We start from the raw sequence: 69,627 nt of genomic DNA on the forward strand, positions 1-69,627 counted from the left end.
ATATGGGATGCCAATGTTTGCAGAAAGGATTAGGTTGCTACACCACCACACCAGCCACAAAAACTCAAGCTTAGCATTAAAAATGTGGTTACTTAAAAATTGTCTTTGGGAATACAGCATATTTTACATTTGAGAACAAAGTAAAAGAACTCTCATCTGCTGGGTGCCCAAAATGCCTCGACAGCCGTAAGGAGTCAGAAATTTAATCTAGAACTCCCACCTGGGTGGCAGAAACCAGCCACTTGAGCCGTCACTGCTGTTCCCAGGATCCACATCAGCAGTGAGGCTGGAATTAAGAGCTGGAGCTGGGCACCAAAATCTAGGATGCAGGATGCTGGAGTCCTGATCAGCAGCAGAGCCACTAGGCTAAACACTCTCCCTGGAATAGTAAACATCTTATATATAAAGGATTTTTAGCACTTGAGTTAACTTTTCTCAAAGCTTAATGAGCTAATTTTTCTGTTAGTTTGAGAAGGTACACTTAACATATGGCATACCAGAAGAAAAAATTGACTGCTAACCAACTGAAACAAAAGCACCTTTCAGGGGTCCATGAATAAAAACCTTATTCCTTCAGAGACTAAAATGAAGGTGGAAACAAACCAAAATAAGAGTTATTAAATTAAGAAAAGGGAGGAAAAAAGTTACATAATGGAGTAGGCTGTTTCTGCCTATCACACTGACATTCCATATGGCAGCCTATTCATGACTCAGCTGCTCCACTTCCCATCCAGTTCCCTGCTTATGGCTTGGGAAAGCAGCAGAGGAGGATTCAAGCTCTTGGGACCCTGCACCCATGTGGAAGACCTGGAACAAGCTCCTGCCTCCTGGCTCTAGGCTAGCCCAGCTACTGCCATTAACAGCCATTTAGGAACAACAAGAACCAGCTTGGGTCGGAGGCCAGGCAGGAAAAGCCACTGTTCCTCCTAGGATAGCAGGTGAACTGAGTAGTGCTGGCTCATGGACCCACTGGTATGCGCGAAAACTGGCATTGGGACAGGTTCTGGTGGAGGAGCCCGGGCAACTTCTCTGGCAGGACACAGTTCCATGCAGGTAAGCGCAAGAAGCACAATAGGGAACAACCCAAAACAGGCAATGGAAATTATCCCACTGGCATACACATGGCATGGGTTGGGGGCAGACCAGCCTGAATCTGTTCACATTACCTTCTGGTGAATCCAAGCACCAGAACAGAGTGTGGGTCGAGCCAGGTTCGGTTGCAACACATACCAGTACACAACAAGTAATGCCAAGGTGAGATGAGCCGTACCAGATGTGGCTGCAGCACACAACCAGCACATGTGACAATCAGGGAGGAGGCAAAGCCAACAGGGGAACGTGGGCACCCCTGCTGGATAACTACTTCCATTGGAAAGTGTGAATATGGATGGGGGCAGTTCAGACTAGGCAGGGCTATAGCACCTGTGGGCCTCACGGTGAGCTGACTGTTCTGACTGGTGCAAGTTAAAATTAGAGTGGGTTGAGGGGTGTTTGGGCTTAGCCACAGCGTTAGCTGGCAGAGGCTGGTACTAGGAGCCAATTCTGACAAGTCAAATGCCAAAACTACCTGGAGACTGCATACTCTAGGAGTGGGTGTGGCCTAGTAGGGAAATAGTGGGCACCTCCCTCAGGGTTACCACCCTCACTGGACAGCACGAAACCCAGGCTAGGAGCAGGGGTGGCTTGACAGAAAGGCACCTGCCAGTGGGTGTATGGGCTGGATAACAGGTTGGTTGGGTTGAACCAGGCTTCAATGTCCATTGACGTGTGCGAGAGCTACTTGGGATGTGGGACAGACTGGACAAGCCTGCAGTGCATACTGGCAAGCATGGGAACCAGGGTAGGGGGCAGAACTGGTAGGGGTTTTGGGGAGTCGCCCCAACTAGGCTGCAGCTCCAACTGGTTTGCATGAAGACCGAGTATGAAGTGGGTAGAATCGAGCTGGACTACAACACCCGTTGGTTCACAAGGAAGACAGGGCTGGAAGCCGAACGGACCCAGTAATCACAACGACCAGCATATGCATAAGCTGATTGGTGTGACGGACAGTGTTGGAGTCTGTACTAGCAAACTCACTCAAGAATCAGATCTTGGATCAACTCAGATGAAGTTTCTTTGGATATTTCTCGAACTGAACTGCTGATCTTGGAACCCCAACCATCAAGAGACTGTCAGCCAGTGGACTCTGAATAGGTTTCATTACGGTTGGGACGGAGAGATTGGCAGCAATCCAGAACTGATGAACTATCAAAACTGTATGAGCAGGACCCTTGGAGAGCGCCTCATGTTGGGGATGGGGGATGGGTGGGAGGTAGGGTGGGGCTTTCCCCTTTGTTACTCCCCTAACCCTAGATACAGGGCAAAATGATTATATTAGTGTGGAAACAATGATATTACCCACTTTCACCCTGTTGCCCGTGACCCTTTGTACCCTAATCAACTAAGATTATTAAAAAAAAAAAAACACTAGAAGAAAATATGCAGAAAAAAAAAAAAAAACCAGCCATTTAGGGAGAGAACCAGTGGATGGAAGATACTTCTGTCTCTCCTCTCTGTAACTCTGCCTTTCAAATAATAAAATATTTAAACAAATTAAAAAAAAAGATTACCTAACTAAAATGAACTCTGCCCTATCCTATCCATAGCCACAGCCTATTGCTATCATCATAATAAAGGACTGATTCCACCAGTACTTCTGATACTTCAACAAGCATGTTCTCCTAATTTCAACTTTGCAAAAAAGGAAAGAGAATTTATGGATTTAAAGGAAAAGAGGCTCCATTAGTAGACTATAGGCTTTAGAGGTGGGTGTTGTGATCTGGCTGGTTAAGCCATTGTTTGAAACACTACATACTATTATGAGCCTCGCTCTGATGAAATCTTGCCTACTCTTCAGATCCATCTTCTGCTGATGCGCCTGGAAGGCATTTAGCCCATGACCTCCATGGGGAGTTCCTGACCCCTAACTTCAGCCTGGTCCAGTCCCAGCTGTTGGAGCCATTTGTGTGAAACAGTGGATGGATGTGGGTCTCTCCCTTTGTTACCTTCAATTAATTTTTTTAAAAAAGCATAGAGGCCCAGTGTGGTGGCCTAGCAAGCTAAAGTCCTCATCTTGTATGTGCCAGGATCCCATATGGGTGCCAGTTCTAATCCCAGTGGTCCCGCTTTCCATCCAGCTCCCTGCTTGTGGCTCAGGAAAGAGTCAAGGATGGCCCAAAGCATGGGAGACGTGTAAGACACTCCAGGCTCCTGACTTCAGATCGGTGCAGCTCTGGCTATTGCAGCTGCTTGGGAAGTGAATCAGCAGATGGAAGATCTTCTTCTCCGTCTCTCCTCCTTCTGAATATCTGACTTTCCAATAAAAATAAATCTATTTAAAAAAAAAGCTGAAAAATAAAAAAGGCATAGATTGAAGATATGTTCCACAGTGACTTTCCACATGGACCTTCTGGGGGAAGCTGGAAGGAATCAGATTAAAACAGAAGGTGGTTGACTTAAAATTAGTTTATTTTGTTTTGAAAAGGTGGGTTTTTAGAAAAATTTTTGAAATGCCACGGTTATAGGAGTGTTTGAAGAGATAACACACATCTCCTTTTCTTAACCATGCTTTTTTTAACCTTCTACACAAAGGTTAAGTTTTTGGTAGTTAATGATATAAAACACAAGTAAACACATTTTGTTTCCAAAGGGCCAGATGATAAACAGCTTAGGTCTCAGGACCACGTATGGTCTCTTTTATGTATTCTTTCTTTTATATTCCTCTAAAAATAGTAAAATCCATTTTTAGTCTATACCATACAAAAACAGTCAAATTTAGCCTGTGGGTGACAGTCTGCTGCTGACCCCTGGCATAAAAAAATCTACTTTGTCCAACCAGAGAAACTGCTGGCTTCAGGCTTCCAGGCAGGATGCTGCCTGAACCAAAGCTAGGCCCTCCCGGCTCCTAGCTTGGGACAAGTGGAGACACACGGAGCGCTCCCGCTCACTTCTGACTTCCAAGCAGGTCTGCCATTCACTCTGTTCAGTCTGATGAGCATCTGCTGCGTACACTCTTAAATATCCTTGTTAGCAGACATGTCAGTGTTCCCCCCTCCCTTTAAAAGGGCAACTCTGCCAATTTCCCTAAAATCAGGAATGACTAATACTCATATACTTTATGGCAAATCAGAAAATTTTAACTAACAACACAGCCTTCTTAGAACAAAGTCACAGCCTACATGGGCAAAAATATGTAACTGTCTCACATGAGAAGATACCATTTTCTTCCACAGGCTGAAACCATTAAAGAAAAAAATCTAAAACACCTCCAGTGATTTCCATCTTCCTAACTACTGCCATGAAACACACACTCACTCTGGACCGGGGGGTGGGGGTGGGGTGCGCTGCTCATTTGCCAGTTCAGCCATAAAACCATGTTTGGGGGTGAGGCCGTGTGGGGTCATTCGCACTCCCGCCCACACCCCAGCAGGGCGGAGTGCTCCTGACTGCTCCTTCAGAAGAAAGCGGGCATCATTGGTTTTCTGGACCCCCCTGCCACGTGCCCAAGGTGAAGGAAGACTTTTTAAGGTAGGCAAAGGAGCACAGGACGTCAGCATTAAAACAGAGACGCTGTCCCTATTCCAGATCTTTGGTACAGATATCAACTGTAAGGACGGGGCTGCCCACACCACCCAAACATGGCACATTCTGGAATGGGAGGTGAGTCTGAATGTCCTTTCCATCGTGTCCACAAAGGGAGAAGTGCCTTGCAAAGCCATTTGACGGCGTCCTCAGTTTTTCTCGAGTCCCTGTATGTACAACCACTTCTCCCTCTGGTCAAGTTCACGGTGGGAAGCCCAGAGTGGGCCAAGGTTATCGCTTTCGCTCTCCTCGCTGTGTCCTTTTCTTCTCTTTCTCCTTGCGCTCCTGCTTGGCCAGTCGGTCCCTCTCCCTCTGCAGCTTGTCCTGCTCCTTCTTCCTTTGAGACTCATCCCGAAGCGAGTCTCGCTCCAGTCTTCGGGCATGGAGGACGTCTTCCACGTTGGTGTTTCGGAACAGAGCTGCAGATGTGTTAAGGGAATCAAGTTCAGGTCACACAAAGTCATGGCTCTGTCTACTCATCCTGGCTCTCCTCTCACCATGTGCTGAGTCCTAACTGCTCTCTTCTCCTATTAAAAAAAAAAAAGAAAACCTTGGGGCCCGGCACAAAAGTCTAGTAGCTAAAGTTCTCGCCTTGTACATGCAGTAATCCCATATGGGTGCCTATTTGTGTGCCGGCTGCTTCACTTCCCCTCCATCTCCCTGTTTGTGGCCTGAGAAAAAGTAGAGGAGGTCCCAAACCCTTGGGACCCTGTACCCACATGGGAGACCAGGAAGAAGCTCCTGGCTTTGGATCAACTCATCTCAAGCCATTATGGCCATCTGGGGAGTAAACCAGCAGATGGAAGATCCATCTATCTGTCCTCTCTGTAAATCTGCCTTTTATAATAAATCCTTTAAAAAAACAGTTTACTGTTTTTAGTTTTTGGGAAATCACAAAGCTACCATTTAAAAATTCTAAAATATTCCTCAGAATATTTATTAAGTCTTAAATCTGTGTTTGAAAATATTTATCACAATGAGATTTCATTCCAGAATAAGTATTTGTATCATTCAATAGCAAAATACTGCTCAAGCATCTAGACTAGTTAAAAGGAATGAAATGTGAGCATCAGGCAAAATTTTTGCATTTTTGGTACTCTCAAACTTTAAAAAGATCGAACATGTTTAACCTTATTAAACTATTAGGCTGCTTTACTCAAGACTACAGAAACTTAAACATAAAAATCACGTTCCAGGGTTCAGCGCTATAACCTAGTGGCTAAAGTCCTTGCCTTGCATGCGCCGGGATCCCATATGGATGCCGGTTCTGATCCCGGCAGCTCCACTTCCCATCCAGCTCCCTGCTTGTGGCCTGGGAAAGCAGTTGAGGACGGCCCAAAGCCTTGGGACCCTGCACCCATGTGGGAGACCTGGAAGAGGCTCCTGGCTCCTGGCTTTGGATTGGCGCAGCTCCGGTCCTTGCAGTCACTTGGGGAGTGAATCACTGGACGGAAGATCTTCTCCGTCTCTCCTCCTCTCTGTATGTCTGACTTTGTAATAAAAATAAATAAATCTTTAAAAAAACTGTAAAGTTTTTAAAAACAAAGACAAAACTTCATTATCCTTCAGTGATTACTGTCATGCTGGCAACTTGAAGCTGTATGCAGGGAGTACAAAGGCTGACTTAGAGACCCTCCAGCTAATCCCAGACTGAGGCCACACCCTGGGAATGGAGCTCCCCCTGCTGGCAGGGCCTGAGTGCCTGGATATAAAGAACAACAAAAACAGACCCCCAAGAGGCACCCTTGGAAAACTGCACAGGTACACACACAGGAAGGATACATTTATCAGAACCAAGGTTCATGGTGGCAGCGCCCAAGTCATCCTCATCTGGGTTGGTGAGGGAACGTTAAGGAAAGTCACATGGCAAATGAAGGCACAGCCAGCACCAAGGACACACCCAGACACTGAGTACACCTGTAGGGGGAGGAGTGCATTGGAGGGAGGGGAGGGAAAGTGGGAGAGGGGAGAGAGGGGGAGAGAGAAAGAGGGAAAGAGGGAGGGAGGGAGTTCCCGGCTGGAGAGGTGCTGAAAAACCCAGCAGGTCAGCTCTGGGGATACACATTTAGAGAAGATTACATGGAGCTTCTATCAGCTAATTTTTAAGGAGGCTGAAAAAAAATTTCAGGTTGTCCTTGGCAGATTCCCATGTGACCTGAAAGACAGGATATCAAGGTGGCAAAGTGTGGCTCCCTGAACCCCTGGGAATCTGGTAGAAAGGCACCATCTTGGGCCCTGCTCTGGAGGTTAAGTCAAGAAATCAGCTTAGGGGCCCAGTAATGTGGCCTAGAGGCTAAAGTTCTTGCCTTGCATGTGCCAGGATCCCGTATGGGCCCAGGTTCTAATCCTGGCAGCTCCACTTCCCATCCAGCTCCCTGCTTGTGGCCTGGGAAAGCAGTTGAGGGTGGTCCAAAGCTTTGGGACCCTGTACCCACATGGGAGACCTGGAAGAAGTTCCTGGCTCCTGGCTTTGGATCGGCACAGCACTGGCTGTTGCGCTCACTTGGGGAGTGAATCATTGGATGGAAGATCTTCCTCTCTGTCTCTCCTCCTCTCTGTATATCTGACTTTGTAATAAAAATAAATCTTCAAAAAAAGAAAAAGAAACAAATCAGCTTTAATCTGCTTTAACAGCGTCTGCAAGCGAACTGGCAGTCTTATAGTTCTTTTCTAGCTCAAGAATGAAGATTTAATCATCAGAACCATAACTCTGCCAACTTGAACAAGAAAAGGCATGAGGAAACCTGAAAGAGAAACTGACCCAAGAACCTCAGGAGGTGCCTGGCGAAAGGTACGAGCGGCTGAGCACACTGGCTCCCTTGGGGGAGGGAGGCTCGGCAGGCTTCCGGGACCCGCAGGGATACCTGTAGCCAGCACACCCTCATGGTCAGAGTATGAGCAGAGGAAGCAGCCCACCACAACCCCACAACCCCCTCCCCTGGCTGATGAGCTCTGGGTGACAAAATATTGCGATACAGACACCAGAGGTGTAACTGAGGAATGAATGCTAACGGACACCTATCAACAGAGCGACTGTACTGGCTGGTAAGTGAGGGGACTGAGACCTGTTGGTATAGAGGGGAGTGAATGGAAGATCTGTATGGGTCAGACTGGTTCATCAGCCCACATGGGAGTCCTGAGATGGGCATACCACACAAAAGCTATGGCTGGGGGCCTGTAGCAGACCTAGATCCAAGTACCTGATTGAGTGTTGAAACAGGGTACAGGTCACATTAGGCAGGGCCATGCCACTAACCATCACCCTAGAGAACCAGGCCTGGGGTAGATTCCATGAAGGAATAAGTGGGCCCATTCCTATGGAAATATAAGTCCTGCTGATAAGCTCAAGATTTGGGGTGGTGACTGGCTGAACAGGGAGTAAACATGGAACTTGAAAATACTCACGGGCACTGGAGCTGAGAATAGGCTGGGCAGGTCAAGGCAGCAGCATCCAAATGTGCATCCTAAAATAGGGTGTGGGATGGCCAGGCTGCATACAAGGCCAAAATGCAAGGGCTGACTACGTTGGGCACTGGTCTAACACCCACTGGCATGTATGAGATCTGGGTCTGGGAGTGGGTCAACTGGGGGAATTTGGAAAACTCCCCTAGTGGGTCACAACTGTCACTGATGATCACATGGTCCAGGCCTGGGGATTGGGCAAGCCAGGCATAGCAGCTCCAAAGGCCGCAGCACCCAACCAGCACACATGAAAACCAGTGGGGGAGGGAGAAAAGCCAGTAGGGAGAATGTGGAGGGCTCCCCGCTGGACCACCAATCCCACTAGAGTGTGGGTTGGGATGGGGGCAGATGAGAATGGGCAGGGCTACCAACACCTGTGGGCCTCATGTGAGCTAAATCAGGGGAAAGCCAGGCTGAGCTGACTGTTCCTACTGGTACAAGCATAAATCAGAGAGGGTGAGGGTTGGCACAGCATCAGCTGGCAGAGGCTGGCATTTAGTGCCTAATTCTGTCAAGTTAAACCACAGAACCACCTGCAAAGAGCATGAAGTGGGAGTGGCCCAGTAGGAAAAAAGTGGGCACCTCTCTCTTGGGCTACCACTCCCACTAGATAGCATGAAAACCGGGGCAGGGGTGGCTAGACAGAAAGGCACCCGCCAGCATGTGCGTGGGCTGGTTGGGTTGAACCAGGCTTCTAAGCCCACTGACATGTATAAGAGCTGAATGGGATGTGGGACAGACTAGACCAGTCTGCTGTACATACCGGCAAGTACGGGAACCAGGGTCGGGGCAGGCCTAGTGGGGGTTATTGGAAGTCGCCCTGACTAGGCTGCAGCTCCCACTGGTTTATGTGAGGGCCGAGTGTGAGGTGGGCAGAATCAGGCTTGACAGAAACACCCATTAGTTCACATGGAAGACAGGTCTGGAAACAGGAATAACCCAGCAAATGTAACCACCAGCATGTGCATAAGCTGATTAGGGTGATGGACTGTGCAGGACCCTGTACTGACATTCACACACAAGAATCAGGTCTGGGATCACCTCAGATGAAGTTTCTCTGGGGATCCCTCCAACTGAACTGATCTCAGAACCCCAACCATGAAGAGACTATGTCAGCCAGTGGATTCTAAGAGAATTTCATCATGCTGGGAATGGCGAGATTGGCATCAAATCAGAACTGATAAACTATCAAAACTGCATGAGCAGGACCCTCGGAGCATGCCCCACCTCGGGGACCTGGGATGGGTGGGAGGCTGGGTGGGGCTTCTCCCTTTGTTTCTCTCCTTAACGCAGATACAGAAAGAAAGAATAATATTAATGTGGAAACAATGGTCTTACCCACTTTCCTGTAGCCATAGACCCTTTGTGCCCTAATCAACTATATAAAGATTATTAAAAGAATTAAAAACAACAAAAAAAGAACCTCAGGAAGTGTTCCTAAACACATGATCAGATAGCTGACATTTCTAGGATGACATGCACTGTGTAACATGCCACAACCTTTTATTCAAGCAGAATCACTAACCCAAGTACTTCTTAAATATTAATTTCAAATTTATAGGGGACTAAAGCTACTTCTACTAGTAATACAACCTTTTTGTATAGTTCCTACTCAAATTCCATATTCATTACAGTGTTGCTTACCAGGATCAGTTTTAGTTGTTTTTTAATTGGAAAACCAGATTTACAGAGGAGAGACATATCTGTCCATTGGTTTGCTCCCCAAGTGGCTACAATAATGGGAGTTGAGACGATCTAAAGCCAAGAGCCAGAAGCTTCTTCTGGGTCTCCCAACAGGTGCAGGATCCCAAATACTGGCCCATCCTCCACTGCTTTTCCAGGCCACAAGCAGGGAGCTGGATGAGAAGTGGAGCAGCAGGGACATGAACCAGTATCCACATGCAATCCTGACAGTTGCAAGGTGAGGATTTAGCTACTAGGCTATCATATCAGGTCCCAGTTTTAGCTTTAACTGTGTAGTCTTATTAATTAAAAAAAAAAAAAAATTCGGGCCCGGCATGGTGGCCTAGCAGCTAAAGTCCTCACCTTGAACACGCCAGGATCTCATATGGGCGCCAGTTCTAATCCTGGCAGCCCTACTTCCCATCCAGCTCCCTGCTTGTGGCCTGGGAAAGCAGTTGAGGGTGGCCCAAAGCTTTGGGACCTGTACCCACATGGGAGACCCGGAAGAGGTTCCTGTTTCCCGGCTTTGGATTGGCGCAGCACTGGCTGCTGCAGTCACTTGGGGAGTGAATCATTGGACAGAAGATCTTCCTCTCTGTCTCTCCTCCTCTCTGTATATCTGACTTTGCAATATAAATAAATAAATAAATAAGTCTTTAAAAAAATACTTTGGGGCTGATACTGTGGCACTGCAGTTTAAGTTCCTACCTGCAATGCTGGTATTCCATATGGGTGCTGGTTCAAGTTCTGGTCGCTCCACTTCTGATCAATTTTCTTGCTAATGTATGTGGGAAGGCAGTGGAGGATGGGCCAAGTACTTGTGTCCCTGCAACCACGTGAGACCCGAAGGAGGTTCAGGGTCCTGGTGTTGGCTTGGTATAGCTTTGGCCATTGCAGCCATTTGGGGAGTGAACCAGCAGATGGAAGATCACGCTCTCTAACTCTCCATCTCTCTATAGCTCTGCCTTATAAACAAAACCTTTAAAAAAAAATTAAAATGTAATTGCTCCAAAATTCAGGGGATCCTTCATTCCAGAACATGCAGGATCTAGTCCAAATTTTGCCACTAATTCTCAATTCTTAGTGACTTGGCTTCCTTTCTATACAGGAAAGATGATAAAAGCCAATGACAGATATGATAGCACACAGTGTCCTGCAAACAGAAGGGACCATAGGTACATCTCATTACCTCAAAGTACATAACAGTCCTGGAACACACTCCTGGCTTTACTCCATGGTTTTCAAGGATGTCCCACAATACTAAGTCCATTGTCAACTACTCTGGTATCATTTCCCATTCTTACCCGGGAACACAGAGACATGGATCCAAAGATCATGGGTAACCAACCAGCCCCCAGAAAGGATATTCTTCCTCATCGGTCACATCGGCGTACTGGGCCAGCAGGGCCGCCTTCCTCTGTCTCGCCTCTTCCGACACCAGCCTGGGCTTCACCACGATCTGTGCCTGCTTCTCAATGAGGGTGGCGATGGCCTGGACCTCGTCTGGGAGGGGGTGGAGAGAAACAACAGGCTGTGTCAGAGACAAGCCGCTCAGCACACCCCAGCCTTCCGGAGGGCATGTGCCACGGCCACCGGCAGCCGCCCCAGGTCAGAAGGCGGTGCCTCAAGGGCCAGTAAGCAAGGCAAGGAAAGGCCACACGTGCCAAGCATCACGGCTTGTGCTCATCCCGTCTTGTACACTGACTAGAACAGTGTACACTATAGCAGTACACTTTGTTCTGCTACGTTAATGAAAAGCTAAAGGCATTGTATTAGAATCACAGAAAATTAAGCCTCCACACATGCAACTTTCCTCCCTCTTTTCCTAGAAACTTGAAAAAGAAAGCTAGAGTGCTCGTAGCTATGCCAAATGAAATTCCCCAAATTAAAGAATATTTCACAGTCCCAGCACAGTAGTCTAGTGGCTAAAGTCCTTGCCTTACATGCACTGGGATCCCATCTGGGTGCCAGTTCATGTCCCAGTTTCTCCATTTCTCATCCAGTTCACTGCCTGTGGCCTGGGAAAGCAGCTGAGGACGGCCCAAAGCCTTGGGACCCTGTACACACATGGGAGACCCATAGGAAGCTCCTGGCTCCTGGATTTGGATCAACTCAGCTCTGGTCATTGCAGCCACTTTAGAAGTGAACCGGCAGGTGGAAGATCTTTCTCTCTGTATCTCCTTTTCTGTACAAACCTACCTTTCAAAATAAAAACAAGTAAATCCTGGGCCCGGCGGCATGGCCTAGTAGCTAAAAGTCCTCACCTTGCGTGCACTCACCAGGATCCCATATGGGCGCTGGTTCTAATCCCAGCGGCTCCACTTCCCATCCAGCTCCCTGCTTGTGGCCTGGGAAAGCAGTTGAGGATGGCCCAAGGCTTTGGGACCCTGCACCTGTGTGGAAGACCTGGAAGAAGTTCCTGGCTCCTGGCTTTGGATTGGCACAGCACCGGCCATTGTGGTCACTTGGAGAGTGAATCATTGGATGGAAGATCTTCCTCTCTATCTGACTTTGTAATAAAAATAAATAAATCTTAAAAAAATAAGTAAATCCTTAACAATTAATCTTTTTTAAAAAAATTAAAAATTTTTAACAAGAAAATCTTTAAAGATTTATTTTTATTATTTTTTCATTGGAAAGGCAGATATACAGAGAGGAGAGACAGAGAGGAAGATCTTCTGTCCGATGATTCACTCCCCAAGTGAGCGCAACAGGCCGATACTATGCCGGTCCGAAGCCAGGAGCCTCTTCCGGGTCTCCCATGCGGGTGCAGGGTCCCAAAGCCTTGGGCCGTCCTCCGCTGCTTTCCCAGGCCACAGGCAGGGAGCTGGAAGGGAAGCGGGGCTGCCGGGATTAGAACCAGCGCCCATATGGGATCCCGGGAGTGCAAGGTGAGGACCTTTAACCACTTGCGCCACTGTGCCGGGCCCAACAAGAAAATCTTTAAAAAGGTGGGTCTGGTGTGTTGGCCTAGCGGCCTCACCTCACATCTACCAGATCCCACATGAGTGTCAGTTTGAATCCCTGATTCCCATCCAGCTCCCCGCCTGTGGCCTGGGAAAGCAGTCGAGGACGGCCCAGAGCCTTGGGACCTTGCACCTATGTGGGAAACCTAGAAGAGGCTCCTGGCTCCTGGCTTTGGATCGGCACAGCACCGGCCATTGCAGCTGCTTGGGAGTGAATCAATGGACGGAGGATCTTTCTGTCTCTCCACCTCTCTGTATATCTGACTTTCCAATGAAAATAAAACAAATCTTTAAAAAAAATTGTATCAAGGGGCCAACACTCTGGCCTAACAGGTTAAGCTTCTGCCTGTAGTGCCAGCATCCCAATTGGGCGCCATCTCTCATTCCAGCTGCTCTACTTCTGATCCAATTCCCTGCTAATGTGTGTAAGAAAGCAGCAAAAAGGTGTCCCTGGTCCTTGGACCCCTGAACTTATGTGGAAAACTTGGAAGAGGCCTCCAACTTCAAACTGGCCCTCCTCTTCATAAATCTGCCTTTCAAATTAAGAAAATCAAGAAAATGAGGATCCAAAGGCAACAACGAAAAGATCTATCATCACAGAAAAAACTTTTGGAACAAGCCCTGAAGGTCACACATGAATTTCCAACTCTACCTTCTTTTTTCACTTTGGTGACAACACTTTGAGATTCTGACCATCGTTCCACAATTTCCTTGCAGATATTCAGAAGAGAATCTTCTTCCTAGTTAGAAAAGTAGCACAATTAATTTCCTGGAAAAAACTCTAAAACAACAGCAACCTGAGGCCAAAGTTGCAGTTTAAGGTAAATCTGCCACTTGGTATCTGACAACTGGTCCTGGTCCCACCTGCTCCACTTCTGATCCAATTCCTGGGAAGGCAGTGGATGACAGTCCCAGTGCTGGGGTCCCTGTCACCCACATGGGAGAGACAAAGGTAGAGTTCGGGCTCCTGGAAGTGGACTGGTCCAGCCCTGCCTGTTGTAGCCATTTGGAAAGTAAAGTATCCCAGTAGTTGGAAGGCACACCTCTCCCTGCCTCTCTCTCGACCCCTGTGGCTCTATCTTGCCACCTAACAAAAACTCATATGGTGGGAATGGCTGTCCATGGGTGAGATGAACCCATGGGAAAGACTTGGGAGTGCCAAGCCCATTGTGCACAGAGGCAATCCTGTGTGTCATTTTTTATCTTTCTGAGCCTCACACATTCTCAGGATTCTACTAAGTACAAATGAAGACTATACAACATGCCTACCCTTCTTGACAAAGAACAGGCATTCAAAAATACGGGCCTGACTAGTGGTGTGGCATGTAAAGCTGTGACCTGGAAAGACAGAATCACATGTGGGAGCCAGATCATGGCCTAACTGCTCCGTTTCCAATCCAGCCCCCTGCTAATGGCCTGGGAAAAGCAGCAGAAGATGGCCCAGATGTTTGGGCCACTGCAACCCATGTGAAAGACCCAGATGGATCTCCTGGCTCTAGCCTGGCACTGCCCTGGCAATTGTGGCCATCTAGGGAGTGAACCAATGGATGGAAGAACTCTCTCTCTTCTGTTAATTCTTTCAAACAAACTTTTTAAAACATGGCATTTCCTTTCATCTCTGCCATGGCCACTTTGACCCCCTTCCTTCACATTCTAGCCCCCAGGACAAGCTTTCAGAGTTCATACTCAGGCACAGGCATTGAAAGATGTAGAATGAGTAACACCACCGACTGAAACATGGGCATTCCATATGGGAACACCAGTTCAAGCTCCTGCTGTGTAGCTTCCAATCCAGCTCCAACTCCAGGCATCACAGCCATGTCATGAGCATGCCAGCATGTGGAAGCTTTCTTTCTCCACCTCGTCTTTCAAGCAAATAAATCTTTGTTTTTAAAAAAATCACATTTATTAAGCACATGCGAGTTACCACTGTAAAAACTTCACATGAGTGTTATTAGTACTCTGTATTTATACAGGAAACCAAAGCACACAGGTAACTTGCCTGAGGTCATACAAGTAATAATGCATTAAACAGGCTTTCAACTCAAGCAGACGCCCGTCCCCGCCCCCATTCTTAACTGTGAGCCCATCTCCTGAACTAAGTGGTTCACTCCTCTAGTATCCTCACCCAAGCCAAAGCAAATCAATCATCTATCCCCTTCAGAACTTCACCCAGCAGATGCCTGCTACAGTTATGGTACCAAGACAAGAGCAGAGGAATGAATTAAAATACAGTGTCTAGCCTCATGACTCAGCATGGAGAGAGCTGCTAGAAACTGCCACGTGAGCTGTAGCTTCTCCTCCATTCCCACTCCACTGCCAATCCTCTGATAACATTCCACTGTCGTCACCTGCAAGCCCTGCCTGTGCCAGCCATGCTGGCGGGGACCTCAGTCCTGTTCCAGGAGCTACACCAAGCACTCAGGGCGGTGCCTGTTAGACACCAGTCCACAGTAAGACCCTGAAGACTGAAGACCCAGTTACCTAGGGCAGGCGCTGCCAATCAAAACATAGAGGCTCACGGAAAGCATCTGCAGGCTGGTCCTCGCCCCTGACCACAAACCACCACTCTTGGCTCTTCCCTCAAGCGCTTGCTCTCAGATATTTTGTTCCGAAGGCTGCATCCCATGAAGTTTGGGGAGTGATCTGGTTATGTTTTCTGTCACTCCCAGAGAGGGACTGGGTCAACTCCAGGCTCCTGGTAGCACCTGCAGCCAGCTGGTCAGCTGACCGACCAAGAGCAGCTCCTTGAATTGTGCCTAGCATATACCCAATGGCCCTTGCTGATCTGGAAAGACACTGCCCCATCGTGTAGTGTCTGACCAGTCCTCCCCAGGGTCCTTTTCCACATAGCAGGGGTTGAGCAAAGGATGAGAACATGTGGCATGCGAATGGGACAGGGGAGGGAGGCAGTCTCGTGAAATGATCTTGTCTCCTCCTCCAGTTTATGCAACAAGAAGAAGCTATCAAAAACCAAATCTACATCTAGATGACTTTGCCTTTTCTACCAAGAGACTAGTAACAGTCTCGGTCAACTCCTGCATATCTTTGACATCTAGTGGCCAAGAATGACAATACGGAAAGGACTTGACAATGAGCATGGAAGCTATTTTAACTCTTTCGGGGAGTCTTCAGAGACTTCTCACCTGGAAATTAAAAAAAAAAAAAAGTTTGGTTCCTTCTCCTCCCCAGCCCTCGCCACTATTACCTGAAATGTCAGGCTCCAAGAAAAGCATTTATTCCACTGCGTTGCATTTCCACCGCCTGCCAAGCTGCCTAACACGTCCCCATCTACAGGCAAGGGCAGGCTCTGGGACAGACAGACCTGGCATAGCTGCACTGGCATCATATTTCAACCAAGTATATAATCCATGATCTGCGCTTCCACCAAGTCAAAATGACACTGTCCCAACATAGCCTCTCTGCATAAAACACTGGGATTTGAGAAAATATCTACAGGGACAGCAGGGCACTCGCCCAACGGCATGCCCCCGGGTTCCACACCCACCCTGGCTCCTGACTCCAGCCTCCGACTGGCACAGCAGGTGACAGGTCAGGTAGTAGGGTCTCTCCCACGTAGACCGAGGTCAAGGATTCTGGCTTTGGCCTGGCCCAGCTTGAACCATCGTAGCCATTTGAGGAATGAAGCAACAAATGGGAATTCTCTCTTTCCCTCTGTCACTGTCTTCTTCAAATAAATAAACAAGCTTTCAAAAATGAAAATTTGAGTTTCAAGAACTATTTACAGTCCTCTTTTAAGAGGATCCACAGGTACTTTGCATAAACAGGGATATTACATACTTTGTACATACTTTGTAAGGAAAGAAATACAGCAGAAACCATTTAAAATATTTTGGGGGGAATCCAGTGTGGTAGCCCAGTGACTAAATCCTTGCCTTGCATGTTCCATGATCCCACACAGGTGCCGGTTTGTATCCCAACTGCTCCACTTTCTCAAAGCTCCCTGCTTGTGGCCTGGAAGAAAAGTAGAGGACAGCCCAAAGCCTTGGGACCCTATGCCTGAATGGGGGACCTGGAAGCTGCTGGTTAGGACTCGGCTTCAGATCAGCTCGGCTCCAACCATTGCAGACACTTGTGGAGTGAACCAGCAGATGGAATATCTTTCTCTCTCTCTCTCTGTAAATCTTTTCAATAACAAATCACAAATCTTTTTAAAGAATTTTTGGGGGTCTGGTATGGTTGCCTAGTGGCTAAAGTCCTTGCTTTGCACTTGCTGGGATCTCATATGAGCACCGGTTCATGTTCCTGCAGCCCTGCTTGCCATCCAGCTCCCTGCTTGTGGCCTGTAGGGAAAGCATCAGAGGAAAGCCCAAGACTTTGGGACCCTGCATCCACATGGGAGACCTGCAAGAAGCTCCTAGCTTTGGATCAACTCAGCTCTAGTCATTGCAGCCACTTGGGGAGTGAATTAGTAGACAAGAAATCTTCCTCTTAGTCTGTCCTCCTCTCCATATATCTCACTTTCCATTACAAACAAGTAAATACCTTTTAAAAAATTGGTTTTTGGGGCCCAGCACGGTAGCCTAGTGGCTAAAAGTCCTCGCCTGGCACGCGCAGGGATTCCATATGGGCGCCGGTTCTAATTCCGGCTGCCCCACTTCCCATCCTGCTCCCTGCTTGTGGCCTGGGAAAGCAGTCGAGCACGGACCAAAGCCTTGAGACCCTGCACCCATGTGAAAGATCTGGAGGAAGTTCCTGGTTCCTGGCTTTGGATCAGCACAGCACTGGCCATTGCAGTCGCTTGAGGAGTGAATCAATGGACGGAAGATCTTCCTCTCTGTCTCTCCTCCTCTCTGTATATCTGACTTTGCAATAGAAATAAAATAAGTCTTTTTAAAAATCGGTTTTTAAACTTATTTTGGGTATCGCGGCTCAAGGAGGCACTTGGGCCACCTATCACTGCTTTCCCAGGCACATTAGCAGGGAGCTGGATTGGAAGTGCAGCAGCTGTGACTCAAACTTGTATGAGACACCAGTGCTGTAGTGGCAGTTTAGCTCACTATGTCATGATACCAGTTTGAAAACAGGTTTGAAGGACAACAAATGGACCATTCTCCAATATGTTCATTGGTACAGGACAGAGGGGAAGACCTCTGACCAGGAGCAAACCTCCCTGGAGTTCTCCAGGAAGAACAATTCTTGGTGCTACAATGTTCCATGACCAAGCAGGTTTCATCCTGGAGCCTGTCATTAGGCAACAATCTGTAAGGCCGCATTTGTAACCAATCTAACCTGTAACAACCAACCTAAAATGGTGTCTGGGGGGTGAAAGAAATGAAGAGGAAGTGGCAGGGGAAAAAAAAATCACACTTGAATATTGTCTTAATGTACAAAGCTGCAAAGTACACATCCCAAACTCTCATCCCGCTTTAAGGAGACTACAGACCAAGTTCCTCTCTTAATCTCATCCTCTTTCCCTAGCCCGCCCACTCTAGTTTGTTCCCACATTTTTAAATACAGTAATAGATCAAGACCATTTGCTCCACTTTGGCTTAGATGTGAAAACCTCATCAACCTACATTTTCCGGACTGCCACCTCAGAAACGTGCACCGAGAGGGTACTTTCTAGAAACTCCTGTCTCCAGGCGCTACCTCGTGATGGCAACAGCTATCCCAAGCTCATCTTATTGCCTACACCACACACTGTAAAAGGACATGTATAATCGTTACAAGTTGACGGATAAGATTCCCAATTAGCCATATGAACACCTTTCACAGCAGTGCCCCCCATCTTACCCGCCGGCATCGGAGAGGGCCTCGTGCCCGGGACTAGGGGAAGCTCATTCATGGCTATGCACCTGCAGCCCCAATCCTAGGGGACAAGCCCTCTCCCTGGCGGCCCAGAGCACGGATACAGCTCGTCAAGGGAAAACGTCGAAACTCCCGGGACAGCGGGCAAGGGCAGGGAAGATCACAGTGCCAACAGGGTTTTGAGAGGCGTGCCCGAGGCTAAAGGAACGGCGGGGCAACCCACCAGGAAAGCCGACAGGATCCCCTGCAGAGCGTCCAGCTTCTCCTCCTCCTCCTCCTCCTGCAGGACCCCAAGGATGTAGGCGCCATACACAGCCTGGTCCACTCCCAGCGCCTCCAACCGTCCATCTAGCCACGGACCAAAGTCGCCGCCTCCACCTCCGCCGTCGCCTTGGCAGGAGGCGGCCGCGCCGGGTCCGCTGGGCGCCGCCATCTTGGGGTCACGGTCCTGCTGGCCCCCGGGACGCCTGCCGCAGTGCCTGACGGTCCGCGCCGCGCTGCGGGCGCACTGCGCATGCCCGTGACGGGTGGTGTCGGACGCGTCGCGACCCTGTGACGTCACCGGGCGCTGCCAGGTACGCGTTCCTGAGTTTGTCGCGGTTGCAATTCCAGTGCTTCGTACTCGTCCTCCTGCAGCCGACCCGCGCGAGGCTCGGAGCCGGGTCCCTCCTGCCGCTGTCTGCAGGAGCCACTGTCGCCTCTGTCCCTGAGAACGCCCGCTCCGGAGGCGAAGTATGGGGCAGGCACCTGGCTCCGGGCGAGAAAGCCTGAACCGTGGAAGAGGCCGGCAGGGCCCTGGCCTGACTGCTTCCTTCAGCAGGTGTTTTATTCCCCATATGGGCTCCGTCACGTTGTTGCTAGGTACTCGGATTGTAGAGAACTGGGACCAGAGGCCGTGTCCCTGAGGGGCCTGCAGTGCAGTGGGAACGGGTGTTTAGGCAAGTGAGCACGTGGCCGGGTAAGGATGTCCCAAATGAGGGAACACAGGGAGGTGTGAGCTTGAGTGTGAGGCGTCTGATTGACCTTGAACCCTAGCGGGGAGACGGCCAGGGTCTCTCCCTGCTGAGAGTGACCTCTGCCCCTGTGCTCCAAGTGTCGTGTCCCTGCCACGGGTGTCCTGCAGCTGTCGGCGCTCAGAATTGTGACTGGAGATCGGCAGAATCCGCAGACCTGTGAAGATCACATGTTGTCCCGGCTCCCTCACCCCAGACTGACAGGAAGTCTCAAAAATAGCCCAGCATCCTGTGCATCTTCACCCTGTGTCCCAGAGACTAAAATCCTACATAATCATCACGTGACATTCAAGTGGGCAAAGTTGACACTCGTGCAGTGCCCAGTGGCTACTATGAAACTCCAAACAAGATTCTGGCCAAAGGGAAGAAGCTCTAGAAGCTCAATTTTAGGAAAGTCTTCTGGGCCCAGCACGATGGCCTAATAGCTAAAGTCCTCCCCTAAAATGCACCAAGATCCCATATGGACGCCGGTTCTAATCCCGGCAGCTCCACTTCCCATCCAGCTCCCTGCCTGTGGCTTAGGAAAGCAGTCAAGGACGGCCCAAAGCTTTAGGACCCTGCTCCACGTGGGAGACCTGGAGGAAGTTCCTGGCTCTTGGATTCATCGGCTCAGCTCTGGCTGTTGTGGTCACTTGGGGAGTGAATCATCAGAAGGAAGATCTTCCTCTCTCTCTTTCCTTCTCTCTGTGTATATCTGACTTTGCAATAAAAATAAACCTTTCAAAATTCATTTGCTTCAACAGGTGACAGAAAATAGCAGGAGATAGTCAGAATGGCTTTTTACAATATTAAAAAGATGCTCCATTCCATTAATGTTTCATCAATTTCATTTTTTAAAAAAACTTTTTTTAAGGAAAATCTTCTATCGTATGATTCACTCCCCAAGTGACCTCAGTGGCCAGAGCTGAGCTAATCCAAAGCCAAGAACCAGGAGCTTCTTCCATGCTGGTGTAGGGTCCCAAAGCTTTGGGCCGTCCTCAACTGCTTTCCCAGGCCACAAGCAGGGAGCTGGGTGGCAAGCAGGGCTGCCAAGATCAGAACTGGTGCCCATATGGGATCCCAGCGTGTCCAAGGTGAGCACATTAGGTGCTAGGCCCTATCATATTAATTTTAAGCTGTACAAATTAAAATTGCTATGGGATACAATAGTTACCCAGCTCAAAAAATTCTGGTGATACAGCTGTGTTGCGTGTGACTAGGGAACAGGCACTGGAAATGTTGGCATGAAGGTTACTGGAATCTTTTGGAGGACTCTGAAAAAGACCCAGTGTTTCTCCTGCACCTGCCATAAAGCAGAGTGACATGAGGACACTCAACTGCTGAGAAGCTGTTTGTAATCAAGGAATAAAAATGGGTTGCATGCTATTTAAAGGATATACTTTTTTGGAAAATCAGATTTACAGAGAAGAGGAGATACAGAAAGATATTCTATCCACTACTTCATTCCCTAGTGACTGCAATGGCCAGTGCTGAGCTGATCCCAAGCCAGGAGTCAGGGAGCTTCTAGGTCTCCCACGTGGGTGTAGGGTCCCAAAGCTTTGGGCCATCCTTCACTGCTTTCCCAGGCCACAAGCAGGGAGCTGGATGGAAAGTGGAGAAGCCAGGATACAAAAAGGCACCCATATGGATTCAAGGCTTCCATATGCATGCAAGGCAAAGGCTTTAGTCGTTGGACTACCACCCTGGCCCTGCTGCATGCTATATAGGAAACTGTTTCAAAATGCCTGCTGGAACCATACAAAAAAATATTGTGTAGTTTTAAAATTGAATGAGGAAACCCCTTACGTGTTAATATGTAGCAAAATCAAGATATATTGTTAAGCAAAAAGGGTGAATCTCAGAACAGTGTCATGTTTGCTGCCTTGTGTTTGAAAAGAATTGGAGTAGGGCCCTTGTGGTGGCGTGGTGGCAGCGCTGGCGTCCCATATGGGTGCTTATTCCTGGACTGGGAAAGCAGCAGCACATAGCTCCAGTGCCTGGGCCCCTGCTGAAGCGGGATGAGCTCCTGGCTTTGGCAAGTGGTAAGCTCTGTTGTAGTTAAGCTCTGTATTTACTTACCTTACATTTATATTTGTTTTTAAATAAATCCAGTTTGAAGTCTTTCCCTAAGCTCATTTCCTTCCTTCCTCAGAAGTACTCCTATGCCTGCATATAATGCTTATTCTTCCTTTGAATATTCATTTTTAAAACATATTTTATTTCTACTGGAAAGTGAGATTTATGGAGAGAAGGAGATAGAAAGGTCTTCCATCTGCTGGTTAATTTCCCAAGTAGCTGCAATGGCTGGAGCTGAACCAGTCCAAAACCAGTAGCCAGCAATTTCTTACGGGTCTCCCATGTGGGTGCAGGCTGCCAAGGCTTTGGGCTGTCTTCTACTCCTTTCCCAGGCCACAGCCAGGAAGCTGGATGAGAAGTAGAGCTGCTGGGCCCAGCGTGATAGCCTAACAGCTTAAGTCCTTGCCTTGAACACACCAAGATCCCATATGGACCCAGGTTCTAATCCTAGCAGCGCCACTTCCCATCCAGCTCCCTGCTTGTGGCCTAGGAAAGCAGTTGAAGACGGCCCAAAGCCTTGGAACCCTGCACCCATGTGGGAGATCTGGAAGAACTCCTGGCTCTTGGCTTCAGATTGGCTCAGCTCCAGCTGTTGTGGCCACTTGGGGAGTGAATCATCGGACAGAAGAGCTTCCTCTCTGTCTCTCCTCCTCTCTGTGTATCTGCCTTTCCAATGAAGATAAATAAATCTTAAAAAAAAAAAAAGAATTATTTTTATTTATTTGAAAGGCACAGTTACAGAGAAAGAGTAATAGAAGCAAAGATCTCCCATCTGCTGGTTTAATCCCTAAATGGCCACAACCTGTGGGTTCGGGGACCCAAGCACTTGGGCCATCTTCCCTTGCTTTTCTAGACCCTAAGTAAGGAGCTGGATGAGGGGTAGAGCAACTTGGATTGGAACTGATGCCTCTGTGAAATGCCAGCGCTACATGTGGAAGTTTTAACTTATTCCGCTACAATGCCAACAACCTGAATGCTCTTAAAGAGTACATATTACCACTTATAGGACTTAATACAACATATGTCTGTATCCATAAGCAATGTGTTACATATTGTCCTTTTCATTTTGCAGTGTGCTTTTTTTGCACTTCAGGTTGTTTAAAAGATTTACTCCTGTTGATGCGTGCAGCTTTTGTTTCTTCCCTCAAGCCCCTGGTTAGAACCTCAGTGATGGCCTGTTTCTCTCTCTCTTTTAAAGATTTATTTATTTTTATTGCAAAGTCAGGTATACAGAGAGGAGGAGAGACAGAGAGGAAGATCTTCCATCCATTGATTCACTCACCAAGCGACCTCAACAGCTACAGCTGAGCCGATCCGAAGCCAGGATATGAACCAGCACCCATATGGGATCCTGGTGGTTGCATGGTGAGAATTTAAATTCTAGGCTATCATACAATGCCCCAAAAGTTAAAATATTTTAAAGCAATTCAAACATCATAAGCACTTTATATATATTTGTAAAATAAGGTGATTATTTATAAATAAATAATTTCTATTCCTTTCCTATCCAGTTTTCTGTGCCATTTCATTGGTATTACTCTAATAAATGCCATATATATAAACTTTTTTTGATTCAACTTGAGGGTCTCATGTTGTAACATGGGAGTTCAGTATGTTTATATTCTCTTTTTTTTAAATATATTCTCTTTTTTTAAATAAGATTTATTCATTTATTCAAAAGAGACATATCTTCCAGCCACTGATTCACTCCCCTGATGACCACAAAGCTCAGGACTCGGCCAAGCTGAAGTCTAGCAAACAGGATCTCTGGCAGGCCTCCCTCTTGGGTCAAGAGGAGCCCAAGCATTTGCAGGATCATCTGCTGCCTTTTCAGGCACATGAGCAGGGAGCTGGATTGGAAGTGAAGCACACACAGGACCCACACCAGCCGTCCGTTATGGGATGCCAGCATCACAAGCAGCAGGTAAGTCCACTATGCATAACACCAGCCCCTGTGTTTTTGTGGGGCTTTTTTTATGATTGATTTATTTTTATTGCAAAGTCAGATATACAGAGAAGGAGACACAGAGAGGAAGATCTTCCATTCCTTGATTCACTCCCCAAGTGACCACAATGGCCGGTACTGCACTGATCCGGAGCCAGGAACCTCCTCCAAGGCTCCAAGGCTTTGGGCCATCCTCCACTGCTTTCCCAGGCCACAAGCAGGGAGCTGGATGGGAAGCAGGGCTGCTGGGATTAGAACCAGAGCGCATATGGGATCCTGGGGCATTCAAGGCGAGGACTTTAGCCACTAGGCCACCGCCATAGGCCCTTGTGGGCCTTTTTAAAGATTTATTTTTATCCTTATTTGAAAGTTTTTATATATATAGATAAGGATAGTTAGAGAAAATCTATCCACTGATTCATTCCCCAAATGGCCACAATAGCCAGAACTGAACTGATCTGAAGCTGGCCAGGAGTTTCTTCCCGGTCTCCCACTTGGGTGCAGGGTCCCAAGAACTTCAGCTTTACTCCACTGTCTTCCCAGGGCATAAGCAGGGAGCTGGACCACAAGCAGAGCAACCAGGATATGAACCAGTACCCATCTGGGATACTGGTACCACAGGGCAGAACCTTAGCGAGCGGTGCCTGTATTTTCATTTATATAGCTGTTGTAATATTGTATAATTTAGGGCCCAGCGCAGTGACCTAGAAGCTAAAGTCTTCACCTTGAACGCACCAGGATCCCATCTGGGTGCCTGTTCTAATCCAGACAGCTCCACTTCCCATCCAACTCCCTGCCTGTGACCTAGGAAAGCAGTTGATGACAGCCCAAAGCCTTGGGACCCTGCACCTGCCTGGGAGACCTGAAAGAGGAAGTTTCTGGATCAGTGCAGCTCCAGCCGTTGTAGTCACTTGGAGAGTGAATCATTGGATAGAAGATCTTCCTCTCTGTCTCTCCTCCTCTCTGTATGTCTGCCTTTTCAATAAAATTGAATAAATCTTAAAAAGAAAAAAAAAAAGACTGGAGCCCAACACGATAGCGTAGTGGTTAACATTTTCGCCTTGATTGCACCGGGATCCCGTATGGGCACTGGTTCTAATCCTGGCAGCCCTGCTTCCTATCCAGCTCCCTGCTTGTAGCCTGGGAAAGCTGTTGAGAATGGCGCAAAGCTTTGGGACCTTGTACCCATCTGGGAGACCTGGAATAGCTCCTGGCTCCTGGCTTTGGATCGGCTCACTCTGGCCATTGTGCCTGCTTGGGGGTTGAACCATCAGACAGAGGATCATCCTCTCTGTCTTTCCTCCTCTCTATATATCTGCCTTTTCAATAAAAAAAAAAAGAATCTTTAAAAAAAAAAAGCAAAAAGGAGAAATATTTAAAAAAAAAAGACTGTATAATTTAAACTGTTGCCTATTGTTCATGTTTCATGGACTTACAGGTTTTTTTTTTCCTTTGCTGTTGCAAATAATGCTGTAAGAAATCCCTTTATTACATAATTTCTGTCACATATGTCAGTATATCTGTAGAATAACTTGTGGATATGCGATTGCTGGATGGAATATATATGCATTTGTAATTGTGCTTGCCCATGCCAAATTGTCTTGCATAGGAATATGATAACCATCCCTACAGGATGTGGCTTGGCACTGTGTAGCCAAATTGCTCTTTGTCAGTCTGTTAAGTGAAAAATGGTATTTCACTATAGAGTTAATTTGCATTTGTATTAACTGGAGTTTAGCATATTGAATGCTCTTTATGTCTTCTGTGAATTTTCTCTTGCTTATTTGCAATTGGATTGTTGGTCTTTTCTGTATCTCTTTGTGCCAGCATTTTAAATATGAGAGAATCAGCCCTGTGTTCTATGATCTGAGCTGAAATATATTTCTTACAAAGTCTAACATTGGGGATCAGCCTGTGGTGACCCAGATTAAACTGCAGCCTGAATTGTCACCATCACATATGAGAGCCCTGGTTCCAGTCCCAACTGCTCCACTTCTGATCCAGCTCCCCACTAATACATTGGGGAGACAAGTGATTGGGTCCCACATGGGAGACCCAGATTGAATTCCAGGAACTGATCTCCCTCTGACCCCGCTCTGGCTGTTGGTGACTATTTCGGGAGTTAATCAGTGAAGGAAAAAAAAATTGTCTCTGTTTCTCTCTCTTTCTGTCACTCTGCCTTTGAAATAAATGCAGAGGGGGCCGAATGCAATAGTGTAGTGGCTTAAGTGTTTGCCTTGCATATGCTGGGATCCCATATGGACGCTGGTTCTAATCCCGACAGCCTTGCTTCTCATCCAGCTCCCTGCTTATGGCCTGAGAAAGCAGTGGAGGACAGCCCAAAGCCTTGGGACCCTGCGCCCACGTGAGAGATCTGGAGGAGGCTCCTGGCTCCTGGCTTTGGATTGGCTCAGCTCCAGCTGTTGTGCTCATTTGGGGAGTGAACCAGCAGATAGAGGATCTTCCTCTCTGTCTCTCCTCCCTCTCTGTATATCCATTGTTCCAATAAAAATAAATAAAAATCTTAAAAAAAATAAGAATTTAAATAGGAAGAGTCTCATCTTTAAAAAAAACAGATGAAGAAAGGAAGAAATACATAAACCTTTAAAGTCTGAGCCCTTCCTTTTTAAATCAAGAAAAATGGGGTCTGGCCTTTTAGCTCAGCTGTTAAATCCTCTACCTCCAAGTACAGGCACATATTGGTGCCAGTTCATGCCCATTCAGCTTCCTGCTTGTGACCTGGAAAAGCAATGCAAGATCCTGCATCCATGTGAACGACCTGGAAGTAGCTCCTAGCTTCAGCTCAGCTCAGTTTCAGCCATTGTAGTCATTTGGGGAAGTGAACCAGCTGATGGCAGACCTTTCTCTCCGTCTCTTTGTAAATCTTCCTTCCCAGTGAAAATACTTTTTTTTTTTTGAAAATCAAGAAAAATAGTGGAAAGTGATCATTGCAGCGATCTCAAATGTTCACACATCTTTTCTGCTAAGTAATAAGAAGCTGCACTCTGGTCACTGGTTATGTGCTAAGCACATCTTTAACTTTGTACTGCCTGGTAGATAATTTTACACACATAGTATAAATTAAAAAAAAAAAAACTGCTGAAGAACACTGGGACTCATTCCTTCAGCAAGTCCTACTGCATGCAAACCAGGACGTTGCTTTAGGAATACAGCAATGAATAAAACAGATTGAAGTCCTTATGGGCTTGCATTCCGGGGGGCGGGGGAATGAATAAAAAATAGTAAAATAAAATAATTTTTTTTCTGGTAGTGCCATTATACAGTTTTTAAGTATAGGGATTCCCTCCCATTCCTTCTCTTTTCTCCCTGCCTATCCTCCCACCGTTTTCCACCATATTATTACAGTAATATAGTCCTTTAGTATCACAAGTTTGACATTCTGCTGTTTATATTCATCATGGTATTGTAAGTATAGACAAAGGTAGAAAAGCTAGTATATTATTGAGGTAGATTTAACTGTCACTGGGGGGACTTCTCTCATTCAGCAGTAGAGGTACATACTGCGGGTATCTTCACTTCCAGGTATGCTTGTCCCCATTATACAGTTCATCTTTGAGAATATATGTATATATTTGTTCTCCTATATATCTATTTTGTATTTTGCAGGAATGTTGCCTTATATCAGAGAGAACATACAATATTTGTCCTTTTGAGAAGGGCTTAGTTCACTGAGCATGATGGTCTCCAATTGGGACCATTTTGTTGTAAATGATAGAATTTTTCTCTTTTATTAAAAAAAAAAAGGTTTTATTTATTTTCATTGGAAAGGTGGATTTACAGAGAGAAGGAGAGACAGAAATATCTTCCATCTGTTGGTTCACTCCCCAATTGGCCACAGTGGTCAGAACTGAGCCAATTTGAAGTCAGGAGCCTCCCCGTGGGTGTACCACACCGATACAGTGTCCCAAGGCTTTGGGCCGTCCTCCACTGCTTTCCCAGGCTGCAAGCAGAGAGCTGGATTTGAAGTGGAGCAGCCAAAACACAAACCAGCATCAATATGGGATACTAGCACTTGGAAGCGGAGGATTAGTCAATTGAGCCATTGCACCAGCCCCAAATTTCATCCTTTTCAGTGGTTGAGTAATATTCAACAGAATAGATACATCACAGTGTCTTTCCATTCCCCTTTCAGTGGACATCTGGGTTGTTTCCATGTCTGTTGTGAATTGTGCTGCTATAAATACAGGGTTGCAGGTCCCTTTCTCATATGCAAATTCCACTTCCTTTGGATATATTCCCAGGAGCGGGATAGCTTGTTCTCGCGGTCATTTGAGAACTCTCCAGACTGACTTCCATGGTGGCTGCATTTGCCTGTACTCCCACCAGCAGTGGAGTAGGTACCTTTCCCCTCCACATCTGTATGCAGGTGTTGTTAGTAGACCTCTTCCATCCACTGGTTCACTCCCTCAAGAGGCTGCAGGGGCCCAGTGCTTGCAAGGTGAGGAATTTAGCCACTAGGCTACCACACCAGGCCCTCAAATAAGTTTTGAAAATCTTCTTTGAGGGTCTGGCACAATAGCCTAGTAGCTAAAATCCTTGCCTTGCATCCACTCGGATCCCATATGGGTGCTGGTTTGTGTCCTGGCTGCTCCACTTCTTTCTAGCTCCCTGCTTGTGGCCTGGGAGGGCAGTACAGGATGACCCAAAGCCTTGATACTCTTCTCTGACATGGGAGACCCATTAGAAGCTCCTGGCTCCTGGATCCAAACTTCAGATTGGCTCAGCTCTGGCCATTGTGGACACTTGGGGCGTGAATCAGCAGACACAAGATCTTTCTCCCTGTCTCTCCTTCTCTGTGCAAATCTCACTTTCCAATAAAAATAAACACTTTTTTTTAAAAATCTCTTTGGACCAGTGCAGTGGCAGAGCAAGCTAGGCCCAGTTGCATTGCTAGCATCCCTTATAGATGCTGATTCATGTCCCAGCTGCTCCACTTCCAACCCAGCACTGCTTGTGGCCTGGGAAAGCAGCAGAGGTTGATTCAAGTCTTTGCACCCACGTGGGAAACTCGGAAGCTTCTGGCTTTAGATCAGATCAGTTCTGGCTGTTGCAGCCATTTGGGGAGTGAACCAGTAGATAGAGGATCTTCCTCTTTGTGTCTCTCCTTCTCTCTGTATACCTGCCTTTCAAATAAAAAATAAACCTCAAAAAAAAAAAAGACAAGTTTTGGCCTTGGAGTCCGGCGTTTCTAATTCCAGGTTCCTGCTCATACACACCGTGGGAGGCGGTGGGTGTTGCCTCAGCTAGTTTGGTTTGTGCTTCCCAGGTGGGAGATCTGTGAATATCTGCTAAAGCAAGCCATTGTTTTTTCTGTATTGCAAATAAAAACGAATAATAATAATTAAATCTCCCTCTGGTTGCTGAATGGAGAATGTGCTGGGGGAGATGTAAAGAATTGACTGTGGTAGTTCCGAGTTTAGACCTGCCAGCAGGCCCTCCAGGCCCTCCAGGTAACCAAGGGTGAGGCAATGGTGTCCTTTGGCAAGGACAATCTGGTGAGGAATGTCTGCTTTATTGTGTACAGGTTACAGCTGTTTTTTTTTTTTAAGATTTATTTATTTTTATTGCAAAGTCAGATATACAGAGAGGAGGAGAGACAGAGAGGAAGGTCCTTTGTCTGCTCATTCACTCAGCAAGCAGCCGCAATGGCTGGAGCTGAGCTGATTTGAAGCCAGAAGCCAGGAACCTCCTCCAGGTCTCCCACATGGATGCAGGGTCTCAAAGCTTTGGGCTGTCCTTGACTGCTTTCCCAGGCCACAAGCAGGGAGCTGGATGGGAAGCAAGGCTGCCGGGATTAGAACCAGTGCTCATATGGAATCTTGGTGTGTTCAAGGTGAGGACTTTAGCTGCTGGACCATCGCGCCGGGCCCCAGGTTACAGCTTTTAAAGGATAAGAAAGGGGAGGGCAGGAGGGTTTCTTCCCGCAGAAACTCCCCCCCCCACACACACACACACAGACACAGTGAAGAACCTAGGTATTTTCTGCTTTTGTAATTTCTGCCTTACTTGCCTGGCTGGGGGCTGTGTGAACTCCAGGCCAGAGTCTATGTGACACCCGGCAGGACACCAGGCAGGTCACATAGGCCGACCACTCCTCAGGAAGGAGTACCTGGTGTTTGATAAGATTCACTGCCCTATAGCTCATCAGTTTGCACCTTTTGAAAGTTGCTTACTTCAAACCCACCAACAGAAGCCTGCCAACGTGACTGTAAATTGACCAATCATGACTGTATAATTAATAGCCTTAAGTGTATAAGAACCCTGTGCTGTTCAACCTCTCTTTTCCACCCTGCTATTCCTGCTGCAGCCTCTGCTGCAGCTGCCCCTCCCCCACCAGCCCTGCTGGGTGGTAGGGGTGGGGGCTGGGAGACCTAGGTTAGCCTGAATAAATTGCCCTTTATACGTTAGTACCGACTTCAGACTCAATGATTTTCTGGGAATCTCCACACCCGGCACAACAGCAGAACCTGTAATTGGCTATGCACGTCTATTTTCCTCTACCGTCCGGTCATGTTCCACGTGTATCCCCCTGACCTTGTAACCGTGTTGGAGATCACACTCCACGTGTAGGCCTGGGCAGAGAAGCTCTGAGCCACGCCCACCCGGTAGCAGGGCAGGGTCCTGGGGCGATTGCCCACTTAGCAGTGTGGACAAGAAATGAGATGAACTAGGAGAGAAGCAGGGATCGGAGGAAAAGGTGTCGTTTGAGGACAGAGTTATTATAGGAGTGGCATGCACCTATGGGAAACTTCTGAAACCGTTCCAGCTTTTTGGTTGGACCAATTGGATGTATGGTGCTGACCCTGAAGGTGCTGGGGAAGCTGGGATGTGGAACCAGCGGACACTGGTTTGTGGAGGCACGAGGATCTATTCCTGAGCAGTGCATTAACCACTGGGGACCTGGGGGACAGACGCAGGCAGCCTCAGCGCCGGGCTGAGGTGTGGGGTGGGGGGCCTCGATGAGGTATTCTAGGGAGACAAGGAAGAAGGTCCGGGTGCAAACGCCGGTGAGCCGTCGACACTTCTAGGTCAACAGTGCCGCGGGCGGGGGCGGGGGGGGGAGGAAGACGCCGCTACCGAGCGCCGCCAGCCCGCCGCCGCCATCCTCAGGCGGGTCCCAAGGCCGAGACGCCCCCGAGCGGAGCGAGAATAGGCTGCACAAGATTGTCCTTCCCGGCGCCCCGTAGAGCGCGTCTCGCGGCTCTCCCAGGGCTGCAGGGGTGGAGCCTGCAGGAAATTTAAACCGAAGCCGCGGCCGAGGGCGCCTGGCGAAGGGTGTCGGAGTCGTTCGGGGACCGCCCGGCATCCCGAGTCTGAAGAGCTCATGGAGTCCGCGCGCCTAACCCGGAGGCCCTGAGGAACGAGTACGGAGGCCGGGAAGGAGCCGAGGGCCTGGATGAGCGAGCCTGGAAAGGGTACGGAGGCCGGGAAGGCGAGAGAAAGGTGTGAGGGGAAGGCGGAAGGGGTCGTCCCGAGGTGCTGAGGAGAGGGGAGGTGGGTGCAGGCATCGAGAGGCCGGGGAGGGCCGGAGCAAGGGCTCGCAGGCGTTGGCGAGCAGCGCGAGGATGGAGATGGGATGTGGGGGATCAGGGTGGACGAGCGTGAGGCTCGCGGTGCCCGAGGTTGCGGGGGACGTCCGAGGCAGGTGCTGGAGCCGCTATTTGGTCTTCCTCAGGCCACAATTCCTCCGGGCTGGAGAGCTCCATGGCTGAGAGGCGGCTCCGGGCAGCGGACCCAGGTGGGTAAGAGGTGCCAGGGGAGTGGCGGGGGGGGGGGAGCCTAGGCGGGAGGTTTGAGCACTGGGCCACTTAGCGGTTTCGGGGGATGCGTGCTTGGCAGAGGGATGGCTTGGAGGAATTTGTGGTATGAGTGAAACCGGACTCAGCGCTGAGCAGATGCACAACCTTTTCACGGTTGTTTCTACCGTACCTTGTGAAGTGTGACTGCGGATGGGCGCTTGAGCTCGCTCTGAGGTGTCCTGGGCCGCTGGTTGTGCCTAAGTTCTTCCTTGTCCTTCCTGCAGAGCTTTCTCTAGGAGTGTTTGCAGAACAAGGCATGCATTTCCTGAGGCTTGTGTATGTGAGGGGACCTTTACTTTTGTATTCTTGAGGCAACATGTTATTCCCTAAACACGTTCAAAAGCTACTGTGCTTTATTCTTGCAAAAAAAAGTAGATGACTTGAAGAGTGTCGTTGTGCTTGCTTCAGCAGCGCATATACCAATATTGGAACAATACAGAAATTAGCCTGGCCCCTGCTCGAGGATGACATGCAAATAAATGAGGCGTTCCATATTTTAAGAAAAAAGTGTTGTTGATCAAAATCTTGTTCCTTTGTAACTTGCTTTTCTGCTTATGAGATTTTTCAGTTTATTTTTATTCTTAAAATGAATTATAACATGGTGTTACCTACATTCGGCAGGAGGGGAGGGTGTGTTTCTTCCCACCTGCATGGTTTGTTTGGCCAGAATCCATCCTGGAAAGCCGGACATGTGGGAAGCTCTCATCCTTCAAGCCCCTCCTTCCCACTCCCTACTTGCAGTCATTTACAGTTCTTCTAGCCTTAGCTTCAACTAGTTAACATTTCTTCTTTTTCTTTTTTAACTTCTTAAAGATTTTATTTATTTATCTGAAAGGCAAAGTGACAAAGATCAGGAGGGAGAGAGAATCTTCCATCCACTGGTTCCCTCCAGATGGCCACAACAGCTGGATCCAGGAGCTTCTTCTGGGTCTCCCTTTTGAGTGTCAAGCGCCCAAGCACTTGGGCCATCTCTGCTGCTTTCCCAGGCACATTAGCAGGAAACTAAATTGAAGTGGAGCAGCCGGGACTCAAACTAGGCGCCCATATGGGGTGTCAGCAGTGCAGGTGTCAGCTTTACCAATTACTTCACAGTACCAGTCCTCATTCTTATTTCTTTTAAAATACATTTTATGTATTTGTTTGAAGCACAAAAAGAGACAAAGATTTCCCATTTGCAGGTTTGCTCCCAGATGCCCATAATGGTCAGGGTTGGGCCAGGCCAAAGGCAGGAGCTTGGAATGCAAGCGCAGTCTCCCCTGGGGTCCAGCACCTGCTGCCCCCAAGACTACACAATAGGAGGAGCCTGGGACAGGGCACATATTCTCAGGGCTGGACGTCCTGAGGTAGAAAGGTGTCCCAAACAGGGCCTTACCTGCTATATATAGCACAGTGCCGGTCTACTCCAGCCTTTTTTAAAAAAAAAAAAAACACAATTTATTAATTTGAAAAGCAGACTTATGGTGAGAGATTTTCTGTCTGCTGGTTCACTCTCAAAGTGTCTTCAACATCTAGGGCTGAGCCTGAATGAAGCCCAGGGGCTTCTTCTACGTCTCCCACATGAATACAGGGGCCCAAGTACTTGGGCTGTCCTCCTCTGCTCTCATAGACTGTTGGCAAGGAGCTGGATCAGAAGCAGAGAAGTTGGGATTGGAACCATTGTCTATATATGATGCTGGTTAACCTGCCAATGCCCCACTTTTTTTGTTACTTAATTTTTGTTACCTAATTAGGGTGGGAAGAGTTGAGGATTAGGGGAAAGTGAATGAGAACATTGTTTCCAATTTTTTTTCTTCCTATATCTAAGGGGTTAAGGGGAGAAGCCACACCCACCCCAGTATCCTAACCACCCCAGTACCCAGGGATGGGGAACAGCCACACGATGTCATCCCAGGGTCCCAGATGTGGAGCATGCTCTGTGGGTTTTACTCAAGTAGTTTTGAAAGTTCTGAAATGCTGTTGATCTTGCTGCTCCAAGGATGAGAATCTTTCCAAGATCCATTGGCTGACATAGTCCACCTTAGCGTCTCCATTTGCACAGATATTTGCTGTCATTGCTTGACTGGGGTAGTTGCCCAATTCTGCCCTCATCCTCTGTTGTGGTACCAGATGTTCTCTGCAGGCCCAATAGGCTGTCATATCCTCTGTGTACATTTGGGCATGCCATTCACTGCTCCATCTTAGCCACTGAGGAGGCCCAGTTCTGACACATGCACTCCATGGTCAGACCACAGATCCTGTTATTCTCCTCATGGTTGGAGTTATGAGTCCAGCGGCTCAATTGGGGAGATCCCCAAAGAAACTTCATCTGAAGTGCTGGAGTTCGGAACTCGCGAAGGGTGTATGGATGAGGCACAAAGAAGAAAGATGGACCACTAGAATTTCATCATAATGGACAATGCAGGAAAGCTGTCCGCTTTATTTATACAGAATCAGTCAAACTCTGGCTCAGACTTTTACGTCATGGTCAAGTGGGTATTTCTAAAGATAACTCTGCCATTTGTTTCACCTAAGACTAGGGTGTTATCCACCTGGCACCGTGGCTAGGAAAAAGTTCTCAATAGATGGTGCATATCAATCAGTAACACATTCCTACCACAATCCTCATTCTACAGCTTAGTCTTGAGTTAATCAAGGAAGAAAAGACTTCACAGAAGGAGGGACATAAAGATCAAAGAAAGAGGGAAAGAATAGATTCCCACTTACATCTGGGAACAGAACACCCTTGATATGGTCAATGGGGGAGGGAAAACCCTAAGCCCTTTGGCTAAAACAGTATCAGTCCCATCAACTTCCAAGCTCACATCGGTAGTAAACATTAACTCCACAGAGGCAGACAATGCCTAAATAGATTATAGAATTCTCAGTGGAGTTGTCCGGTGTCCATGCAAAGGGAGGCGGAGCTGCATTCAGGTAGTGTAGAGACATCCGCCGGGCCCTGCCAATCAGCGGGAAGTTCCTTGCAGCCCTGCCTGCAGTGGAACAATACTCTTCACACCTTCCTGTCTTCCACACCCATCACACAGACCCCAGCACTGAAGTGACCCCAGACCTGACCCTTGTGTGTGCTTGCCAGGACAGGGTCTGGCTCTCTTCGTCACCCATATCAGCCTGCACATACAAGGATGGTTGCAGTTGGTTGGTCAATTCTGTCTCCAGCCCCATCTCTTATACAAACCAAGGATACTGCAACCAGCTCAACCTTGGTCACCACACACTTGGCCCTCACAAACACCAGCAGGAACTGAAGTCCAGTCAGACAGACCCTAATAACCCCCACCAAGCCCGTTCCCAGCCTGGGTTATTGTGTGTGCTGATATATGCAACAGATTGGTTCAGTCTGTCCCATATTCCATTCAGCTTTTGTACACATCAGTGGACATTGATGCTTAGCTCAACCCAACCAACCCCACATCCAGCCCACACTCATGCTGGTGAGTGCCACTGCCTGTTTAGCCAGGCCTGCACCCAGCCCTGGTTCTCATGCTCACAGGTGGCCATTAGAAAGATGCTCACAGTTTCCCTACTGAACCAACGCCTAGTCCCGGATCTGGCATGTTCCAGGTGGTTCTGCAATCTAGCTTGACAGGACTTGTCTCAATACCCAGCACCTGCTAGCTGACACTGCAGCAAATCCTGACCAACCTGCATTTACTCTGGCTCATGCATACATGAGTGGATACAGTCGGTTAGCCCAGCCTTGCTTGCCCCCAACCCAGTTCACATGCAAGGCAATCAGTATTGTAGTCCTGCCCAGCCTGGTCTGCTACCTGGTCCCAGTTCTCACACTCAGCAGTGGGAACAGTGACCCAGCAGGGAAGCTTGCACTGCCCCCCTACTAGGCTCACACACATACATACACCTTAGGTCTCATGTGTACTGCAGTCCAATCTGGTATGGCCTGCCTCACCTCAGCATTTCCTGGCAGGTGCTACAGCCTGGCCCAGCCTAGCCTGCCCTAGGTTCCAGCTCATACCAGTGGGTGCTTGAGCGTAGCCCAGCACAGCCAGCCCCCAGTCCTGACCATAGTGTGAATTGGCTGGTGTTGCAGCTCAACCTGGCTTGTCCTGCATCCCATCCTGGTTTTAGATTTGCTAGTGAATGTAATGAACTGACCCTGCCTGGCTTGCCCCCTACACCTGTGTTATAGCCTGGCCTGGTCTGGGCTGCTCCCAGCCTTGGTTCTTGTGCTCACCTACAGGGACTGTGTCTTGACAGAGGAGTTCCCCAAGCTCTTCTATCATGTTTCCTGCTAGTGGCAGATTTCATGCATACTGGTAGGTCCTTGGCCCAGCCTGATTTAGTCCACCTCCTTTCCTGGCAGAAACAATGGCCTTGCTTTGCCAGGCCACACCCATTCCAATTCTTACTGTTGGGTGGTACATTCCAACCACACCTGATCCATGCCCAGACCTAGCTCTCATGTGGTTCAGTGGGTGCCAAGAGCTAGCCCAGCCTATCCTACACCCACCCTAGCTCTCATGGGCACCAGCGAGTACTGGAGTCTAGCCCGATCTGGCACACACCTCAGACCCAATCCACACCCATGCTGAGGGACACTGCAGTCATGTTCAGCCCAAATCGCCTCCCCCATTTTAACTCACATGCTCACTGCCAGGATGTCAGTGGTTGCTCTGACCCAGCCTGGCATAGCCCATCCTCTGTTGTGACCTTTGCCATGGGATGCTGCAACCTGGCCTGGCCTGGCCTACCCCCAGTCTTAGGTCTTGCTGGTGAGTACTACAGTCTAGCCCTACCCAGTTTACCCTATCCCTGGCTCATGCAGACTAGTAGGTGTGTTAACCTAGCCTAGCATGACTAGCCTGGCTCCTGCACATGCCATTGTGCTAAGGTTTGGTCCAGCTCTGTCTGGTCCACTTCACCACAATCCCATAATACTAACCCACAACATTTGCTGATGATTAGAGCTGCCTTGCCTACCCAGTCCTGAATCACATGCTCACCAGTGGGAGGCGCTACAGCCCACGAGGGAAGTTTCCCAAGTTCCCCCACCCGACCCACTCCCAGACCCAGATCTCACATGTGCCAGCAGGTGCTAGGCTCTTACCCAGCATTGCTTACCCCCTCTAGCTCAGCCTTTGTGTGAGCTGGTGGATCTATAGATTTTTAAATATTTACTTATTTTCCCCTTTTTCATCTTCACCACCACCCCTTCCTATTCCTATCCTGCTGGATTAAAGAACCTCCTAAAGTACCTCATCACCTCTAGTGCTTTTGGCTTAAGGTGAAAGAGGACTTGGCTACAGGAATCGGCTGTACAGCCTCAGGGTGGAACGCTCCTGGGCTGGGGGAATATGGGCAGGCTGCCTCTCCTGGAGGCAGGGAGACATGCACTGTAACTGAAGCTCAGACTGACTGCCTTGATGGTGAGCAGCAGTACACATCTTGGGGCAACTCAAAAGTCACCAGGTAAAGCCTAAAAGGGGAACTAACACAAGGACCAAAGGGTATTGTCACCTACCTGACAGCTATTGTTGACTTCATAATGCCAATTACAGTCACCTAAGAAACAAAGGCATTGATCAGGATTATTAAACAAAAAAAGTGAAGCTTTGGTATGAATGAACAAACAACCATACAGGAAATGACCAAAGAGTGGACCAATGAGCATGTGAAGAAATGGGTAACTTGAAGAGCAAATTTTGCTCAGGGAAGAAATGATAGGGTTGGTGCTGGAGGAATTAAGTGAGAATGATCTGAAAGAGATTGGGTTACCATGGGGCCCAACATTTCTCATAAAGCATATTCATAAAAAACTGCACAATAGCACCCCTGAAGGAGACAAACAGGATTCTGAAAAATCAGATCACACAAAACCCTCCAAGAAACAACAGCAAAAAAAAAAAAAAAAAAAAAAGCCAACAGAAAATTAAGAAAGAGAAAATACCCACACCTTTCCAATAGTGATTATATTCTCCAGCAGACCAGAGGTCGCGAAGAACAAGAATCAGTTCTTACAAAAGCAAAATCACTGGATGAAGTAACCAGTGCTGAGGACGAGAAACAGAACACGCAGCAAGCCGATAGTTGTGTTGTATGCCCTGTCCCTTCAACCAGTGCCATGCCAGCACCATCACATAGAACATTACATTCTACAACCTGAAACAGGACCACTCAGTCTCATTGACCCAAGATACGAGTTGAAAGCTCTCACAAACACAGGGGCAGCCACAGAACAAGACATTACAATGAAATTTAGCCATGAGGTCTTCCGATTTGCATCAGCTTGTGCGAATTCATGCACCAATGGTACTATTCATTTTGGGGTCCAGGTCAAACCCCATGGACAAATTGTTGTCATGAATATCAGCGGTAAAGTTGCCCTCTTTGGACCTGGTGCAGTAGCGTAGTGGTTAAAATCCTTGCCTTGCATGCGCCAGGATCCCATATGGGTGCCAGTTCTAGTCCCGGTTGCCCCACTTCCCATCCAGCTCCCTGCTTGTGGCCTGGGAAAGCAGTCGAGGATGGCTCAAATCCTTGGGACCCTGCAGCTGTATGGGAGTCCCAGAAGAAGCTCCTGGCTCCTGGCTTCGGATTGGCTCAGCTCCAGTCATTGCGGCCATTTGGGGAAGTGAACCATTGGACAGAAGATCTTCCTCTCTGTCTCTCTTCCTCTCTGTATATCCACCTTTCCAATAAAAAATAAATAAATCTTTAAAAAAAGAAAGATGCCCTCATCAATCACTTCAATGTCAAGACTGAGAAATATTTTGAAGAAAACGAGGTCAGAATGGCCAAGAAGTGTATTAGGGAGCCAAGGTTTGTGGAAGTCTTGTTGCAGAACCACATGCCATCTGACAGATTTGTCATTGAAGTCGACATTATTCCAAAACACTGTGTGCAAAAGTAAGGTTTTATTTATGTTAAAATGCAGAGTTGTAAACACAAAATGTGGAAGCAGAACCAAGAATATTCACTATTATCAGGGAAGGGGCTAGCTCGAAGGATATTCCCGCCAATGGCAGGCAGCGAGATGTTGACTTCAAAGCCTTTACAGAAAATTTAGAGGCACTGATAGCATCTAGAAAAGAGGCTGAGAAAAATACATGATAGAACCAATAGAGAGGGAGATGGAGGGATTGAAGCCGGTGAAGCTTCTCGTGGGCAACACGGACTCACTGGGTACATACTGCAAGTGGTTCATCCTATCAAACAAACGCCGCCCACATCAGATAAAGCACTTAGATTTTCTAAAGGAAATCGTATTGTTTTCTGTGTTGGAGTTTGATCCTGTATCTGGGATGAATGGAGTGGCCAAAGCATACAACGAAAGCTAGGTAGCCAACCTTCAAACCAGTATGAAGACCAGTAGCCTGGCAGAGAAAATTCGGCCCTGAAGCTTTTTCAGCAGCCCCACTGGATCTTCGGTAATGACAGGTCGGACCTCAAGAGTGAGGCTTACAAGCCGCTTGGACTACGTTTGTGGCAAAGAGAAAGAGCTTCTGAAGTCTGGTTTTATTCCTCACGGGTAAAATATGGAAAGAGGACGATTTCTGGTGGTGTCTATGTTGCTTTCTTCAGTAGAACAAAGTCTGGGAGATTCCCTCATTGAAACTTTCTGTGATTTCTACTGAGCTCTCGGAGGAAAGAAAAACATGCTGTGTATCTGTATGCACTTATCAACAGTGGAATGGTCTGCTGAAAACCAGACTGAGGGTGGTGCATGAATTATCCAACCACAGCGTTTCCACTTTAAATCTAGAATTGGTATACAGTACAATCCTTAAACAAAATGATAACGCAGGACCCTGCACAGTGGCCTAGCAGCTAAAGTCCTCGCCTTGAATGCACTGGGATCCCATATGGGCACCGGTTCTAATCCCGGCAGCCCTACTTCCCATTCAGCTCCCTGCTTGTGGCCTGGGAAAGCGGTTGAGGACATCCAAAGCCTTGGGACCCTGCACCCACCTGCATGGGGAGACACAGAAATGCTCCTGGCTTCAATTAGGTGCAGCACCAGCCATTGTGGTCACTTAGGGAGTGGATCATCAGGCAGAAGATCTTCCTCTCTGTCTCCTCTCCTCTCTCTATGTATCTGACTTTGCAATAAAAATAATAAATAAATCTTAAAAAAAAATGGTAACTGAATTGCAAGAAGATTTTTGCCTTCTTATGGTTTTCCTCAGTCATCCTAAAGAAGAACGAAGATACCCTGACTGCTCCGGAAATGCTCTGCGCAAATGAATGCAGAGACGCAGGTATAGAGAAGGATGTGTCTAAATTCTTAGAATTTTTAAAAACACTGATTTATTTATTACAAAATCAGATATGTAGAGAGGAGGAGACATAGAGAGGAAGATCTTCTATCCGATGATTCACTCCCCAGTGACCGCAATGGCTGGTGCTGCTCCAATCTAAAGCCAGGAGCCAGGAACTTCCTCCAGGTCTCCCATGAGGATGCAGGGTCCCAAGGCTTTGGGCTGGCCTCGACTGCTTTCCCAGGCCACAAGCAGGGAGCTGGATGGGAAGTGGAGCTGCTAGGATTAGAACCAGCGCCCACATGGGGTCCCTGCTTGTTCAAGGCAAGGACTTTAGCCGCTAGGTCACCGTGCAGGGCCCTAAATTTTTAGAATTTAAAAAAAGTTTTTGTTCTTTCTCCTGATTACTTTCTTTTTTTAAAAGATTTATTTTCTTTTTATTGCAAAGTCAGATACATAGAGAGGAGGAGAGACAGAGAGAAAGATCTTCAGTCTGTTGATTCACTTCCTAAGCACCTGCAGTGGCCAGAGCTCAGTTGATCCGAGGCTGGGAGACCAGAGCCTCTTCCAGGTCTCCCATGCAATAAATGGTCCCAAGGCTTTGGACCATTCTCAACAGCTTTCCCAGGCTACAAGCAGGGAGTTGCATGGGAAGCAAGGCTGCCAGGATACGAACTGGTGCCCATATTGGATCCCAGTGCATGCAAGGTAAGGACTTTAGCCACTAAGATACTGCACTGTACTCTAAATTCATAGAATTTAAGAAATCCAATGAAGAACACATCTATCGAGGGGCAAGGTGTCCTAGTGGAACATCTATTTTTCTTCTGAAAGTTATTCATCAGCTTTTGTGAAAAGGGACAGATTTGAAGACCTTAAGATTTTAATACAGTGCAGTTTCCAACTCCAGCATTTGCAAAAATCATCAATCTTTATCATCATTCATGCTGTGGAGGTACTTCTTTGGCTGTGAATGTTCTCTGGTACCTAAAGAAAAACTTCAGGCAGGTGTGCCATGCTCAAAAACGGTGCGAGTGATTTTGGAGAAATTGGGGAACAAGTGGCCAGTGTGATCACCTATAAAGCAAGCAGCCCTTGGGAATACATCCCCGCACTCCTCCTGGTGGGTGATTTTGAAGAGCAAGAAGACATCTACGTTCTGCAGAATGCATTCAATTTCATTTTAACAGAGAAGGACTTGTGGTATCAGAAGACATTGGTTATCATCTTATGAGATCCCAGGATCCAGACAAAAAGTGTCAAAATAAATAGTCAGCATTGCACTAAGTCCCAAGGATCAAAAAGCTTTTGGGGCCAAACTGGAGGAAATTGAAAAGCAGTACAAAGACTGTGAAAGCTTTCATTCCTTTATGATCATGAAACGTATTTTAAAAACATAGTCAGGAACATCCTAAAGGGACAGAACATCGACAGCAAGGAAGCCCAGCTCATTTCTTTCCTGGCTCCCCTCAACACTTAACGTGACTGATTCCACAGTTTCAGGGTCACGGTGTGAAATGTATCTAGGGATCAGATCCACTAGTACACCTTGGGAACCAGAAAGCCTAGAGGATAAGACGGGCATGTAATCTACCCTGCTAATAACAGAAGTCTGAGAACATGGGAGATACACAGGTGTGCGTGTCATCCAGCCACTCCTTGCTATTTGCTGCCTTGAAGAACTGGAAGAAAACACCAGTGGAATAAACATCACATTGCACTGAAGGTATTAGATGAAAACTTGTTCTATGAGTCTAGCATAGGAAGAGACAAATTTCAACATGATGTGCAGACTCTGCTGCTGACAAGACAGCAAAGGAGCGTGGAGATGTAACTGACACTTTGTTTTCCCCATTAATCGAAAATTGACAGAACAAAGAAATCAAAGAGGTCTTGACTGCAGGAAGTGGTCAATTTCCACAAAATCCGTTCCTCTGTGAAGTTTTTGCAAGACATTTCTACATTAAAGAGAAGAACTTGGGCCTGGCGCGATAATGTAGAGGTTAAAGTCCTTACCTTGCACGCACCAGGATCCCATATGGGTGCCGGTTCTAACCCTGGCAGTCCCACTTCCCATCCTGCTCCTTGCTTGTGGCCTAGGAAAACAGTCATGGATGGTTCAATGCCTTGAGACCCTGCACCCATGTGGGAGACCTGGAAGAAGTTCCTGGCTCCTGGCTTCAGACTGGTGCAGCGCTGCCCATTGCAGTCACTTGAGGAGTAAATCATCAGTTGAAAGATCTTCCTCTGTCTTTCCTCCTCTCTGTATATCTGACTTTGCAATAAACAAAATAATTCTTTAAAAAAAATTTAAAAAGGGCCCGGCACAGTGGCGCAGTGGTGAAGGTCCTCGCCTTGCACGCCCGGGATCCCATATGGGCGCCGGTTCAAATCCCGGCAGCCCCGCTTCCCATCCAGCTCCCTGCCTGTGGCCCGGGAAAGCAGTCGAGGACGGCAAAAAGCTTTGGGACCCTGCACCCACGTGGGAGACCCGGAAGAGGCTCCTGGCTCGGATCGGCATAGCATCGACCGTTGCGCTCACTTGGGGAGTGAATCAATGGACGGAAGATCTTCCTCTCTGTCTCTCCTCTCTGTATATCCGCCTTTCCAATAAAGAATAAATAAATCTTTTTTAAAAAAATTAAAAAAAAAAAGCAGAGAGTTCTTGCTGTTGAAGGACTACAGGAGAAAGCTAAAAGGTTGGAGAGCTGATAAGATTTCTGTATTCCTGTAATATCTCAACCCAAACCATGAAGAGGCCTCAACCACCATGGAAAATATAGTGGCTGCAGATGAACCTCCTGTTGCAGCACAGCTCCAAAAAACAACTGATATAGGACAAACTCAATTTCATTCTGGCCAACATTATTCTCAACTATGTGAAATCCAACTCCAAGCTCATTCAAATTCTGAACATGCTTAAAAAACATCTCCGAAAGATGTTGCAACTCGTAGGTCCCAGTTACCAATATCCTAACCCTTCTTTCTTGGCTCGCCTCCTGTTCTGGTCAGAATATCAAGAGCTGGATGAAGACTCCAAACAAATGGAAATGTTCATTTCGTGCTTAAACAGGTCCTTCCGGGTACATCACAAGCGCATGTGCAGATCCGAGCAACCCAGCACCCACTTCCCGGGCAAGAGAAATGGGCTCCTCTGCCTGGTTCACAAAGCCGAGATGGAGAAGCACTTCAGTAAGAATAAAGACACCAACTCCTTCTGGCAGAGTGGAGATGTATGGAAGAAAAAAGAAGTCAAATGCCTCTTGTAGGTCTCACCAGGCAGGCCGAGGGCAAGCTCATCTCCATTGAGTTTGGGACAGAGGACAAAATTTAAACTCCTGTGATACCTGTATATTCAGGGCCACTTCAAAGCAGCAGGAACACTGACAGTGTCCTTAGGGCACAAACCTCCTGGGATACAATCCAGAGGTGATTTAAGGAGAATCAGTGGTTCATGAATTTATTCACATAGCTCTCTGCTTGCGTTCCCTGTCTCCATATCCATGTTGTTTTTGTAACATTACAGGTTTGTCTCTTGGATTTTGCTTTAGCCTCTTGAAACTATTTATACACCTGATTTTTGTTTTGTAAGAGAAGGAAATGTGTCTACACACAAAGCTTGCCACTTGGTAGAGGTCAGTAAAAATTGTCTTAAATGGAGAAAAAAATGTACTTATTTTCTTTTATTGTTATTTTATATTTTTAACAATTTTTATTTTTGATTTACTCATTTTCATTGAAAGACAGATTTACATAGAAAGATCTTCTGTCCACTGGTTCACTCCCCAAGTGGCTGTAATAGCCAGAGCAGAGCTGATCCAGAACCAGGAGGTTCTTCCAGATCTCCCATACAGGGACAGGATCCCAAGGCTTTAGATCATTCTCCACTACTTTCTCAGGCCACAGCCAGGAGCTGGATTGGAAGTGGAGCAGCTGGGATACAAACCGGCACCCATATGGGATCCCAATGCTTGCAAGGCAAGGACTTTAGCCACCAGGCTACTGAGGCGCAAGGAGCTGGTGGATGCTGTGGCCCAGCCCATCCCACACCCTCTTGGGTGTGCCTGTGGGTACCACAGCCTGGACTATCCCAGCCTGTTCCCAATCCCAGTACAGATGAGTATCACAGGGTTCCATGGTCGTGCCTATCTCAGCTCAGAGCTAGGGATGACCATTTCTTATCTTTTTTTTTTCTTTATTTTTGACAAACTTTACATAGTTGATTAGGGCACAAAAGTCAAGGGCTACAGGAAAGTGGGTAAAACTATTATTTCCACATTTTTTTTTTTTCTGTGCCTGGGATAAAGGGAGAAGCCTCACCCAGCCTCCTACCCACTGCAGGTCCCTGATATGGGGCATGTTCCAAGTGTCCTGCTCAAGTGGTTTTGATAGTTCAACAGTTATGAATTGCTGCCATTTCGCCATTCCAAGCATGGTGAGGTTGCTGCAGAATCCACTGATTGACATAGTCCACCTTAGAGTCTCCATTTGCCCAGTTTCTCACTGCCAACATATGGCTGGGGTAATTGATTGATTTGCTCTGTCCTCTGTTGTGGTACAGGTATCCTCTGCAGATTCTGATGGACTGCCATATCTTCCATGTGCACTTGGATATGCTGTCCACTGCTCCCTCTGAGCCTCTAAGGAGGCTCGGCTCTGATACTTGCACTCCATGGCAGACCATGGAACCTGCACTTCTCTTCATGGTTAGGGTTCTGAGTCCGGCAATTCAATGGAGCGGATCCCCAAAGAAACTTTGCCTGAGGTGTTCCCAGACCAGATTCTAGTGTGTACTTACCAGTACAGGACCCAACACAGTCCATCATCCCCAATCAGCTGGTGGTTGCAGTTGTTGAGTCAGTTCTGTTTCCAGCCCTGTCTTCCACTTGAACCAATGGGTGCTGCAGTCCAGCCTGATTCTGCCCACCACACACTCGGCCCTCACACAAACCAGTGGGAGCTGCAGCCTAGTTGGGACAGCTCCCAGTAACCCCCACCAGGCCCACTCCTTGCCCTGGTTCCCGTGCTTGCCAGTATGTACTTTAGACTAGTCCAGTCTGTCCCACATCCCATTCAGCTCTCATGCAAGGGATGACCATCTCTTGAACAAACCAGTGGAAATTGCAGTTTCACAGGGGTGAGCCACTTATCCCTGACAGAATCTACGACCAGAACTGATTCTGTCATGTGCTAGTTAGTGTCATGGCTCAACCTGACATTACCCATCCCCTATTCCAGCACTCACTAGCGGGTACTGTGATCTAGCACTGCCAGGTAGGCTCCTGCCCTAGCTTTAGTGTGTGCCAATGGGTGGTGGTTGGCTGTAGTCCATGCTAACTGGCCCAGCTCAGGTCTCCCACATGGGTGGATGCATTGGTCTGACCCTCCAAAACGCTGAGCTAGTGTGAAGCTGGGGGCCAGGAGCTTTTTCTGGGTTCAGGGTCCAAGAACTTGAGCAATAAACAGGGAAGTGGAAAAGCTGGAACTCAGCTGGCACCATAGGTGGAGGCTTAGGTTGCTGTGCCACTACTCTGGTTCCTCTGTCACTCTGTCTTTGAAAAAGAGAAAAGGGCTCAACGTAATAGCCTGGTGGCTAAAGTCTTCACCTTGCTTGTGCCTGAAGACTGTATCGGTGCCAGTTCTAATCCCTATGGCCCCACTTCCCATCCAGCTCCTTTCTTGTGGCCTAGGAAAGCAGTCTGGGATGACCCAAAGTCTTGGGACCCTGCATCTGCATGGGAGACCTGGAGGAAGTCTCAGCCATCTCGCTTACCTGCAAGTTTACCGGCCTTGTTGGTGGAAGTCTGTTAGAAGTCATTCCTCACCTGCAACATACTCCCTCAGCAGTCCTCCCTCCCACACATCTCCCCACTCACTTTCCTGAGCAATCCACAGACCTTGCGCCCAGGAGTGCATGGGTTCCCCAGTCCAGTCTTCTGAAGCATAGTCTTCCAGTGGGGTGAAGCTGGCCTGGAGCTCTGCCCACCCATTAGGGACCCAAACTCCTGGCACATATGCTTAGCTGGGACTTTACCTCTCTGCCCACCCAAGCTCCAAGTCCGAAGTTCTCCAAGCCCGGTCCACCAGCACACCAGGCCAGCATGCTAATCTAGGGTTCTCTCCTCCCATCCCCCAATCTCGCCTGGAACCAAGCACATGATGAAGCTCCCAGGCTCACTCCACCTGCCTGGGCATGAGCCCCTGGGTCCCTACAGACCCTTGCTGACATCATTCCCCAGACCCCCGCCTGCAAGCCCACACTCCATTCCCCCATGAGCCCTCCCACACCAGCACAAAGGCAGGTTCCCACACCAGCACCCTTCCACACACTTTTTTTCTTAAGATTTATTTATTTGAAAGGCAGAGCAAAGAGAGGGAAAAACAGAGATCTTAACCCACTGCACCATGCCACCACTGATTCTAAGCCCTATTCTTTCTCTTGCACACTTATTCAAAAGCTGTCTCGAGTTGTCATTGCCTCCCTTACCAAGTGGATAGTGTGATGGGGGGTCCTCGCTCAGGTGCTTGCCCACTCCCCTGACCACTTGTCCTTTTCACGTACTCAAGAGCCTGGTCTTCCCAAGTTGGGCTCCAGCTCTGCTGAGAGGCCCCAGGCCCCTGCTATGGCCCTGCCATCAGGCCGATGGGGACTCACTCAGCACAGCTGGGAAGTGTCCTCCAGCTGGCCCCCACCTCTTGTCCAGCCCTCACCCCACCCACCCAGACCATGGCTTTGGGATCCTTCTCATTTTTTCTTAATTTAGGGGATCCCCTGGATTTGGATTCAAAGGAAGAAGACAGCAGCAGGTGGAATGTGTTTTTCTTATTTGTAAGCAGAAGTCAAGGAAATGAATTCGGAGGAAGCTATCTGGAATAGGGGCGCAGTGGCGAGCTGGTATCCAGCAGGCACTTGCAGGCAGCCAATCCAGATGCTTCCTGCCAGGCTCGCCTGCCTGTTTGGTGCCTGTGATGGCACATCCATTGCTGACTGTTCTGAACAGCTCCAGCACCATTTTACCTGACACAAGTCGCAACATTTTATTGACTGCATCTCCAATACCCACAGGATTTGTTCTCATCACTGTCTCAGCAGTGAGAAACAGAGGTTCAGATACTGAGACTGGCTGGCCCAAGCCCATAGGGCTGCCCCGCTGTACCCAGAGCCCAGGTGGGCTCACAACAAAAGTCTGTCCTGCCTCCAGCCTGTGAAGGTCAAAAAGGAGGAGGTTTGTAGGACCAGAGTTGAATGCCTGTGGCTGATACCAGCTGATGGGAGGCAGGCTCTAGCATTAGGACGGAAGCATAGGGTGTAGCTCAAAAATCGCCCCCATAAGTGGTTCTTCGTACAGCCAGGGGGCTACAGGTTTACCAGTGAAGTAGCAGCTGACAACGTGAAGCAGGACAGACGGCAGTAAGGTACATGGGAGTCAGCTTCAGAGTGCAGCTGTAGAGCTGAGAGGGCAGGTGCCTGCGAGTGCCTGCCGGACACCAGCCTGCCACCGAGGGCTGGAGGAGGGGAAGAGTTGCAAAAGGTTTTGTAAAACATCCAAACCTTCGTTTTAAGGTCCAGAAGTTTTCTTAAATGGTGTTGTCTGCTATGGGTCAGTTTTTCTATGTGACATGTCTTTTAATATGTAGTTTATAATAATAAGGTGTATTTTTAATTCAGAAAGATTTCCTTGAATTATGTAATTTTTAGGATTCTTGGCTTTTGTTTGTTTTTTGGTTCTTGTCTCCTGGAACCCCTGTCTGTGTATTAGAACTTGTCCATCTGTTGTCAGTGCTTGGTCCTTTCTCTTGAATCCCTTTTTTTTTTTCTCCCTCTTCCAGTTTTAACTTTTTATTATGAAAATTTCAAACCTTCAACAAAGTCTAAAACTGTTTATGGGAAGGTTCTAGTCCATACCCCTTGACCACTACAGTCACCCACTTGTCTCCTCACTTGCCTTTTTCTCTCTGTCCAGCTTTATTTTTTTTTCTACATTTCAAGTAATTGATAGACATTAATATATATTCCTATGAATGGTTTACCATGCATCTCAGTGACCGTATTCCATATTTGCTTATAATTTTTTTTTCCTTTTGAGGTAAAATTGATGTACAGTGAGTTACACCGTTACACAGTTCACAGGATGTATTTAGGGGAGGGTTTTTTTTTTTTAAGCTTGTTTTATTTGTAAGCCATAAAATTAAATGTGCACTTTGGATGGTTTTTTAAATCTATAAGATTGTGCGGCTAACACCAAGCTGTAACTTTAGGATATGTTCATGAGCCCGAACAAGCCTGGTGCTTGTCGACCGTCATTCCCTCCTTGCCTGCCCTGCTGTGCTGTTGTCTGTCTCACAGCAGGTCCCTGGAGCCTCATGGCACCAGGCCTTCCACGCTGGGCTGCTTCCCTTTGCATGTTTCTGAGAATCCCATGACAGCCTCTGCCCATGCTTCGTTTCTCAGGCTGCGCGAATAGTCGCCCCTGTTGGAGCGAGGTTGCCCTGTGCTTACCTGCTCGTGTGTGAACTGTTTCTGCCTGGTCCCGATACAGAGCAGGCTGCTGGGGAACCCTGTGCGTGAGTGTTTGTGTGGGTGAATTCGTGTTTTCCCTGACTTGGCTGTGTGCTTCGGAGTAGGATTACTGAGTTGTGAGTTAATCCTGTGGTTAGCATTTTGAGATTCACCAGACTCTCGTGGCTCCCGCGCTGTTTCCCGTTCCCACCAGTACACTGTGAGGGTTCCAGTTGCCCACTGAACTGTGTGAGGGAAAGGGCTCTAGCTTAGCAGATCGCCGTGTACCCAGGCCTGGCACGCAGCCCGACTGCCAGCGAGGGTTGGTTGACTTATCTCAGTCTTCTCACTCTGCTGTCTTTGTGATTGTTTTCCAGGGGTTCAGCTAGGAATTTCCAGTTGTCCAGAAAAATGCCACAAGAGCTCTCCACGTGCTGGGAGGCAGCCCTTTTCTGGAAAGTCTTTCTACTTGGACCTACCTGCTGGCAAGACTCTTCAGTTCCTGACCGAGGCTATCCAGCAGCTGGGTGGGGTATGTAGCCTGCTTGTTCCTGTGATAACGTGTGCCTTTGCAAGCGACAGGACAGGAGCTGGAGAGGGACTGTCCCTGTGGCTTCCAAGGTCACAACACTGTCCGAAGAAACAAAGTGTATGCCTTTTTTTAAAAAGATTTATTTTTATTTGGAAAGTCAGATACACAGAGAGGAGAAGAGACAGAGAGGAAGATCTTCTGTCCGATGGTTCACTCCGCAAGAGGCCGCAACTGTCAGAGCTGAGCTGAGTTGAGCCAAAGCTAGGAGCCTCTTCTGGGTCTTCCACAGGGGTGCAGGATCCCAGTTTTGGACCATCCTCGACTGCTTTCCCAGGCCACAGGCAGGGAGCTGGATGGGAAGTGGGGCAGCTGAAATATAAACTAGCACCCATATAGGATCCTGGCGGATGCAAGGTGAGGACTTTAACCACTAGGCTACTTTTTTTTTTAAGGCAGAGAGAAAGGAGAGAAAAATCTTTCTTCTGCTGGTTCACCCAACAAATACCCACAGATGCTGGGGCCGGGCCAGGCCAAAGCCAGGAGCCAGAAGTTGGTTTGATCTGGGTCCTGGGCCATCATCTACTGTTTTTCAGATGCATTGACAGGCAGCTGGATCAGACCTGGAGACAGTGCTCAATCCCAGGCACTACAGGATACAATATGGGCATCTCAGGGCATCACTGCGACAGGCTGCACCACAGTGCCTGCTCTGTGAATGCATTTTATTTTGTTTTATTTTTAGATTTATTTATTTTTGTTGGAAAGACAGATATACAGAGAGAAGGAGAGACAAAGAGAAAAATCTTCTGCTGGTTCACTCCCCAAGTGATGGCAGTGGCCAGAGCTGAGCCGATCTGAAGCCAGAAGCTTCTTCCACATCCCCTATATGGGTGCAGGGTCCCAAGGCTTTGGGCCATCCTCCACTGCTTTCCCAGGCCACAAGCAGGGAGCTGGATGGGAAGTGGAACAGCCAGGATACAAACCAGTGCCCGTATGGGATCCTGGCACATGCAAGGCAAGGATACAGCCACTAGGCCATTGCGCCAGGCTGTGAATGTATTTTTTTTTCTTTCTGTTCTGTTCTTTTTTTTTTTTTAATTTATTTATTTTGTGGAAAATCAGATTTACAAAGAGAAGGAAAGACAGAGAAGATCTTCCATCAGTGGTTCACTTCCCAAGTGGCCATAACAGCTAGATCTAAGCCGAACTGAAGCTAGGATCCAGGAGATTCTTCCAGGTCTCTCACATAGGGGCAGGGTCCCAAGGCTTTGGGCCGTCCTCCACTGCTTTCCCAGGCCACAGGCGGGGAGCTGGATGGGAAGTGGAGCAGCCAGGATATGAACTGGTGCTCATAGGGGATTTTGGTGTGTACATTGTGAGAGCTTTAGCCACTAAGCTTTTGCACCTGGCGCAGTGAATGTATTTTTAATTACCATCTTTCTTTCTTCCTTTTTTCTCTCTCTCTTTTTTTTAATTGGATAGTCAGATATACAGAGAGAGAGACACATACAGAGGAAGATCTTCCTCTGATGGTTCACTCCCCAGGTGGCCCCAGTGGCTGGAGGTGAACTGATCCAAAGCCAGGAGCCAGAAGCTTCTTCCAGGTCTTCCATGTGGGTGCAGGGTTTCAAGGCCTTGGGCTGTCCTCGACTGCTTGTCAGACTATAAACAGGGAGCTGGATGGGAAGCAGAGTCACCAGGACACTAGCTGGTGCCCATATGGGATCCCGGTGTGTGCAAGGCAAGGACTTTAGCTGCTAGGCCATCACATCGGCCCCAATTTCCAATTTTTAACCCATAACCCATAACCTTTAAGCATTAGCATTTCCCTTTCTTTCTTGCCCTTTATATGCATTGTTCATAATGAAAATAGAGTATCCTGAGTGGATAATTGATTTTATCGGTTGTCTTGACTTGTAGGGTATTTCTGATTTCTAGCAACCTTGAATAGAAAGTATACACATAGTGGTCAGACCATTGGTTGGGATGCTCCCATCCTGTGTCAGTAGGCTGAGTCCTGGTTCCAGCTTCCTGCTGATGCCTCACTGCACCAGCTCAGGTGGGTGGCCTCTGCCACCTGCACGGGAGACTCATAAGGACTCCTGATTCCTTGTTTCAGCCTGGTCCAGCCTCAGCTGTTGGTGAGCATGTGGGCAGTGAAGCAATAGCTGAAAGGGCTCTCTGTCGCTATCTCTGCATTTCAGATAATTTAAAAATTAACTGTTGACATGAAATATTCCATTTGAACTATTTTTAAGTGTGTGTTTCCTTGGCATTAGTTATCATCCTTCTTTATCCAGCATGGTAGCCTACTGGCTAATGTCCTCACCTTGCACATGCCAGGATCCTATATGGGCACTGATTCATATCCCAGCAGCTCCACTTCCCATCCAGCTCCCTGCCTATGGCCTGGGAAAGCAGTTGAGGACGGCCCAAGGCCTTGTGACCCTGCACCCATGTGGGAGACCCAGAAGAGGCTCCTAGCTTTGGCTCAACTCAGCTCAGCTCTGACAGTTGCGGCCTCTTGCGGAGTGAACCAGAGGACAGATCTTTCTGTCTGCCCTCTCTGTAAATCTGACCTTCAAAGAAAAATATAAGTCTTTAATTGTTGTCCTTCCATTGTGGTGTACCTGTCGCCACTATTTCCAAGTTTTCTAATCATCCCAAATATAAACTCCACAGCCGTCGTGTAATAACACCCCTCTCCTCTCTCCCCATGCTCCATGACCTCTGTTCTACTTCCTACTTCTTACCTTGCCTGTTCTTAAAACTTGCTGTCAGTGAAAGCACCAGTGTGTTTTTCTGTGGCAGACATACTCCGCTTAACATGCTCTTTCCAAGGTTCGTGCATATTGTAGCATATCTTTGGACCCATTCCGTTTTGTAGCTAAGTATTATTTCATTGCATTCATTGCATGTGTATATCACATTTTGTTTGTCTTCTTCTCATCTGTTGGTGGTACATGTGAACTCTTGCTGCTTTTGGACCCTCATGAATATGGGGACACCAGCAGATGAACATCTATCTAATTCTGGAACCTCAGAGGAGGATGTCTGGCTCCTGGGTGGTAGGTTGTGTTAGAGCTGCCAGGTGCCTGCTGAGGAGCTAAGCCACTGCCTGCGATCTGTCTCCCAGCTGCTGCACTTGCAGTGTAGCTTTCTGTTAATGAGCCTGGGAAAGCAGTGGTGTGTGGCCCACTGTACCCACGTGAGAGACCCAGAAGCTCTTTGCTGGCATTAGCCTGGCTCAGCCCTGACAATTGCAGCCATTTGGGGATGAACTAGTGCATGAAAGATCTGTCTCTCTCTCTCTTCCCGCTTTCCTATCTTCCCCACTTAACTCTACATTTCTAATAAAAATATATGTTTTTTCCTTGGATTTCCCAGATTTACAAAGAGAAGGAGAGACAGAAAGGGGCCGTATATTACTTTAAAACAAATCAGAAGCAGCTGTGAGCATCCTCTCCCAGCTCCTTGTGTGATGACACTGTGCTGAGGAGCCACCGGAAACTCACACCTGTGGAGACAGGATTTCCTCCCCAGAGGGTGGGCCGATAAAAGCATTTGCCAGCTCCGTCTGGCTCACGCCCGTCTCCAATCCCTACATGCCTGAGGCAAGTGTCCTTGTTAGTCTTGGTGCTGTGGTGGGCTGTCCGGATGTGCAGTTGTGTCAGACCCTCTCAGTGTCGTGAGGGACTCCATCTGACAGGGTGAACAGGTGTGACGTAGCTCCTGCTGGTGGTATTTTCTTGCCTCTTTTTTGGGATCAGGACTGCAAGTGTTGTGTATGGAACTCAACAGGGAAATCCTGGCTTTACCGTGCTCCTGTGAACCCTGCCGGGCCCCTTGGCAGTCCTGTGTGCAGGCTGGAGTGGGCACAGGGCTCGGCTGAGCCTGCCACACAGGTTCAGGGGCGGCAGTGCCTAGTTTCACTGTGAGGATTTCCGGGGAGCTGGGTACGGAGCCGCAGTGGGTCTATTTAAAGACATTGATTTTGAGCCTTGTGGCAGCCAAGATTTCCTTTCCCAGCCTCTCAGTATTGACATTTCTGCATCTGCCGTTTTGTTGTCAGCTACCTCTGTGATCTGGTTTCAGGTAATTGAGAGTTTTCTGAGCAAAGAAGTGAGCTACATCGTGTCCAGCCGCAGAGAAGCGAAGGCAGAGAGCAGTGGGAGCAGCCTCAAAGTCTGCCTGAGCCCTGGAGAGGTTGGAGTGGAGATACCACCCAGCGTCGATGCACGGGGCAGCCACAGCCGGCCTGCACAGGTGCCCACGGACTCGGTGAGGACCCCCAACACCCTGTGGAAGAAGCGTCTGTTTGCACCAGAGACGTGGGCACTGGGAGCCCTTTCAGGCCATCTGGCCTCTCTGTGTACCTGGCCTTAATCCCATTTGACTTCAGGATTCAGCCACTCAATAACACATCCCTGCCATCCCATCACTCTTTTTTAAGATTTGTTTTTATTGGACAAGCACATTTACAGAGAGAGATGCAGAGCCCCAAGGCCTTGGACCATCCTCCACTGCTTTCCCAGTCCATAAGCAGGGAGCTGCATAGGAAGTGGAGAAGCTGGGACCTAAACCGGTACCCATGTAGGATGTCAGTGCCGTGGGCACAGGCTTAGCTTACTGTGCCATGGTGCCAGCCCTGTGTATGTCACTCTTTTTGGGGACTCCAGAATCAGAAGTTCAGAAGCAAAAAGAGAGTCTTTCCCACCAGAGAGCGCTTGGTGGTACTGACATGGCCTGGGCAGCCTCCCTTGCTCCTGTGTGTGAAGGCCAGTTTGGACATACATATGTCATGCCTTCCACCAGAACACAGTGGAACTTCTTCCTCAGACTTGCATTTGCTTAACTTAGGCTAATATTAAAATAGGCATCTGTGGAGGCTAGTGTTGCAGTGCTGCAGATTAAGCTACTGTGTGCAGTACCAGCATCTCCCACATTGGAGCACCTGTGCCAGTTCCAGCTCCACTGCTTCCGGGCAAGCTCCCAATAATGAGCCTAGGAGAGCAGCAGCAAGTGCTTGGGTCCCTGCTACCCAGCTGGGAGACCCTAGTGGAGTCCTGAGCTCCTGGCTTTGGCCTGGCCCAGACCTGCCTGCTGCAGCACTTGGAAAACAAACCGCTAGATGGAAATCTCTGTCTCGCCGTCTACCTTTGAAAAAAAGAAAGTCTTTAAAAACAATGTCCATGAGCGTCCACTGTTAACGTCATGATGAGGCACAAGCTTTCAAAGAACAAAGAAAACATTTTCTAAACTGAAACAAGGGCTGCCATTAACTACTTGAGAATGCTGGCTTTTAAAAAAGAGGATTTGAGGGGCACGGAGAAAGAGGATTTGAGAGGCTGATACTATGACGTAGTGGGTAAAGCCGCCACCTGTGGCATCAGCATCCCATGTGGACACCAGTTCAAGTCCCAGGTGCTCCATTTTCAATCCAACAAATTTTTTTTTTTTTTTTAAGAGCAAGCTTCTGATTGTCAGCCCGCTCTGCTCCTAGCTCTCTGAGGAACATGGCCCCTTGACACCTGCACCAGCTCAGGTGTAAACACCTACTTGGGCCCATGCTGTGGTCCACATAGCACACCCTATGGCTGTTATCTCCCTGGCAGGTGCCCATGAGCCGAGGGAAGGAACTGCTGCAGAAGGCCATCAGAAACCAGGTGAGCTGGGCCAGATGGCAGTGGAAGGGCCTGTCGCCTGCACGGAGGGGTTTAGGCTCTTTTCGCACTTCTGCTGAAGCCTCGCACAGAACTCAGGCGTGATGCCAAATCTTGTGCCTTCATTCCCTTCTTCGTCTCTTCTTAGAGGTGGGGGAGTGGGGGCAGCTCAGAGAAATTTGTGGGCCCCAAGTCACCTAGAGTATGTCAGAGCCAGAGGCGGCTCCGCTCAAGAGCCTGCCAAGAGAACCTTGGAGGATGTGGCAGGATACAGCCACTGTACACGTTAGCCAGTCTTGACACCTCGGCTGTCAGTAGCTGGTTACCTGGGTAAGGCGCAGCAGGAAGAGTGGAGGTGAATGTGTGCAAGGGGAGCTGTGATGTGAGGGTGGGTCCCACGGCTGCAAGGAGCAAGCGGCCCAGGCGAATGGAGCCAGCCGCTGAGATCTCTGCAGCCAGCAACTGCCTGCTCTGTGCTCCCGATGACATCACTGGTGCTTGCTGTGTACCTGCTGCATGCAGAGCACTCTCCACGGAGGCCCTCCTGGCAGATCTTCTAGAAGCCCGTGTTCTAGGTCACACAGAGCAGCAGCCGGTCCCCTGCTGTTGGGGCCAGCCCGTGTGCAGCGCAGGATGTGTGTTCCTGGGCACAGGCTGGACTCCAGGCTTCATGTTCTTTGCCAGCCAGCAACCCCACGGTCACTTGCACAGATGACCAGGGCTCCCCGTGTGGTTCTGACCTGACTGTGTCTTGTTCGGGCTGCGGGCGTCTCGGGCTCTCACCTGCTCTGTCATTTCAGGGGAGCAGCAGCGGAGGCGGCAGTGGGAGCAGCAGCAGCCTCCTGAATAACGCCCGTTTCTGGGGAGTGAGGGTCCTGCATGTGGATGGTACTGCTTCCTCCCCCCACCCCGGGCCCTGGTGGGGGGGCGCGGCCGCTCTGGGCTGCAAATGTCAGCTGATTGAGGGTTCAAGGCTATGTGAGCTCGAAGCAGCTGGGAGCCAGAAATACTCAGTTACCACACCACTTTGTGGACGTGGAAGGGCTGGGAGAAACAGTGACAGCAGAGAGCGTGGACTGCGGCCTGGGCCTCCTGCAGGTGCCAGAAACAAACTGTAGCAGTAGTGATGGTGATAGCACGCCTCCCCGGCTGAGGTGATAGCCCTAGCATAGATATGGGGAAGCAGGCCCACCACCCAGCCAGGCACACTGTGCTGGCAGTCACCACTTTGACTCCGAGGCGTGAGGTGAGCTGGCCCTGGTCTCACCAGCAGAAGTGCTATGGCCCCTGATCCACCAAGCTTGGCATAACTGCAAACACTGTCCTCTCTTCTCTGTCACCTCACGCTATGAGCAGCTTGCTTACAGGCCGTCCCCTGAGGCACTGAAGTGTACTGAGTAAGCCTGCAGGAACTGCTGTCGCCCTTGCTGCTCTCTGAGTCGGTTTCCTCTGAGCCACCTTAGGGTAGCTCCACATGGGAGAGCTGCCCTGGCTAAATGGGATGATACCTCTCCCTTTGTCAGTGTCTTCCAGGGGGTGTGAGAGGTTACTTGGGGAAACCTCTTATTCTTGGCTGTGGGTGGAGGGGCTCCATCTCACTGGGAAAACAACCCTTTCTGATGTGGTCCTACTTCCTGCATTCCTGGGGGTCAGAGAAGCTCCAGCAGGGATAGCCCCTGCTGGCCTTGCATACCAGGATATGTCTGAGTAGCTGCTTTGGTTGACCATCCCCCAGAAGTAGCTCTTCGATGGTTCCTTGGTGTCCCCAGAGGTGTTGCCTCTTACAAATTAAATTACCTCCAAAGGAAGGTTCCTGAGCGCACAGGGCAGGGGCCAGGACCCAGCCCTTCCCTGTGTTGCCAGGAGGTGGCAGGCCAGCCGGGCAGTTGGGCTGCTTGGCCTGGAGAAGCATTCGGTCCTGAGCAGTGGCCACAGCCTGCCTGTCTCTCCGTAGACATGATGGTGCACGTGCAGCAGCTGTCTCTTGGGTCTTTGAGTGTGAAGAAGCAGGAACCCAGCAAGCCGGAGGTATGTGGTGCCGCTGACCCGTCGCCATGGCAGTTATTTATGAAACCTGAAGCTCCCACCTCCCTCTTCCTGGCCATCCCAAGTCTCAGGTGGAGGGGAGCCTCGCGATTCTTTACTTCCACCTGTGCACAGCTGAGCACGCACCCGCTGAGGCAATCCATGCAGCAGGCTCTGCAGCCTGTGGGAAGTCCTGTCCTAGAAATCTTTCATGAATGCCCACGGCCACTCTTCTGAGCACGGCTCCAGGCTTAGGGGTGAGCCTGCAGGTGGCAGGGGCAGAAGGAGAGGAGGTGTTGAGCTTTGAGATAGCTGCCACCTTCCAAATCCTTGTGCCGAGCCTCCTCTTAGCTGGATGTAGAGCTGTGTACACTGCAGCAGGAGAGCCCAGCAGTGCCAAGCTGTGGTGTCCTTGTCCCAGCCCATGTCTTGAGGAAGGACTGACCATGCAGGACTAGTACCCAGGACCAGGCAGGCCTCGCAGTGGCTGCAAAGCACAGCCGGATTGGGCAGAGCATCAGCTGTGCTAGACCCATATTCAAAATTGGCAAGAGTTTAAAGGCAGCAGAACCCCTCCCCACCCCAACTCCTTCAACTGAGTCATCTCTTTGGTGGCCACTTGGGAGTATTGGTAGGAGCTTTGACTGTGACCTGCTGTGTTGGTGGGAGGGGGTTGAAGGAGGCTTATCCAGCTCTGCTCCCTGCAACTGTGTGCTGGAGGAGGCTCCAGGGCCTCCCTGTATCCATGTGCCAGACAGCCACACTGCCCCAGCTGCTGAGCCTCTCATCCACTCCCACTTTTTTTAGTTTATTCTGTTTGAGAGGTAGACATAGAGATCTCCCACCCATTAGTATATCTCCAGATGGCTACCACAGCTAAGGCTGAGCTAGGCCAAAGCCAGGAGCTAAATATTCAAATCAGGGCTCCCACCTGTGCGGCAGGGACTCAGGTACTTAAGCCATCACCTGCTGCCTCCCAGGAGGCACATGAGCAGGAGGCTGGGCTACGGAGTGGAGGGAGGACTAGAACCCAGGCCCTCCAGCATGGGACACTGGCATCTCGAACAGCTTCTCCACTGCTGTGCCCAACACCCAGCCCTTCATCTCCAGCACGAGCTTGACTTCAGTCAGTGCAGTGGCCTAGATCCCCACATGGAGCCCTGACACCAAATCAGAGCGCCTGGTTCAAGTTCCAGCTGCTCGGCTTCTAGTCCAGCTTCCTGCTGTTGTGCACCCTGGGAGGCAACAGATAACAGCCCAAGTACTTGGGAGACCCAGAGGAAGCTCCAGGCTCCGGGCTCCTGGTTTCTTCCTGTCTCACTCTTCAAAATGAAACAAGAACTAAACAGATAATTTTTTTTTTTCGAAAAAAAAAAGTGAAAAAGGAAACAAAATGTGGTTTTGACCCACAGAAAGGAGGGACACAGGAATGAGCACAGGAGAGCAGATGGCATGGCCTTCACCTTGGTCTTATGAGGTGACTGGAACAGTCGTGGCCTGCAGACTGACAGCTGCTGTGCAGTGAGCATCCCTGGGGGCCAGTCTCCTGCAGGCTGAGTTGTCCCCTGTGCTGTGAGGTCGATGGACACCCCTCGCCCTCCAGGTCCTCCTGTTCCTGAGCTTTCTCCTAGTTCCGTCCTGCATCCCCTCTGCTGTGGAGGTTCACACACAAGCTCTCCCGTCGCTCTGACCCCCAGGAGCAGGGGAGCCAGTGAGGTCAGATCGGCTCCGGCTCAGGCCCAGAGACCACAGGAAACAAAGTGGGACAGGTTTGCAGCGTGTTGGCCCGCCAGGCCCAGTTCCCTGACCCCCGTGGCTCCCTCACGGCCCTAACCTATTTTCCTTTTCCATTTAGGGAACGCGTCCAGCAGCAGAGACAAGAACACGGAAAGGTCAGTGTGGTAACCATGCCTCCTCTAATTGCAGTCCCTCCCTCCAAAAACACCTCCCCACGGCTCCCTCTGTGGCGGCATCTGCTCACTTTTTTGCGGCAGGAAGCGAGCCCAGGCTGCATCACCCCCTCGGGTTTTTAGAGCCCAGGCCTCAGCTCTCTGGGGTGAGCAGGGTGTTTCCTGAGCGAGCCAGGACACCCACCGGGCGTGGCCTTGGTACCCTTGTCTCCTGGCTGTCCCTGGGCATTGAGTGAAGTGTGGATCCTCTTTCTGTGACTCAGGAGCAGTTTGGGGTGGGCAGTTTGACAGCTGTCTCTGTTGGCAGAAATGCCAAGCTCACCAGAACTGACAAGCGGACAGATTGATGGGTGCCGGCTCCCCTGGGCTGGAACAAGTGCCTCTCCCAGAGATGCTCTTTCAGTGGCATTTATTCCTGCACTGCAGGAGCTAAGGGGAGTCACTTGGCACCTTGCTCACACTCCAAATTCCAGGAAGTCTGTGGGGGAATGGATTTTAATCACTGGCTCAGTTAATTAGCAAGACAAGTGATTAACAGGAGTTGCTGCCCAGGGAGGAAAGGCAGCTCAGCCTGGGTTCTGGTGGCTGCCTCGGGTGGCCCAGGAGCCACCCTGGGGGACACCCTGTTAGGTCCGTCCATTAGGTCCATTAAGTCCTGGGGGACTTGACTGTTAGGCTTCCCACCCCCTAGATGGGACCCTGGTTACTGAGGGAGGGTGGTAGGGGTTCTTACTGCTTGAGGGGGCATTGGCCACTAGTGACCGGCCCCAGGTTGGGGAGGGGAATTAGGGATTAGCTGGATTTGTTTTCTGGGTACCTGCTTGCCTTGGTCCCTTTGGAACCAGAGGATCTCTGTCATCCTGCCATTGGAGTTCCCTAACACCCAGCACCCACAAAGAGGAATCTGACTCAGATGGGGGCCACCCATGTCCAGGACCCACACAAGGGGGTGCCCTGTACTGTGCGGGAGGGTGGCAGGGCAGGTGGCCAACATGAATGCCGTTCCCTTGCAGTGGCCAGGCTGAAGGCACCGTTCCTCAAAATCGAAGATGTGAGCAGGTAGGCGGGAGCTCCACCCCTCAGCCCCAACCCCTATGCTGCACAGAGGACTCAAGCCATCCTGGGGACCCAGCACACCTCAGCCCTACACCTTTTCCTAAGAACTGAGTCATTTTATCAGGAAGGCGAGGTTATTTCACCCACTGATCATGGCCAAGATGCCCACAACATGGGACTGGGTGTCCTACTTAGGGGAGGCCTGAGCCAGGCTCCATTTAGAAGGCAGGGACCCAGGTGGTGTCTCACCCACTCAGCCTGTGCTTCATCCTCTCCAGAGAAGACCAGGAGAAACCTGGGGGGCTGGTGGGGCAGGCGCCCTAGGCACCCCTGCTGCCGGTGGGTCAAGCAGAGTCCTGTGTGAACGCTGCTTTCGTGAGCCCATTGGGGCATGTCTCCTCGCAGCTGCCTCCCTCTGACAGCTCAGCGCCAGCACTGTTCAGTTCGTCATCATAGCTACCATGAAAATACCGGGTGGCCATGGGGAATCCCTTCTCATGGCTTTTATGCTTCACTTTAGGAAGTGCTTTGCTGGTGCATGCTCACTTGTGACAGGCCTGGGTGACAGGAGCAGGAGAGGCCACCCTCTTCCTGTGGGGAAAACTGAGGTCAGAGGGGCTCATGTCCAGCCTCCAGGGCGAGGGGCCGGGGATCCCAACTGCATGGGCGTTTCTCCTCGGCCCTCTGTCCCCCTGCTTGCCTAGAGCAAGAGGTCACGTGGGGTATCAGCCTGCAGACCTGGGAGCAGCCACCTGGGTACGCACTAGCTTGGAAGTCCACTAAGTCTGTAGTTAGCTCAGAATAGAAGTTCCTAGAAAGGAAAAGGACTTTCTGTGTTCCTCAGGAAGGGGCTGTCCTGCCCCTGGCCTGGCTCCCCCCTGCGCACAACTGCTCACACCAAGTTGACTTTGGTGGCCCAGCAGTAAGGGACAGGGCAGGGGAGGCTGCTGAGGGCTTGGCCATCAGCCCAGAGGCCTCGGTCAGCGGGAGTGGCAGCTGAGACCACAGCTGTGTATCCATGCCTTCCTATGAAGTGAGCTGCTCTTTGAAGCCCTTAGCATGACAAGCCTCCTAAAGAACAAAAATGTGACTGGCAGAAAGAAAGAGGACACCAGGCTTGTGAAGGGTACCGCCTTTTCCCTAAGGGTTCAGTCAGTGGGACTCGGCTGTCCACTCGCTCCTGAATACAGGAGCCCCTGGAGCCCGAGGCTGCCCTCCGCACCCCAGAGTGCAAGCAGCACCCGTCAGTAGCTTTGCTGAGCAGACACGATCTGTGCTGGCTCTGGACGTCTCTTGAGTGCAAGCAACTGGAGGCAGCCAGCCAGGGCAGCACTCTCCATGTGCTGCTATCCAGGACTTATTTTTCCTTTTTAAGATTTATTTATTGGGGCCCAGCGCAGTGGCCTAGTGGCTTAACTCCTTGCCTAAAACACACCAGGATTCCATATGGGCACCGGTTCTAATCCCAGCAGCTCCACTTCCCATCCAGCTCCCTGCTTGTGGCCTGAGAAAGCAGTCAAGGACGGCCCAAAGCCTTGGGACCCTGCACCCACATGCAGACCTGGAGGAGGTTCGTGGCTCCTGGCTTTGAATCGACACAGCACCGGTCGTTGCACTCATTTGGGGAGTGAATCATCAGACGGAGGATCTTCTCTGTGTCTCTCCTCCTTTCTGTATATCTGACTTTGCAATAAAAATAAATAAATCTCCTTTAAAAAAAAAAGATTTATTTATTGGAGAGGCAGAGTCACAAAGAAAAGAGAAAAGAGAACCTCTCTGCATTGGTCTACTTCATAAATGGCTCCAACAGCTAGGGCTGTACCAGGATGAAGCCAGAAGCCAGGTCTCCCTCGTGGGTGCAGAGGCCCAACCATTTGGGCCATCTGAGCAGGGAGCTGCATTGGAAGTGGAGCAGGTAGGATTCAAACCAGCTCCCATATGGGAAATGCCAGCACCATAGGAAGCCACTTAACCCACTACACCACAGTGCCAGCCCAACTGTCTGGAACTTGTGTGTCTCTTGCCTCCATTCACAATGCCAAAATGGTGTCCTGGGTAGAAGAGGAAACACACCCCCATTCAGATTCTGCCCAGCTAGGGACTTGAGGTTCCTGGAGGTCAGGAGACAATGGGAGGGTACACTGTCTGGAGCGGGGACCTCTGCTCTGGCCTCGGTCACTGAGTCAGACTTGCACCCCTGGGTGAGTCCCGGGGGTCCCCAGCTTCCCCTTCCCCCTGGAGAGCAAACAGAGGTGCTATCTCCCTGCGCAGAGCACAGCCATAGGGGACCGAGGTACCAGGGCAGGCAGGTACACCGTTCCTAGGGTGCTGGCTGACCCTGTGCCCTGTAGTCCAAGTGGAGGTTTTCTGTGTTTCAGGAAGTTTCGTCCTTGCCACCACCAGTTTAAATCCTTTCCTGAAATTTCTTTTCTGGGACCCAAAGACGCAAGCCCTTTTGAGGCCCCATGGACGCCTGGCAGCTTGCACCGACCCAGGTAGGTCTGGTCCTTCCAAGTGCCCAGGGCTGATTCCAGGCCAAAGGCCTGCTGCCAAGGGGGCCTGCGCCAACGTAGCCGTGGACCAGCAGTCAGCTGGGGCCTGAGCAGCTACCTGTGACACCCAGCAGCAGAGAGAGGAGGTACTCACAGTACCACCAGGATGCAAGAAGAAAGGGTTGTGGCGGGAGTTGGAAAGGAGTGCAGAGAGAAGGAGTGAGGCTGAGTCCCATGGGCCCAGGCATGCGGGATCCCACAGAGAGCCGGCTGCAGGGTGACCCCAGACAACTTCCCTGGCGAGGCAGGGACACTTTGGCTCATGGGTGAGGAACCAGTAATGGGGCTAGCTTATCTGGGCCCTCCGGGCTCCAGGAGCATGTGGAAAACATGATGTATGTTTTGGTTCTGGATTCCAGAGTTGGGAAGCAAAAACTTCCCCCACTCCCACATCCCAGCCTGCGGTCCTGGATCTGGCCCTAGAGGCATTCGGTACACACAGAGGTGCTGGGTATCCTCCACGGTTCCTCCTCCCTGTGGAGGAAGAGTGTGGGCTGTGCTGGGCTGGCACTCACTGTATGCCCCTGAGACATCTTAACGTTCTTCCCTGCCAACCTAGCAGGCATCCTGGCTCCTTCTGATGGTGTCAAGAGTATTCCACCAGTGGGTTTACTCTATTCCTTGTGACAGATCTGTGACTGGGAGGTGGGGAGGTGCCTGGATGAGCAGTGGGGGTGGGACTTCCATTTGCAGGTGGAAGTGTGAGTACGGGGTACCCACATTACAAGGCTGATAAGTGGGGCTGAGGTGCCCTTATCCCACACTGCTCTCCATCCCCGCACCTGACACCCGTGCTGCTGAGCATGTTGGCCTTGACCGGGCTGTAGTCTAGATGTTGTGTCCCAGAGTGATGTCAGGTCTGCTGTGCATGAGGTGGAACCTCTGTGCATCTAGCTTGCCCAGGCCCTGGCTCCCTCCTGCGTATCACTGCTGACTCCCTCACTGATTTGTAAGAAGGCTTTGCTGCGCTTCCACTTAAACCAGTTGCATCTGGTTGAGTCCATGAACCCCTCCACATGCTCTTCAGAGTCATGTCCCATTGGAAAGGTGGGCTCGTGGAGCTTGCCAGGACAGCCCTGCAGCAGCATCAGGAGCAGGAGGAGCTGTGAGGGAAGGCAGAGCCAGGCCACACCAATGGAGAGGGGCCAGCACAGGGGGCCAAGGAGGGCCACTGCTGGGTCCTTCCCCTTCCAGCGTGCAGGCAGAGGGAGGCAGGACTGGGGAGGGACAGAACTGGAGCTCCTTGTCCCTGTCACCACTGCTATCTGCACTAATCTTCCCTGCAGTTTGAGAAGGGGTGAAGGTGGGCCAGGCTGCCCTCCTGATTGGGTACCAGTGCTGGCCATGGCTCTAGGCCCAGCTGTGACCTCTCGGCCTTGTCCTCTCCCCAGAGAACACCAGCCCAGAGACCCCAGTCTGCGGTCGGCAGCTCGCACCGTGCCCCGGAGGAAGAAGGGGTACTGTGAGTGCTGCCAGGAGGCCTTCCACGAGCTCCACGTGGTAAGCCCTGACCCACCAAAGGACCAACCTCCCACCCAGTCTGAGGTGGCCGTGCTCCAGGCTGGCCCAGATGACAGCCTAACGTGCCATGCCTCTTCTCCCCTGGCAGCACCTGCAGAGTGCCCAGCACCAGGGCTTTGCCCTGGAAGCTCGTCCCTATGCAGAGGTGGACAAGCTCATTGCCCAGCTCAGCCACAGCCTGGCAGATGTCCCCTTGCAGGCTGGCCTGCCCAGGTGAGTCCCCACACCCCTGTAACCCTCACTGGAAGGAAAAGCCTCAAGTTGGCAGCAGCAGGGACCCAGCTGTGACACTCTGTTCCTTCCTCCCCCTCTCCCTCCCCTCACCCAATGCCTCCCTTAGTGGCTTCAGCTCATGGACCAGGCTCCCTTGCTTCTTCCTGCTCAGATGCTGAGGTGGAAGGGTCAGTGGGCGTGGCTCCTGGTGCCCTGGATGAGGGAGCTGAGCAGGAGGTCTGATGGGATTCAGGGACCACCAAGGCTGGCCCCTCTGGGGCGCTCCTAGCTGTAGCTGCACCATGATGCTGGGCTTGGACAGCCAGCAGAGGGTGGACACAGCCTCCTCTGTGAAAACCTCTGGTTACCACCACAGGGTCAGCCTCAGAGTGCGCCTGTCAGAGTGGCCCCACAGGTGCCCTTGGCCCTGGCCTAGATTGCTCCCCAGCTTGCCGCTTCCCCCAGAGCTGTGTATTGCAGTTCACTGCATGTTCCTGTTCCCACAGGCAGTCAAGTGACCCAGCTCCTGACGCTGACCCTGTCTGTGCCAAGGCTTTGCCCCACAGCCAGCCCTCCCACCCCAGGGTAGCACCACCAGAGATGAAGAGCAACCCCCTGCAGGCCCCAGGCACATCACAGCAGGATGACTTGATGAGCAACATGCCCACACCAGCTGCATCTGTAGGGACCGATGAGGCAACAGAACCAGGAGCACGCTGTCAAGAGCCAGGGGGCTCACTCATGGACACTCCAGGGAGCCCAGCCACCCAGAATACCACCTGCCAGTGCCCCTGGACCGCCTCTGCTGTCACAGACCTTTCCTCTGGCTCAGACTCGGCCCCTGTGGGTCACAAGCGCAAGGTGCAGTTCCCCAGTGGCAGTGCTGGGAAGAGACCTGGAACATGCTGGCCACAGGCCTCATTCTTTGTCCCACGAACCCCTAGCCCCTGCGGTAGTCACTTTCCCCTTCCTCCCCCAGGCCAGGGGTTCAGGCCCTCAGCCTCCCTCCTGCCCACAAGCCACCCACAGAGCTGCCTCTCCATCCCAGACTCCTTTCCCTGGCAGCCTGTGGACAGCCCGGCAGAGAGCTGGGCTGCGCAACCACCCTGGCCCGGGGGAGGCCGGCCCCCAGAATCAGCAGCTTCACTCCCGGTGTCCCAGCAGGCTGACCAGCACTCCAGCTGCCCACCAGTGCCGTGCCAGCTGTCAACTGTTGACCCACAAACCCCAAGAGGCCCTGCCGAGGCCCCAGCTTCTTCCATCCCCCAGGCTCTGCCAGCCAGTGCTGGAGCCAGCTGCTCCCGGTGGCTCTGGGCCTCCCCACCTCTGCAGGTGCCCTGTCTGCCCGTCCCCCAACCCGGGCCTCAGCCTAGCGCTGGCCCGGAGCTACTCCTCTGAGTCCCCAGGGACCACTTCTCACAAGCCACACAGCTGCAGGCAGAGGTGCTTCACATCCAGGGTGTCCCTCTGCTTGGGACACCCACCCTGGACTAATCAGGTCAGCTAGAGGAGCAGAGCCCCACCGCACAGGGAGCTGGCCATCTTCTCCTGTCTATCCAGTTTGGGGCTGCCCTCTACTGTCTCTGCTTCCGGCTGTGGTCTTGAGCTCACAGCCGCCTCCAGCGGGCCTGACCAGCCAGAAGGCAGAAACCAGGCTGCCTTCCTGGCCGGGCCCACAAAGAGGCAGGTGCAGCAGCCAGAGGCCCCTCCAGGGTATCTACCTCTCCCTGTAGAGCCCAGCCCCCAACCAGATGGCCCCCCCGGCCTTGTGGTCTCCTCTCCCAAACATGGCACTCTGTACCTTGCCCCCTACCCCGTCCTAATGAGACCCAGCACAGCCTGCCCTGAACCCGCCCCCCCAGGACCCCCTCAGCTCTTTGCCGCCTCAGCCCAGCCGCCCACCCAGTGCTGCCGATGGGGTCAGTGCCTCCTGCCAAGCCTGGGCGTCTCCCCTGCCCTCCCCCAGGACCTCCCCCCATTTCTTGCAGCTGAGCCATTAATCTGGAGACAGAAATGGGTTTGCTATCGATTCTTTGGCCACTTTTTCATTCCCATTTGTGCTGTGGTTCTTCTCACCCTTCCCTGCCTGTTTGTCTCTTTGAACGTTGGAGCTGCCGGAAGCAGTTGCAGCTCCTCCTTTCTGGGGAAGGACGGGGCCCAGCCATGGAGAGGGCCAGGTTGTTTGAAAACAGCGGCCAAATGTGCCACCCTCCTAGAGGCCAGGCCTGGCTTGTTCTTTCACACATCACAGTTCATCTTGGTTCAGGAAATGGAAATAAATTTGTTAACAATGAACAGCAAAGAGATGGGGCTGCAGTGCTGTGCCTGGGTCCTCCATCTGCCCACCAGGTGGCCCCAGGCAGGACTCAGGGCCCAGCAGCTGTGGACAGAATATGGGGCACAGAGGATGGGGCCACTGCCCAGGCCACGCCAGTCACCCCCTCCCAGGGCCTTCTTCCCGTGCCCTGTGAGGGGCGTCTCTTTGGTGGGGTGGGGATGCCCCAGCACCCACTGCCGTCACGTTTAGCCTCCTCCGAGTGAGGTCCCTTTGGTGCGCTCATGTGCTGCTGGCTCACAGCTCTCCAGGCCCATCTCCCACCCCCAGCACTCCCAGCACACACACATCCAGTGGCCATAGCCCATGGCCTTGCCCTTCCACCTCCAGGACTGTGACCTTGGGCAGCTCTGCCAGGCCAAGCCTGAGGCTGTGGTGTTCCTTGGCCACTTCCCCACACTGTGTCCAGGCTGTGGTTTGAATTGGAGGGGAACCGGGATACCAGAGCCCCGGTGTGCTGGGTAGCAGAAGTTAGGTTCGGGCCCCATCCCTACAGCCACCAGGGGGCAGTGACCTTGACTCAGAACCCTAGGAGCCCAGGGGAGGGGGTGGGAGAGGACTGCCACAGCATACTACTACACATTTCTCTGCATTTCTCTTTCCCACTCTGCTGCTCCCCACCTTTTGCCCTCACTCAGTCCCTCCCTGCCTCTTCCTCCCTCCTGTGCTCCTTGCCCAGCCACTCAGCAGCTTGCTGCCTGCTCTTACGGCAGCTGCCTGTAGTCCACGCCCAGTGTGGCCGCCCACCAGCCCGTGCCCCCTCCTGAAGAGTCCCACCAGGGCCCTCTCCCCTCAGGTCCTCACGAGCCTGCTTTGGTCCTGGGTTATAGCCCCTGACACTGCTCACTCTCTGGTCCATTCATTTGTTCCCATCTGTTCATTCAGCACAGGACTTCGTTGTTGGCCTCAAGTTGGCTCCCAGACTCCCAAGGTTCCCTCCAGTCCTAACCAGGGCTGCACATACACATCGGTGACAAGGACCAAGCTGCTGCCCCGCCCACTGCCCTGTAGGGTGTATATTGGCAGGAAACAGGATCTGAAACCAGAACTTGAGCTAGGCGCTGCAAGGTGGAACACATCCACTGGCACCCCTCACTTTCCTTACAGGGTAGTCTACTACCTCATGGGGAAGTCCCAAGAACTAACAAGTGTTTGGCATGTACTCTCAATACACATTACCCCTCGCACACACATGTGCAGGGCCTCCCAGCCCCCGAACTCTGCAGTGTCTGGAACCACGTCCTCCTCTCCACTGTGGGTCTGGGTGAAGCTGCTAAGGGCACGTTGAGATTGCCAGTCCCTGGGCCTCTTGGAGAATGCCTGTGCCTGGGCTGTCCACATTTAGGGGGTCTGAGTGCCTGGGTGACACCTGCTAGAGTAGGTGCAGTGAGTCAACCTTTCACTTGCCACATCCACAACTCATTTCTGTGTGCAGACTGCAGCCCGGCTATTCCACTTCCTTGTTAATGCACCTGGAAAAGCAGCACAGGATGGTGCAAGGGTTCAGAGCCCTGCACCCACGCCAGGGTCCTGGGGCCTGCTTCATCCTGGTCCAGCCCTGGCTCTTGCAGCTGTTTGGAGAGTGGACCAGTGGATTTAGAAAAGAAGAGCAGAGGGGTGTCCCAGGGCTGGGATCCGAGAGAGCAGGATAAGGATGAACTTCCTATCTGAATGCAGTTGCCACAGCCCAGCCCAGCACCCAGCCCATGGCCTGTCAGTCTCCCCTTGCTCTGAGCTTGGAGTCCTGAAAGGGGCCTGGGAGTGGGATAAGGGTCTGGCTGCTGCTGCTTCCTCTGGTTCTGCAACACGTGACAGCCCCATGCCCAGCATGTGCAGTACAGCCATATTTTGTCCCCAACTCATGGGCAGCACTTGGAGAACGTGGTACCCAAAGTCACTGGGGGAGTGGGTGCAGGGATCCCCACCTGGAACCCTGGGCCTGCATCATGCTCCCTACCATCCTGGTCACAGGCCTTAGAGACAACATGTTGGACCTGGGTGACTGCTTTGACCTCAGGTGGAAGGGAGCAGGGGAGGGAGATGGAAGGCCCTCATTGCACAGCTGGACTGCACCCATGCAGTGTATGCTGAGCTGGGAACCTGAAAAGGAAAGTATCTGTAGGAAGGTGGAGGGGGACAAGGACTGGAGCAGCCTACGGTGCCCCAAGGAGGAGGTACCAGCAGGGCAGGTGGCTAGGGTGCCGAGTGACAGGGGGGGAAGAGCTCAGATGTGCCCTCTGATCCTGGAAAGCAGGTACAGATGTGGGCAGTGAGGGCAGCCTGCTCACTGCTCCTGCAGCCCCCTGGCAGTCCTTGACAGCTGTGACCTGGAGAGAAGTCAAGTCTCCAGATGCAGGCGTCCATACTACCCCACACACACCATCTGGGTCTGGAGAGGCAGGTGGCTAGGGGGTGGGGTCACTGCATTCCTGGTATTGATGTCAGTGCCTCCCCAGAAAGTTGCCTTCTCACCTCTCCTGGGCCTAAAATAGAGCTTGGGGGGGAGGGGGGAACTGTCACAAGCTGGAGGTGGAAACGGAGAAAGCTCCCATGTCCCCCCATTCCTTCCCTTCCACACATTTGGATGGCTTGAGGCCCCCAGCTCCCCTTGGGGGAGCAGGACCTCCCACCCATTTCAGGCCTCTGGCTCCTAAGACCCCTCCTGGAAAGCTAGGATCACAGCCCTCAGACTGGGCCCGGTGTAGCTGGGAGCCCAGGAGCAGAGTTGAAGGGCAAAGCTGAGGAGGACGGGCACAGGAGCCAACCAGAGTGAGGAAGCTGGGGCGCTCTAATACAGGGACTAGCAAACCAAGGGCAGAAATAGGGCCTCAGCCTCCTGGGTGGGAGGGGGTTATTTCTATTTCGAGGCAAGAGCCAGGTTGACCTGCGTGAGAGGTTCAGGAACCCAAAAGGAGTGCCCAGGGGTTAGCCGGTTCCCAAGGGTCCCAGCAGGCAGCCCGCAAGTGGGTCCGGCCCATGCATGTGCCAGACAGGACTACCAGGTTGAGAGAGATCCCTGGCTGTGGAGCGCACCCAGTTCCCCAGTCTTGGGTAAGCCGGGGTGCCCTGGGACAAGTCGGGGCTACTCTTTCTTGGGTGCTACACCGGAGGGACACACGGACCCAGCCGCCGCCCCGGGTGCCCAGACGGGCGCACGACTGAGTCAGGACCCGCGAATCCTGCTGCACCCTGCACGCTCCCTGTACAAATTCACGGAGCCGCCCGGGGTCAGAGGTGCGCCGGGCTGTGCACCTGCCCGGAGTGGATGGGGAAGGGGCTGCCGGGCGGTTCCTCTTTTGTCCTCCCGTCGCTGCGACCGCCCTGCGGGGCTGGGGCTGGGGCTGGGGCGAGGAGGGGGAGCCCGCGGGCCCGGGGCCGGGGGGCGGGGGCGGGCCTTGGGCTCACGTGCTCGCCGCTCGCCTCTTAACCCGGCCCCGCCGCCCCGCGGGATGGCCGCGGCCCGAGCGCGCTGAGCCCGCCGCCCGCCCCGCCGCCCCCGAACCGGCCGGCGGCGCCCCCGCCCCGGCTCCGCAGCCGGCGCCTCCCCGCCCCCGGCCTCCGCCCGCCCGCCTGCAGCCGCAGCCGGGGGATGAGCGAGCCATGAGGCGGCTGCGGCGCTGGGCGTTCGCGGTGCTGCCGCTGCTGCTGCCGCTGCTCCCCGCGCCCGGTGAGTGCCCCCGCGGCCCTGCCCGGCCCAGCCCGACCCGACCCAGCACGGCCCAGCGTCCCTCCCTGCCCCCGCCCTGGATTTGCGGCGCCTCCGCTGCA

At 50.6% G+C, this 69,627-nt stretch overlaps 3 protein-coding genes, 1 non-coding gene and 1 pseudogene across 5 annotated transcripts in view; 4 read left to right on the top strand and 1 right to left on the bottom strand.

The window, feature by feature from the left end:
- Positions 1-4,122: 4,122 nt before the first annotated feature.
- CCDC43 (coiled-coil domain containing 43) lies at positions 4,123-18,953 on the bottom strand. 2 transcript variants are annotated; one of them, XM_040989303.1, is made up of 5 exons: positions 18,727-18,953; positions 13,384-13,471; positions 11,133-11,268; positions 6,403-6,458; positions 4,123-5,039 (listed from the first exon to the last, which is right to left on the bottom strand). In XM_040989303.1, exons 1-5 carry the CDS (start codon positions 18,934-18,936, stop codon positions 4,852-4,854), a joined length of 678 nt encoding a protein of 225 aa, XP_040845237.1. In that variant the 5' UTR covers positions 18,937-18,953; the 3' UTR covers positions 4,123-4,851. The 2 variants fall into 2 exon arrangements, with proteins under 2 accessions (XP_040845237.1, XP_040845238.1); XM_040989304.1 differs by lacking the exon at positions 6,403-6,458 and having other exon boundaries at positions 4,874-5,039.
- Positions 18,954-31,731: 12,778 nt separating this feature from the next.
- On the top strand, positions 31,732-31,835 carry LOC121162354. The gene has a single exon (XR_005884784.1). It is a non-coding gene; the product is annotated as a U6 spliceosomal RNA (small nuclear RNA).
- Positions 31,836-36,911: 5,076 nt separating this feature from the next.
- LOC121162287 lies at positions 36,912-42,874 on the top strand (annotated as a pseudogene).
- A 4,774-nt stretch (positions 42,875-47,648) lies between these two features.
- On the top strand, positions 47,649-66,696 carry DBF4B (DBF4 zinc finger B). The gene is made up of 14 exons (XM_040989207.1): positions 47,649-47,655; positions 48,430-48,584; positions 52,680-52,865; positions 54,200-54,250; positions 55,048-55,135; positions 56,202-56,275; positions 58,128-58,164; positions 59,196-59,241; positions 61,617-61,733; positions 63,182-63,290; positions 63,400-63,524; positions 63,814-63,913; positions 66,163-66,274; positions 66,656-66,696. Exons 1-14 carry the CDS (start codon positions 47,649-47,651, stop codon positions 66,694-66,696), a joined length of 1,248 nt encoding a protein of 415 aa, XP_040845141.1.
- A 2,763-nt stretch (positions 66,697-69,459) lies between these two features.
- The window catches only part of ADAM11 (ADAM metallopeptidase domain 11), a 14,488-nt gene continuing 14,320 nt past the window's right edge, over positions 69,460-69,627 (top strand). Inside the window, exon 1 of the mRNA XM_040989189.1 lies at positions 69,460-69,526. Within this exon, the coding sequence (XP_040845123.1) occupies positions 69,460-69,526 (67 nt within the window). The remainder of the gene's footprint in view (positions 69,527-69,627) is intronic.

This window comes from Ochotona curzoniae, unplaced genomic scaffold (genome assembly GCF_017591425.1).
Source record: "Ochotona curzoniae isolate NIBS_2020 unplaced genomic scaffold, NIBS_Ocur_1.0 contig_520, whole genome shotgun sequence".
Lineage (NCBI taxonomy): Eukaryota > Metazoa > Chordata > Mammalia > Lagomorpha > Ochotonidae > Ochotona > Ochotona curzoniae.

What these genes read in the sequence shown, in the direction of transcription:
- DBF4B (XM_040989207.1), top strand. An exon ending in AGAAGGCCATCAGAAACCAG is followed by an intron (nt 54,251 to 55,047) that starts GTGAGCTGGGCC and finishes CTGTCATTTCAG; the next exon opens with GGGAGCAGCAGCGGAGGCGG. An exon ending in GGCAGCTTGCACCGACCCAG is followed by an intron (nt 61,734 to 63,181) that starts GTAGGTCTGGTC and finishes TCCTCTCCCCAG; the next exon opens with AGAACACCAGCCCAGAGACC.
- CCDC43 (XM_040989303.1), bottom strand. Translation starts at nt 18,936, where the DNA reads ATGGCGGCGCCCAGCGGACCCGGCGCGGCCGCCTCCTGCCAAGGCGAC. An exon ending in GGATCCTGTCGGCTTTCCTG is followed by an intron (nt 13,472 to 18,726) that starts GTGGGTTGCCCC and finishes TTTTCTAACTAG; the next exon opens with GAAGAAGATTCTCTTCTGAA. An exon ending in GATGTGACCGATGAGGAAGA is followed by an intron (nt 6,459 to 11,132) that starts ATATCCTTTCTG and finishes ACGTTCCCTCAC; the next exon opens with CAACCCAGATGAGGATGACT.